Source organism: Cydia pomonella, chromosome 16 (genome assembly GCF_033807575.1).
Source record: "Cydia pomonella isolate Wapato2018A chromosome 16, ilCydPomo1, whole genome shotgun sequence".
In the NCBI taxonomy this organism is placed as follows: domain Eukaryota; kingdom Metazoa; phylum Arthropoda; class Insecta; order Lepidoptera; family Tortricidae; genus Cydia; species Cydia pomonella.
Window position 1 is genome coordinate 20,385,184 of NC_084718.1, and position 72,089 is coordinate 20,457,272.

At 39.3% G+C, this 72,089-nt stretch overlaps 1 protein-coding gene across 1 annotated transcript; it reads left to right on the forward strand.

Annotated features, from left to right (window-relative positions):
• Positions 1 to 30,665: 30,665 nt before the first annotated feature.
• LOC133526328 (uncharacterized) lies at positions 30,666 to 32,882 on the forward strand. Its single transcript, XM_061862884.1, has 2 exons — positions 30,666 to 30,926; positions 31,550 to 32,882. The coding sequence occupies exons 1-2, from the start codon at positions 30,885 to 30,887 to the stop codon at positions 32,858 to 32,860; spliced, it is 1,353 nt and encodes a 450-aa protein (XP_061718868.1). The 5' UTR covers positions 30,666 to 30,884; the 3' UTR covers positions 32,861 to 32,882.
• Positions 32,883 to 72,089: the final 39,207 nt, after the last annotated feature.

Consider the following 72,089-nt stretch of genomic DNA (forward strand, 5'->3'; position numbering starts at 1 on the left):
CGTTTAGTGCGAACAAATGGAATGTGTACCACGAACGGGTGCATTCGCTCCCCACGCCTGGACGTCCGATGATGGAAAGGGGAAGGTGGGATCAGATCGTGCAGTTCCTGTGCACACTCCCCGAAATGTATCCGATAGAACACCGATAGGCTAGCGACTCGACGGCGATGCTCAAGGCTCTGTAATTTTGACTTGATAGATGGGTCATCGCCAAAAAGTCTATGAGCCCGGCGCTCTATCGAGTCCAGGGCCGCCAGCTGATATTTGGCGGAACCGTCCCATAGGTGGCAGCAGTATTCCATGCTCGAGCGGACCTGTGCTTGGTATAGGGAGAGAAGCTGTTTCGGCGTGAAATACCGCCTCACCTTAAATAGGACACCAAGTTTTTTGGCAGCAGTTTTAGCCCTGGACTCAATAGTCAACTCGAAGTTTAAGTTCGATTTTAAACTTAGACCAAGAAGCTCTAAAGTGTTAGTCACGGGAAGGGACACATTTCGGAAAGTGGGAGCCAAGGTGAACTGGCTCCGTTTTGCGGTGAAAAGACACGCCTGTGTTTTGGTGGCGTTGAATCCGACCAAGTTGGCCTCGCCCCATTCGGCCACGGCGTTCAAGGACAGATTCAAACGTTCCACCATGGTCTCCCTGAGGATCTTGGTGTCACCTTCACTGGCCCTCGCGTCAGAGAGGTATCTCTCCGTAACTGTGCTGTCATCTGCGTACCCAAAGATGCCGGGCTTGAGCAGATCGTTGATGTGCAGCAGAAAAAGGGTTGCGGAGAGGACTGAGCCCTGAGGTACCCCGGCATTAATAGCCAAAAGATCAGACGAGCATCCGTCTAGGACAACTCGAATAGATCGGTCCCTCAGGAAGTCAGTGATCCAGGAGCGCAGGCCAGACGAGATCCCATACGTGGAGAGCTTACTTATTAGGCTGTCGTGCCAGACTCTGTCAAAGGCCTTGGAAATATCAAGGGACACGGCGATAGCCTCACCCTGTCTCTCGATGGCCTCGCCCCATAGGTGGGTGGCATAAATCAGAAGGTCCCCAGTTGACCGGTTCCGGCGAAAACCGTATTGCCGATCACTGAGGAGATCGTTACCTTCGAGATATGCCAGGAGCTTGGTGTTCAGTACACGCTCCATAATCTTGCAGAGTATGGAGGTGATCGCGATAGGCCGATAATTAGACGGGTCAGCACGACTACCTTTCTTAGGTACAGGCTGTACGTTTGCAAGCTTCCAAGACTCGGGGACTTGGCCCGATCTCAGGGAAAGACGATACAGGCGTGTTAGTACTGGAGACAACTCAGGCGCACAAGTCTTCAACACAATCGCTGGAACTCCGTCCGGCCCACTAGCTTTGTTCACGTCCAGACAGTGTAGTGCTTTCAATACCTCCTTTTGATGTATTTTTACTTCGGCCATTGAAGCACCTAAGGAAGGTATGGAGGGAGGCTTAGCGGCGCCAGCATCCAGACGCGAATTTTCAGCAAATAGAGAGGCAAACAAGTTTGCCTTTTCTTTAGCTGTATGTGCCAGTGATCCATCCGGCCTCAGCAATGGAGGTAAAGAGGGGCGACAGAAATTCGACTCCACCGACTTTGCCAGCGACCAAAAAGCCTTACTCCCTGACGGGTAAGAGGCTAGCTTGGCGCCAACACGACGTACGTGAAGAAATCGAGCTTTCCGTATAACCTTCTTGCAAGACTTAGCTGCTCTGTTGAACGACTGTTTCTTTGCATGTACATCCGGATCTTTACGACTACGAGCATCAGCCCACGATAAATAGGCCGCGTGCTTTAGGGCTTCTGCCCGGTCACACTCGGCGTTGAACCATGGACGAGCTGTGCCACCGGTTGCTACGTCTGAGTAAGGAATATAGTATTCCATGCCCAGACGCAACACATCGGTGACAGCATTTGCACAGATCGACGGATCATCACTGATGAAACAGGTTTGCTGCCAAGGATATGATGCAAAGAAGTGCCGCATCTCATCCCAGTCTGCTGACTTGTATCGCCACACTCGGCGTGAGCCCCTTGAATTACGATCCTGCGGGGAAAGGAACGACACAGATTTCACCAGACAGTGGTCAGAGGTTCCCAAGGGGGATGACACAGATACATTGTACCCGTCTGGATCTGTTGTCAGCAGAAGGTCCAAGCAATTGGGTGTATGGCCAGCAACGTCCGGAATACGAGTTGGCTGGTCGACTAGTTGGGTGAGATCGAGCGATAGTGCAAACTTGCGGGCCTCTCTCCCAGCATGGTCAGTAAACTGGTATGGGCATAACCACTCCTCATGGTGGGCATTGAAGTCCCCCAGAAAAACCAACTGTGCACGCGGGTATCGTTGCTGTGCAACTTCCGCCGCCTCAGTGAGGTGTTGAAAAAGCTTGGTTGTCTCCAAGTCACCACTGTGCGATCGATAAATTAAAGCGTATACAATTTGCTGCACGCCCATATCCACCAGCAGCCACAAGGTAGAGAAGTTGGACGTCTCAAGGTTGCGAAGGCGACGACAGCAGATGTTGTCGCGGGCGTATATACATACCCCAGCGCGGGGTACAAAAGTGTGCTCCAGGGTATACCCTGGGTAATGTAGATACGCCGCATCGGTAGGGCACCTGATTTGGGTCTCGGTTAGGCAGAGCAGGTGGGGCTTATCAGTCTCAAGATGGTGATGGACCGCAGCGAGATTGGAGTGCAGACCTCGAATGTTTGAGAGGTGCACTTTTAGTGAGAGGAGGTGCAATCCGCTGTATTTACTTGCTCTTTTTCTGACTTTTTTCATGTTTGGTATTTTGAATGTGAATAGGCTGGGGAAGATGGCAGTTGAACAGGTGCAATGCTACTCACCAAGCAGTGCACTAGAGTCGACTACACAAAACAGAAAATGTACCTGGTCTGGAGACTGCGGGGACGCCCGAACCCCCCCAAAGACGTCTGTCGGGTCCTCTCTCCGGTCGCCAACCGGCACAACAGCGCATCTTTGGGATTTTTCGCGAGTTGGCGGGGCAGCCTTTCAAGATTGGCGAAACCTCTACTTGGGCCCCCAACTACCTGCGGTCGGCCAACGGAAAACCGTGCTTCGGATCCCGCTACCCTCCGCGACCAGGCACCAGGTGCAGCCAACCAAAGGCACTGAAACCGGTACGCAAGCAGAGCGGTCCTATTCGGACCCATCCTCCTCCTGATGGCTACTCCTGACTTCACACCGGAACACGGCATAGCCATTTAGCGGCGAGGTTTAGTACAGGAGGGTGGTGACAAGCCGCGGTGAAAACCTACCACCAGAAAGGGCTGTTCATTTGGCGCTACCCAGGGGACACGTGTGGGTATCTAGAGCTAAAGCCCACGGACGCGAACAGCTTTATCCCCCAAATTACATAGAAATATTGCGCTTCGAAACACTGAGCTACGCAAAGCTTATTCCTTAATTATGATATGTAGCTTCTGACAGATGCCTCGAGAGTGGATGTGCGACCGAAATACAATAGGCTGAGATCCCGACTAATGTTAAAGTACCTCATCTGTTATCGGAATGGGCGGCATTTGTTATAGGAACGGATAAATGAGACAATCGCGAACAGATTGGCTGATCATGTCTTATACGACGATCGGTTATATCTATCTTCATTATGATGCGTCAATATGAAAAGTATAATATAAGATAAGCCTAGGTATATTAGATGTATTATGTTTATTTATTTATAAATAATGAATGCATAAATCTTTCGATCAAAATATGAAGTATATCGTTGATGGTAATAATTGGTTTAAGTACAACCAACTTCTACAGATCATTCGAAAGGGATATGGCATCTTTGACAGTTCGACTCTGTTCGGTAACTGTATTTTTCTGTTTATTGTATACTTTTTAGGGTTCCGTACCCAAAGGGTCAAACGGGACTCTATTACTAAGACTCCGCTGTCCGTCCGTCTGTCCGACCGTCTGTCTGTCACCAGGCTGTATCTCATGAACTGTGATAGTTAGCCTGTTAAAATTTCTACAGATTATGTATTTCTGTTGCTGCTATAACAACAAATACTAAAAACAGAATAAAATAAATATTTCTTTCCGAACTCGAGGTTCTCATCCAATCACCGAAGTTAAGCAACGTCGGGCGGGGTCAGTACTTGGATGGGTGACCGTTTTTTATGGATAATGGTACCGAACCCTTCCTGTGCGAGTCCGACTCGCACTTGGACGATTTTTTTTTGTGTTACTACAAAACATGTATTAGAAAAGGTAAGGTTCCTCCTATTTTGTCGCGTAGTAATTTAGGTCGAAAGAAAGGAACAATACACTTGGAACTATCATAGATGTAGATTAATCAGAATTCCTACGTTAAGATGCTGTGTACTGTACCTATTAGCTTAAAATAACGATTTTAAAAACTTATCAAAACAAAACAATTACATTATATTTACGTGGACGTATTTTAAACAACTCATTAAGTGCAATTTTATATTTATTTGAGTAAATCAAATGTCTTTTCAAGAAAACGAACGAGGTGTTACTGCAGTTTGTCGGATTCTGTACTCGGAGCACTGAATGAAAAAGTGCTAACGTCATTTACCTGGCGCGGCTCCATCTCACAGGCGTTTAAAACATCGTTTTACACATTTATGCCGTTCTCATTAACTTGGAAAGCCATTTTTACGGAGTCGCCCGTATTTTTGATGATGATGAAACGAATAAATGTGGCGTTTATGAGAGCATCACTTAAATATCATCATCAGTAGAGAGTTTCTGTGTCTGCATCATTTGAAGCAATATGTTTTTCACTGCACCAACTGGTAAAATTGTTCAAAAACTGATGAAAAAGTTTTTTTAAGCGCAACTCAAAAGGACTCGAGTCTCCGAATAAAGACTCAGTCAAGAATTTTATAGGTTTTACTTAAATAACAGTAAAGGAAATAGGCGTTATTGTATGATTTATGTTATGTACATCCATAAATCTTACAAAAAGACAACGCATTTCGAAGTTATTTGTAATAAAATTACAAGTTCTCCGAAAAGGACTCAAGTCTCTACAAAAGACTCTAATAAGTTGAAATGAACTCGAGTTTCGTCTTAATTATTAGAGTCTGAAAAACTGAGTCGAGTCTTAAAGCAGAGGACTCAAAGGACTCGAGTCTTAACCAACACTACAAATAATCACGTGTGGTTATTGCCCTACGGCGACTAGCAAGTAATCCTCCTGTCACGTCTGTTCGATTATTCCACTCATGCGCATGTAATCTCATACTGTCTCCACTGTCCAATCCTGAACCTTATAACAATGGCATAAAGTCCACGGACATTCAGTTACGGCTGTTGTTGTTTTATGCTGCTCTAATCTTGATTTAAGACCGACGTGGAAGTATGAAGTGGATTGTCTGTGATGTTTTAACGGCGTGAAAGATTGAATGCTTTGCCGCTTTTTTATCCGATGGATAAATGTATTCTTAACGTGTGTATATGTGTACGTTTCTGCATTTCAAATAACTTGGTTTGTCTTAGAGGCATGTGGTACAATACCTAGTAATTCTATTCTAGTCAGTCATGGTATTGTTTTATCATTTGGATCTTTGTATAGGTCAAAAATTTCTAAGAAGTGATGAGTGGAAACATGTCGAAAAATAACAGTGATAAATGACATTTGAGAGAGGGAAAGAAAGAGACGTTTTAGACTAACGAGTGCATTTAGCATTGATATTTACCAGTCGCTTTTCGGTGAAGGAAAACATCGTGAAGAAACTGGACTAATCCCAATAAGGCCTAGTTTACCCTGTGCGTTGGAAGGTCAGATGGCAGTCGCTTTCGTAAAAACTAGTGCCTACAACAATTCTGGAGAATAGTTGTCAAGCGGACTCCAGGTTCCCATGAGCTGTAGCAATATGTCGGGACAACGCTAGGAAGAAGAGAGAAGTGCATTTAGCATTAATAATAGCAATGATGTAGCACCTAAGTGTGATATATCTCGACAGTTAGAGTTGAATACTTAAAATTGTGATATAATATTTTTTTTTACTCCAACAACAGATAACATTCACTACATAAAATAATCGTTTAAGGACTGGTTTTGGTTGGGAATGCCATCCAGCTATTAGAGACTGGTGGATACTTATGATACTTACGTCGTTTGATACGCTAACTCTTAATGCTGACTGTACAACCATTCATTGACTGCTTTAAGACAAAACTTTTTAACAAAAAATAAAACCGACTTCAAATAAAAATTATCAAAAGCGCCATACATGTACCTATAACATTTGAAGAGTTCCCTCGATTTCTCCAAGATCCCATCATCAGACCCCGACTTGGTGCCAACGGGACCATCTCGGGGTTATACCCGTTCGATAAAAAAAAATATTTGAAAATCGGTTCACGATTCTCAGAGATATCGAGTAACTTACATACAAAGAAAAAAACAGTCGAATTGAGAACCTCCTCTTTTTTTGAAGTCGGTTAAAAAGTAGAGGAATCGCGCCATATTTCATACAAACGTAGTCCTCATTTTTTTCTACTCTGGATATTAACATTATTAAAAATATTTTGCCACAATTTGTTGTACAATAACCACAGCTATGCTTATTTCCGAATTTTTAATTATTATAAGAGTTAGGAACATTTAAAAACTTTCTATGAAAATAGTTTTTCGCTCTTAATTTTTAAAATAATCAAAAAATCGAAAAAAGTCAAACGTAGAGGCATAGCTATTGTTAATATACATCAAATTATGTAAAAATATTTTCCATTATGTCAATATTCAGAGGGGAAGATGGGGACTACGCGGCCGTCCCCTTTCCTCTTAAGAACCGTCAACCGTCTCAAAGTGTTTTTCCACAAAATCACTTTTTTTGAAAAACTTCATTGAGGAAAATGTCGTTGCCAATTTTTTACCAACGTACGCTGGTTTTCAGAAAACTCTAAAATAACCATTCACACATTGGCACGACAATCTTTATTCATTTCAGTTATAATTGCCTCTGACTCGAACATATTACACAATGGAAATGCTATTCAATTCCTACTGACAGATTGACTCGAACATTTGTCCGCGGTCTGAACTTTAAACGAATACAGCCTTAACAATATGACATTCATATTCGCTTAAGTCTTTTATTATTTAAATACGTGACATGTGACGTTTATGCTCGACACTTTACACTAAAATTAACTTAATTCCATTGATACTAAGGTCGTTTTTCCTATGGATGAGTAGGATGCACGCGCGCCGACTTGGCTACGAGTGCGGGGTATTACTGGCGGTGGCATCATCGGGTAAGTACAGAGTAATTAGGACTTTATTTAATTACGGTGAAGGTAGGATATCGATTGCAGGCTTGGTAAAGGATGGTGCAGATTCATGTTAAGGAAAGTTAAGAATTAAAAAATAAAATTAAATAAGTTTTTGGTACAAGCTTATATCGCTGACTGTACTTTTCTTTCCACAGGCAACTCATACTCATCGAGCAAATTCTAAAAACCCCACACACAATTAGGTTGCGTTGTTTTATCACAGAGTTCCTATGTCCACCTCTTGTCTCCATCATCAGATCAGCTCGATGGTACCATAATATTGCATTGTCACCCGACTTACATATGTATGCAAATTTTCAGCTCAATCGGAAACCGGGAAGTGGATCAAATTTAACTTGCAAGATTTGATTACATAAACAGACAAGGGTCAGGTGAAAGTAAATAAAAGCTTGTAAAAACATTCATTTCAAAGATGTTCTCGACCTATTCTTTATATTGCTTGTTATGTTTAATGAGATCCAGCTCTTTCTTGTACAACAATGGGACTGCTAATGCTAAATATCATAATAAGGGGGTAGGGGAGGGGGTTCTGCAATCTTCTTCCTCTGCGACTTTCATTGCCCTGGCTCGCTTTTCCTTTCCTCGCCTCGCCTTTCGACATCTGGCTTTTCTCGCATTTCTTAGTCTCGTCTTTCTTGCCTCTGCTGGCCTCGCTTCTCTTGCCTTATCTGCCTCGTCTCGCCTTTTCTCGCCTTTTTTCGTCTTGCGTTGCGTTCATCTCTCATGACAGACGATTTTCAAATTTGAAATACTTACAGATTTTTCACAAGACTTGTTTTCATGTTGGTACCAAAGTCATACTTGGACTAAAACAAAAGTTGTCTCTCCTATGGACAAAAACGAACATTTTTGTGGGCATATAATACAAGGAGAACGTAACAGTGTAGACTTAGGTTTAGGCAGTTTGTGTGATCGAACATAGTAGAATGTCGTGCGCAGACAAGGCGGCGCGGCTCGGCTGCCAGCGCGTGCGCACGCTATGTCACTTCTCGTTATTAGACCAATTACTATCAAATACAATGTAAGAGTCTAATGAAAATCCTATACCTTAGACTGCGTGTCCACCAGAGATGTGTAAGCGATTGATGTGTTAGACTGCCGTTAAAAATTAAAAAGTGCAAAACTCTAATCTAATGAAATTATCTGATGATAAAGGTGAAATTCGGATGTCAACTACAACTGCATTATTGTTGCAATATTACTTTTGCGGCATTGATGTGGCTATGTATATCTGTTAATTCAACGAACGGTCTGGCCTAGTGGGTGGTGCTTATGAAGCCGTTGGTCCCGGGTTCGAATCCCGGTAAGGTAATTTTATTTGTGTGATGAACACTGATATTTGTTCCTGAGTCATGGGTGTTTTCTCTATCCACGTATATATATCGTCGCCTAGTACCCATAGTACAAGCTTTGCTTAGATTGGGGCTAGGTCGATTTGTGTATGATTATCCCCAAATATATAAAAAAAAACTTTGTACCGCATTATAGTCGCAATTGTGTTGTTTAACCCGTCTTTCATTAGATCAAGGCATCTGACATTTTACTGTGTGAACTGTATCACGTTACTGACACACAGATGAGGCGTATAACTTAGTATTAACCATTAAGATCGTAAAATTTTCAAGAGGACCTCCCAACCGCTGTCAACACATCAAACGGGGGCAGGACAGAGCCCAAGCAATTAACCCTAACTCACTACCCCCAGCCAAGGGCAAACGTAATCCACCCTTATTTAGGGCCTCCTATATCTCCCCGATTTGCATAATAATGTCCACAGGGCAATAACAGTGAGAACTAAATTTAGACCTTCATTATGGTACTTTACACCCAAAAAGATACTGAAGTGGTAAAAGGAAATGTAGTTATAACGTTTTGGAAAGGACAGGTTTGGGCCAATTTCGAGTTGGTGAAGGTTTATTAGGGGGTATTTTATATGGCGCCATTAATATATCACGTAAGACAAACTTAAAATTTATTACACTTTTGATTTTTTTTTTTAAAGTGACTTACAAATTTTAGGTATGTTCATTTGTAAAACAATGGTACTATGTAGTCATTTTTTTTTGGTAATAATCAACTGCTGTTTTAGTTTTGAAGTTTTTTTTTTTACCAGCACTTGCGCCAGCGCTTTTTTAAAGTATAATCTTAACTTTGCACATTTTAGTGATTTTACACAAGAACTGTTAAGACTCCTTCCTACTCCATTGTAAGAAATAAGTTTTTGGCAAAAAAATTATTTTTAGTACAAGTTTTTATAGCTAACTGTACTTTTCTTTCTACGCGAAACTAATACTCATCGAGCCAATTTTAAAAACCCCAAATACAATTAGGTTGCGTTGTTTTATCACAGAGTTCTTACGGTCACCTCCTGTCTCCATCATCAGATCAGCCTGATTGTACCATAATATTGCATTGTCACCCGACTTACATATGTATGAAAATTTTCAGCTTCATCGGACCGGGAAATTTTGTCTTACAAAATTTGACAAACAAACATTCATAGTTACATTGCAAGTAATAAAAAGCCTGTAAAAAGAAGACATGGTCAAACCACTCCCCTCCCTAAATCGTCTTACCTAATAAATGAATGGTGCCTAAAATAGATTTATAAGGGGGTATTTGATATTGGACGCGTTTTTACGGCCGACGAATTGTTTCGACGTGATTGAATCGCGTTCTTTTGATTAAATTGAAAAACGACCGTCATATTTCATAACAGGCTGTAGATACTGAATTTCTTTAGCTTAATAAATTAAATATTTTGAAGGCGAAAAAGCTCAACGGCAAATGGGAATTTATGTTGGAAATTAAAGCATTTGTCAAAATTAGCTTTACAGTTTTTCAGAAAGTGAGAAGAGGGTGATTTTTAGGGTTCCGTAGCCAAATGGCAAAAAACGGAACCCTTATAGATTTGTCATGTCCGTCTGTCTGTCCGTTTATGTCACAGCCACTTTTTCCGGAACTATAAGAGCTATACTGTTCAAACTTGGTAAGTAGATGTATTCTATGAACCGCATTAAGATTTTTACACAAAAGTAGAAAAAAAAACAATAAAGTTTGGGGTTCCCCATACTTAGAACTGAAACTCAAAATATCTTTTTTCATCAAACCCATACGTGTGGGGTATCTATGGATTGGTCTTCAAAAATGATATTGAGGTTTCTAATATCATTTTTTCTAAACTGAATAGTTTGCGCGAGAAACACTTCCAAAGTGGAAAAATGTGTGTGTGTGTGTGTGTGTGTGTGTGTGTCCCTGTAACTTCTAAAATAACAGAATGAAAAATCAAAAAAAAAAAAATTATATGCATTACCATGCAAACTTCCATCGAAAATTGGTTTGAACGAGATCTAGTAAGTAGTTTTTTTTTAATACGTCATAAATGGTACGGAACCAAAGTGGTGGTGGTGAAGTGGTGGTGGCGAGTCCGACTCGCACTTAGCCGCGTTTTTTTCACGTTATAGCCAAATATTTTTTATTTTCATCCGTCCAAACGTTTCTTTACAAAAACTTTGAATTTTGCAATTAACATTAAGTCTAACCTAAAATAAAAGGCAGTTTTAACTAACTAACCTTAGCATACGACATGTTTTGGGAAATAGATTGACATAAAACCTTGTTTTGAGCGTAGCCTGGGTAAAGGAGATCTAAAACGTATGATTTACGAAGCCGAATCGGGCCAAGATAAAGTTAGCAGCGATTTTAACAGCCCAAGCAGTGCAAGTGTTATTTTAAACGTCAAACTTTTATGAAATTATGACGTTTACTTATCACTTGCACAGGCTGGGATATCAAATTCGTTGCGAACTTAGCTTGGTCTGACTCTAGATTTTTTAATTTTGAGTTTTACTTTAGGACAGATACCTTACAAACTTTGTACCTTGAACATTAGAAGGATTTTACCAAGAATTAAATTTCATATCTCCAAGTCCCAACCGACGCCAACTATAATCATCGTCAAAACTGGCATGGCAACAGCAGCTGTCACTCAGCCTAATTACTCCTCCTACTAACATGACCTAATATATATCTTAACTCTTTGCAATAAGGTCTAGGTAAGATCAGGTAATTGTGACCAGCGCCTTGGCCGCCTGCCTTCTGCGTCAACGCCGAGCTGTCTGCGAGACACGACTTTTGGACAAAGTTCAACCCTAGATGTAGAAGGTGAACAGCAATCAAAACACGACCTTGTGACGAAGTGTTAAGGTTGGGTTTAGATTGGCAGGTGTTGAGTTAAAATAACCTCTGACGCAAGTTAAGGATGACACAGAAATTCAATACGGTAACATTGCTATGCAATTTGTGTGAAAGTACAGTGCAGGGGATCAAAACCTTTTTAATTCGAGGCCCTTTAAATAAAATAATCTAAGTAGATTAAAGAAGCATAGTTAGCTGTTAGAAAATAGTGGGAATAATCTTTAACAAAATAAACGACTTTAGATAAGCATATTCACGTCACCGTAGGGTTTTATCCGAGATAAATTTAATGCAGGAGGTACAATCCATCTCCGTTCTGCCACCGTGGGACTAGACGCGGACTTGCGTTTCACCCTTACGTCGTTACTTTACCACTGATTCGCACTAAACGCTACGCATCCAGCTTTATCATGCGAACGGCTAAGGAGTGCAATTCACTTCCTGCAAATCTATTCCCAGTCCACTATAATTTGGATCTTTTTAAATCGAGATTGAATAGACATCTTTTAGGTAAGCATGTTTCTAGACTGCATCGGCACTTACCATCAGGTGAGATTGTGATCAAATGCTTACCTTTTCCTATTAAAAAAAGATACCCATATGTGCTTGTTGTATACATTTTCCTTAATTTCTCCAGAATCCTATTCAATCCTTCATGGCACCAATTTCCAAATCCGTCCAGCCATCTTCGAGAAATCGGGGTACATAAAAAACCAAAGATCCCGATGAATCTCCTCTTTGAAGTCGGTTAAAATCTACTCGCAATCAAAGACGAGGCCGTGTCGGGATTCGAACCCTGCGTGAGTCAATAGGTCTCGAGGGGTTGCTCGTTGACAAGCAAGCGGGGGAAGTGACACAACCCCGGTGACAGCACTTTAGGTAATGAGGTTGATGTAGCTATTGTTTTAACCATTAGATGGATGATGTTTTTTCTGCGGATGAACACGAGATAGCTATTCAATTTGACACACCATGGTGTCGGTAGAATGGTAGGTACTTTAACCTTTTAACCGCTTAGAATTTTTGATCGAGCGTGCTCGTGTCGCCGCCGGTACGAAGGTACACGAAGTGTTGTCTTATACATCAGACTACGGCGGTTAAAAGGTTAAAAAAAACTGAAAATAAAACATAAAAAATAAGAAGGAAAAAAGGAAAGATAAAAATAAAATACCTATTTACAGTCAGCTGCAGAGATAATTGACCATAGTTGCAAACAAATTTCTACGCAGCTATCTCTGCAGCCGAGTATGCATAGAACCTTCTACCCAATTTTCATGTTTTATTATACCAAGCCTTTCTTCTTCCATCGCAGTAAGCTACCGTTCCAAAACTCGACGTTGATGACGGGATTTTTGACATTCGCACATTGCTGATCATAAGGTAGGGTAGGGTAATCATAAGGTAGGTACCATTATTCGTTCTGGGTCGAAAAAATGGACAAAAAATTGTCAGCCTGAGCTGACAATTGTCAAGATAGAGCGTTGCAAAATAAACTCCAGGTAGCATCGAAAGGGTTAACAGTGATTGGTAGCCAAACTTGGCCAGAACTATTCGTATACAGGGTGAGCCTGTAATGAAGCCGATAAATTATCAGAATAGACGCTATCCGTCTTACTTAGTCAAGTTGCCAACGGATTTAGTCTTAAGATTGAGTTTGCATATGGGTACAATATTATGTACCTATATAATTCTACGTATGTCGTGTAAGTCACCTGATGGTAAGCGATTGTGGCCGCTCATGGACACCTATAACAACAGAGGGGTTGTAAATACGATGCTGGACTTTAAGGGGATGTCAATACCTAAAGCGCGCACACTGTCTATTTGTATCGGAGTAAATGAGATAGCACTGTCGCATGTTACTGGGCCTGGGCAAGGGAATAATAAAAAAATATTTAAATAAAAAAAAGTGGATTATTAGTGTAATATTTTACTCAACAGCGGTTTAGATATAAATGTTTTGTAATTGTGATTTTAATTGCAGACCCATAAGTCAAAACAATAAAGACGTAGAACCTCCTCTGGAGTTGCAGGCGTACATAGGCTACGGAGGCTGCTTACCATCAGGCGGGCCGTATGCTTGTTTGCCACCGACGTAGTATTAAAAAAAACCGTTTAATTGTGATTTTAAGACCAATCTTTGCAATTATTTTCTATCGAGCCGATTTCGTTCAATCATGTATCGAGTACAACCACGGTCTTTGAAATATAATTAATATGAACATATATTTTTCTTACTTGACTAAAACAAATATTCTTTCTTAAGAAACTGTTTAAGTAACATCAATTTCAAGGACATTGGGTGTTGACAGCCTCTTAAGATGGGAGATAAGAGGGAGTACACACAAAATCGAATGAATTCGAATAGATGACCACCGCTTGCCTAAAGCTGTTCTCTACTCTGAGTTGGCGGTGGGTAAGCGGAAGCACGGTGGTCAGTACCTGCGCTACAAGGACGTGCTCAAACGGCATTTGAGCGTTGCGAGGAGCTTGCTGGACGGAGGTCTTGGCGTTCTACCATCCATACACACACACACGCACACACAAACCTTTGTATTTCATATCTAGATTAGATTAAATATTAAAATACATATTAACATAGTGTATATATCTAAAAATAAATGTTTGGTGCCAAAATTGTTATATTTAAGTATTTTTAAACTGGTAACCACGATACAGGCTTTGCCTAGTGTGGAGACCATCGTTAATCATACGCTTTAACATTAAGATTTTAGACCTTAACTATAAAAGGAATATCCTGTGGCTGCAATGTAAAATGGAAATATATATATTTTTTAATTTTAATAACGGTGTCAAAACATTTGAAGATTACCGCCTCAAATAGCCTAGACATAAAACGCCAGTTACGGACAGAGAGACCTAAGCCCTCCTACGTGTACACGTTCAACGCAGCTGGCCAACTTTATTGTCACGCGTGCAATAGAGTATTTAAGAGCAAGTTCGGCCTGGCCAGCCACATTAGGGCTCATGCTAGACATCGTCCATATATTGTTTATTTAGGGTCGCTGTCATCGAAAACGATGATAAAGATAAGATAAAAATCAAGATAAAGATATTTATTATTCAAGTAGGCATATTACAATGCGCTTTTGAACATCAAATAAAGCTACACCGGCTCTAACCCTACACCTGACCCGAGAAGATTTAAATCCCCCCTCAATTGGGGAGGGTATCCCAATATGGATGGATATGGATGGATGGATATGAGGAGGACTGTATAGGTATACACACGCTTTATCTTATCACAAATTTAAAAAAAAAAAAATATTATAGGACATTATTACACAAATTGACTAAGTTCCACAGTAAGCTCAATAAGGCTTGTGTTGAGGGTACTTAGACAACGATATATATAATATATAAATATTTATAAATACTTTAATACATAGAAAACACCCATGACTCAGGAACAAATATCCATGCTCATCTCACGAATAAATGCCCTTACCAGGATTTGAACCCGGGACCATCAGCTTCGTAGGCAGGATCACTACCCACTAGGCCAAACCGGTCGCCAATAAAATGACATTTGGATTGCCCAATTTGTACTAAAATTACAATTGGATTTCGCAAATCGGCTAGTAAATTAGCCAATCAAGATACTTACCATTTTTGTATTATCTGGGATATGAAAATGGAGTCCATGGGGTCCAGCCAAGATGGCAATCTAAATATATCAAAAACGCCAGTCGAAATTTAGATGACATGTACCCTATATACAGGGTGAAATTGACCATACGCTGAGGGCATCCGAACGGTACCTTATATTAAGTACTGCGCCATCTGTTTTGCGGTCACTGAATTATAAAACGTCAACTTTTGACAAACAGGCTTACCGCAAAATGTATGTGGCTGTACAGTGCCATCTCATTTAATCACGAAATTGTCTTAGATTTTATACATCTTAATCAATGTATCTTTGCTTATATCTAACGTCTTTACCATAATCGTGTAGATATTTGCAAGCTTTTTTCCGATATATCGTATAGCGATACGGTTAATTTATCCAACATTCGCAAAAGTTCGGCATCGGCTATTATTTCCAATCATTAACAGAAGATTTCCCCCCGATGCGGCGATCGTATCTAGTAGGGTTGCCAGTTGCACAGAATTTTTCAAAACAGCCCCCTTTAGTTTTGAGATTATCACCCGAATTTTCAGATAAGTAATGAATTTTGATACGAGAAATAAGAATTTGGATCTAGGACTGTAGTCAAGATAACAATCGTTTATTGAAAAACGCCAATTTACAAGTTAAAATTTTTTTTAATGAAAAGTCACATGATTACTTCTATACCTATATTTTTACATTATTGCTCGAACGAGCGCCAAGCGTCTCCGTAAAAAGTACTTTTTTTTATACTACGTCGGTGGCAAACAAGCATACGGCCCGCCTGATGGTAGGCAGTCTCCGTAGCCCATGTACGTCTGCAACTCTAGAGGAGTTACATGCGCGTTGCCGACCCTAAACCCGACGACCGGTTTGGCCTAGTGGGTAGTGACCCTGCCTACGAAGCTGATGGTCCCGGGTTCAAATCCTGGTAAGGGCATGTATTTGTGTGATGAGCATGGATATTTGTTCCTGAGTCATGGGTGTTTTATATGTATTTAAGTATTTATAGATATTTATATATTATATATATCGTTGTCTAAGTTCCCTCAACACAAGCCTTATTGAGCTTACTGTGGGACTTAGTCAATTTGTGTAATAATGTCCTATAATATTTATTTATTTATTTTATTTATTTAAACCCGCCCCCCCTAGTTGAGCTCTAGCAACCTTACTCACCGGCAGGAACACAACACTATGAGTAGGGTCTAGTGTTATTTAGCTGCTGTTTTCTGTAAGGTGGAGGTACTTCCCCAGTTGGGATCTGCTCTAGATCTGGAATGACATCCACTGGCTGTGCCCTACCACACAAAGCGAGATGACATTCACAATGCCCATACCTCTCTTTTCGACGTAGTTTAAGGACGTACCCGGGTCCAACTTCGTATCAGCATGCTTTAGTGTTTGGCTTTGTTTATTTACATGTCTCTTAGCGAGCCCCTGCTAACCCTATAGTTGAGTTACGCCGTCCATCGGTGTGATCCATCATGGCGCACGCCGGACCTATCCTTCTGATTACGATCGCGAGCCCGGTCGAGTCAATTGGACGGGCTTGGGATAGGCGGTCAATTTTAATTCGAATTTAAAAAACTAATTGATATAATGATATCGATATACCGTACACGTTGTCGTGTTGAAAACCCCTACTGTACATTTTATCGACAGCCTGACGTGACGTACGCGTTTGCGTAAAGTCTCATTTTGTATGAGATTTAGAAACAGCGCGCCAAGCGGGACTTTTTGGAAACTCAGAATCCCATACAAAATGAGACTTAACGCAAACGCGTACGTCACGTTCGCTATCGAGGAAATTTACACTAGGGGTACAGTATGGATGAAACGAAAACCATAAGAGCTACTAATTTTACCTAGCGTGTGTTTAGCATAAATTAATGGTTCGGTAATATCTGTTTGCCCAAGGGGATTGATTATTTATCGCGAAAAAAAATTTGCTTTTTCATACGTTTTGGCTGTCTGACCTTGATTTCGTGATTGGTCCCATAGTATGATAGTAATCGTTGCTCAATATAACCTATACTTATATATTCAGCCCGTAACATATTGCAGGCGACTAAATAAATACCTTGATGTTTATGTAACTGACTGATTTCTTTAAATATAATTTTACTTTTACATTACTTTTTTTAATATTCTTTAGTACACTACAAATAATGCAAATTAAAAAACAGATTTACAATGTAAAGGTAGCAACAGGCGGTCTTATCGCTGTAAGCGATCTCTTCCATGGTCCTGTCTGTCTATAAGCTTCTTGCTGCTGTTTTCAAATTCCAAGAGTATTAAAGTATCTTGGTTTTTCCCGAAACAGTACATAAGTAGTTGTATTATCCTCTTTATTTATTTTCTCCTTATGTTAAGTTTTAATATAAAAGTAAAATACAATAACACGTACAAAGACAATATAGTTACGAATAGGTACATACGGTCACGTCTGACAATATCAATACGAAAAAAGTGCTAAAATATGTATACACGACTTTATTGCCCATACATTAAGGTAGTGTATACATATTTTTAGCTCTTTTTTCGTATCGATATTTTCAGACGCGACTGTGCAACACACTAGACTGGTCACTTGTGTCCGTTTGGAACGCTCCGGAAGGACGCACCATAAAAGTTGTCATGTCGATATTGAGAGAGATGGCCGTGGGCTTAATGCTCCCATATATTTTGTTTCGGAATTAATGTGTGAAGTAACAGGGGTAGTACCAGCCATATTTCATGTCTGAGATAGGTTTGGATCGTGATTTTATTGCTAGATATTTAACAATGGGAAGTAAGGGGTTAAAAGTGTTTCTTGCGCCGATATCAAGTTTCTAAATATTCTTTATTCAAGGTCTTAGAATATACTTATAATAATAAATAAAATAAATAAAAGGCTTTTATTTCAGGCAGTCAGTACCCATAGTGCATACAAAGTTATTATTACTAAATTAAAACTAAACTAAACTAAATTGACACTGTAAAGGGGTGCCACTCATGTTAAAATTAAATTAGAATTAAGTATAAAATTAAAATTGCACATGGTATGTGCAGTCATTTTTTGTTCTGATCCATGTGAACAGAAATCCAGCGCTTAAACACCGGACTCCTTATATCGTCAGAAACAGCCACAAGTATTTTGTTGTCGGAACGACGCAGTCTCCTCCAGAACGAGGCAACGCGGGATCTCGTTACCGCGAAAAAGTCGGGGACCCCCGCGTCCCGCGTCCGAGAACATGCCCGACGCGCTGCAGCACCGCGGCAGCTGCATAAGAGCCCGGAACACGTCATTGTACTGAACTCTTATTCTGCTCATTGCCTTCTGCGTGAACGTTATCCACAACTGGGAGGTGTACATGCCAAACTTAGAATACTTAGAATACTTAGATACCCCTCTGGTGTTGCAGGTGTCCATGGGCGGCGGTAATCGCTTACCATCAGGCTTACCTCCTCTACCATTCAGAAAAAAAAAGTATTTGACATAAGTATATAAAGAGCATCGTATATTTAAGATAGGGAGCTAGCAAAGAGGTAAGTAGGCAGGATTAAAGTATCCGTGATAACTATCAGTATGAAAAAATATATTTTCTTCATATGGAGGCACATAACTATTTACATACATACATACATATAATCACGCCTATTTCCCGAAGGGGTAGGTAGAGACCACGGATTTCCACTTGCTACGATCCTGACATACCTCTTTCGCTTCCTTCACTTTCATGACATTCCTCATACACGCTCGTCGGTTTAGGGTGCTCTTGACCAACTATTTAACCAACAAAAATTCTAATATTGGCAAAATACAAACAACAGAAAAGTACATTTGAAATGTTTAACATTCATTGTAAGGGCGTCATCATTAAGGACGTCATTAAAGATAACAACATCAACGGATAACTGCCTGCTAAGAGCCTTAATCTCCGTACAAACCTTTTTATCCGGAACATTAAAAAGCCCGCAATTTGATCCTGTAAGGTTTAATGTTTGCGTTAATACGGCCTCGTCCCGCAAGCGCTTGTACAGTCTGACAAGTCATAAGAATGAGTCATTTATAGGCATAAAGCTGGAGGTTCTGGGAGAACTTTGGTAAGGGCAATTAATAATATATATAGATATATATAAATATTATAGGGACATTCATACACAAGTCCCACGGTAATTTAACATTATGAAGAAAAAACTTGATTAAAAATACAACTAAAAATCAATTTTTAACATGCAGATACGCCTGTGAGAAAAAAAAAGAAAATTCCTGCCTGAGTCCTGCCAGAAGCGTAAATTTCTCCTTTTTTTCCTTGGATATAAAAATTAGTAGAATTAAAAAAACTTGTTTGTTACACGTACAAGATAACTGGCGTTTCCATGATTGTGCTTTTCTACTTGTTGGACTGTACGATACGAACATCATAACGACGTCTTTATCCAAGGCGTTATTTGCAATTGTTACGTATATTTAACCGCCTAATAGCCTTAAAACATCCCCCCCCCCCCCCCCCTCAACGGAATGGGAGGAATTCAAATCACAGCGGCTATGGAAAAAAGCGAAATTAAAATGGTGACATTTTGTTGTGGAGGGTTCCGCCGACAAAGTTGTTATGAATTTACTGGATTGCGTTTGATTGTGGTAATTATAAATATGCCAGTGTTAGTGCCAGTGCCACATCTGAAGCTAAAGAGTAATGTTTTTGACTGTACAAATGAGTAAACGTTTAACGGTGGTAAATACATCTCGATTGTAGATTCATATTGTCAAGGTTTTCATACCATTTTCAAAGAAAACATCCACTGTTGCCTCACTGAATGATCTATACCAGACACAAATGACCTTAAACTTTCGTCTTAAGACACTGTATTTTGGACAAGAAGAGAAGAGAAGAATGAATCAGAATCCCCGCTCGTTTTCATTGAAGAAAAACATCGTGAGGAGATCAGACTGATCCCAATAGATTCCCCTCTGAAGGTCAGATAGCTGACGTTTTCTTAAAACTAGACCCAGGACCAATTCTTGAGAGGTTACTCGTTGCAGCCAAAATGATGATGAAAAACTTAAATAAAAATATAAATTTTCCAGAAGAAAGCTTGTTCAATCTTCACTTTATTTATTTACTTAAGGATCTCCAAAAAAATGTTAGTAATGGCGGGCATTAGGCGTAATTGTAGAGTAAGCGCCGAGAATGTTCCTCGCGCGCCATTTCCCTCGAAGGGCTCGACACGAAAATGAGGCTCGGCTCCTTGCTTTACGAAGCTTCCGGGTTCCGACTCATTTGAAAAGGCAAAGAAATATACGTTCATTCAGAAGCAAAATATACATAGACAAGAGTACTGACCTGACATAAACACGTCTTCTTCAATTATCCAGCTTTGCACTAGATTTTTAGTGCTCCGTACACAACTTTGTTCACTTATGACCAGAGATCGGCGGGGGTGAGCTTTTTTTGCGTCATTAACGTCATGTAGCTGTGTCTGGTAGATGTTAATATGGATATGGAGTATCCATATATAAATATTAAAAGAAAAAACACGACTGAAATGATTAAACTAAAATTAAAATTCATTAGAAAACGAGTGCTAAGCTTTTTTAAGTATTGTAAATTTAATTTTATGTACTATTGTAATAAATAACCATTCGTTTTTCTCTATTTTCAATTTTTAATTTGTTTCGCCTTGAAATTTATTTGAGCTTTTTTTGTATATAGAAAAATATATTTCTACATCCACTGATGTGAGTCGAGTGAAATGGATAAACAATATATTTATATTATCTAAGGAAGCTTGCTTTAATACTAGATGAAATTTTTTCTCACTTAAGCAGAAAGCTGTGCAAAATAGATTAATCACATTCCGTAGATTGCGACGTGACGAGAAGGCAGCCGAAATAAACTAATTTAATTTATAATTATTAATTAAAATTAATTGTTTATAATTATTATTTCTATTTCGAGTTTTAGTGTCAAAGCTGATCAGTAGACCAACCAAGATTCGTGTCTACACGACTGTAATTAGGCCAATTTTGATGTATGGGTGTGAAGCTTCGACTCTGACTCAGAAAGAAGAGAGCAAGCTCTTAGTGGCGGAGAGGAAAATCTGGCGGAAAATTCTGGGACCTATCAGAGATGAAGATGGAACTTGGAGGCGTAGAAAGAATAGGGAGCTAGAGGAGCTGGTTGCGATGCCCAATATAATTGGCGAAATCAAAGCCACACGACTCCGCTGGCTCGGTCACCTAGAGAGGATGGGAGAGGATCGTGCCGTGAGAAGAGCGTATGTGGGGCACCCGGGTGGAAAACGTCCGTCTGGGCGTCCCAGATATCGCTGGAGCGACGAAGTCCTAAAAGACCTATTCGCCCTCGGAATACCCAACTGGCGTGAAGTGGCGCAGGATAGGGCAGATCGGCGCTCTCTTGTGTCAGAGGCCAAGATCCTGTTTGGGTCACTGAGCCAGTGAAGAAGAAGAAGAAGATAATTATTATTTACACATTATCATTAAATGGCAAGGTATGTCCACGTTATGCAAAAACTGAAAAGAGCTCACCCCGCCGATCTCTGCTTATAGCATCACTTCGGTATCGCAAATCGGGTAAATACGTTTTTATCAGATACCTTTTAATGTAGACTACTAAAATTTGAAACAGTTATAGAAACTACTACAACTACTACTGTAATTATAAAATCAAAACTGCTTATTTCTTCATTTATGTCTATAGTTCGATTTATTTAGCATTAAAGAAGGCAAACAAATAATGTTGTCGTGTCTGTTTATACATCAGTGTGTCCCTAGCCATTGGACAAAGCCTAAATGTACATATGCATTAGGGTATTTAGAACCAGTGTACAAAGTATCATAACAGCCGGTGTAGCGGTTTCGAAGAAATTAACAAATTACCAATTTTTACTTTGACACAGCCTGTATGTGTTAGTAGCTCCTAAGTCCTAAGGTAATATCCTCAAAGAATAGTATGGAACCTTCTTCGACATTTTTGATTACCTATCTTTTTTATTTATGACACTAATAAGCTTCTGATTTTTGAAAAATGTCATCATTATCAAATATTTCGAACAAATTTTCAATAACACTTCCAAAGATTAACACAGTTTGTTTCTTTTTGTTGTCAATTATTGCAAATAACTTTTGTTCGAAAAATTTATTTTTTTATCTTTTGTTCTAATTAAAAAAATATTAACGTCAGAGCATTCCTGAGAAGTAACCCTACATGGGATTTCAGAGTTTGTCCAATGGCTAAGGTCACCCTGTATGTAAATTATTGACAAACGCTTTCAAATTAGTTTAATATGCTCTTGGTATAATGCACCAAGAGCCAAAAAAAAATTTCAAAAATTTATTCTTCAAGTAGGCCTCAAGGGCTCTTTTACAAGTCAATACAACATTTATAGTAACATCATATCATATTTTAGATTTAAGCTAGTTATAGTAATCTATTGTATATATCCATTATGTATATTGTTATTGTAAATAAAATGTTTTATAATGTTTAATATTACTTCTGAAAGCAAAATAATATTTAGTCGTATATAATTTATAATTGTTACATAATTGCTGTGCATATTTTTCAAAAGTCTCAAGTTTTTTATGCTAAAAAAATCAAACTAAATATATGCGCTAATTGGCTCGACAAAGAAAATCCAATTTTCTATGCACCTAATTAATTCTGGTTGAAGAAACCACTGTTGACAGCTGACCTGATCATTTCCATAAACGCTTCGGGCCAGACCCGAACTTGCGACCTTTTGAAACACCGGTCTATCGCTCTTTACCAAGTGATCTACCGAAACTTACCAAAAGCGCTTAAAAAAACGAAGGAATGGAGTAAAAAATTGTTTCATAACAATATTATAAAGTACGAATCGTCCAACAAGGAATACCAACTTTTGCAGAACTCGTCTCGTCTCGTCAGAAACTCTTTCATCAATCAATCAAAAAAATTTCTGATTTGTGGACATGAATTAACTTTTCAATCTTCCAATCAATTAAATTAATAATTTGATAAAAAAGGGAAACAAAGCCGAAGTACGTAAAAAATTAAAACCACACCCAACAAATAAAACTGATAAATTTAATTCTGAACTACAATTTTACTAGAATTGCATACAACGGAATCGGTGTAGCTCAGTCCCTGGGGAACTAAATTGAAAACAACTCGCAACAAAGAAAATTAATCAGCGACGAGTTGTATTCCTCTGGAGTCTACACATTCCAACTTGTTAAGCTAACGAGGGCTAGTCAAATACTGAAACCCTCCACTTCCAACCTAACTGCATCTCTTGGGCCGTGGTGGATATAATGGATGTATCTATATACTTTACTGTACATATAAATTACACGAGAAACACAGTTACAGAGTAAATTAAATACAACAAAGGCGGACTTATCCCTGTATGGGATCTCTTCCAGTTAACCTTTGAGGAAATGAGTGGAAAAGAAGTAAAGATGAATGAAGGACAAATAAAGACAAACGTAAATATTTTGAATACACATTGCTACAAATATACATAAATAGATTTTGTTTTTATTGAAAAGAAGATAAATTAATTGAATAAAATAAAATTATAACTACTTATAAAATAAAACTACTTAAACTAAACCTACCTAGAAAAAATAAAAATACCCAAAACAAACCCTGGCCTCTTGGCAGGGTGCCCATCACGCAGGCAGCATTCCCGCGCTGTATTGTTCAAACATAACGTAATCGTGGTCAAACAATTGTCAAATGATTGTCTGAGCGCTCCTCTACACGATGGCCCAGCGTAAGCCAGTCTAAGGTACGCAGCGTACGGTGGAATGAGATAGCAATATCACTAACTCCCTCTAACGCATAAATGAGTCCCTTGGACTGGCCTACGCTGGATCATCGTGTAGAGGAACCATGAAAAGAGGTTGTGGGGTCAACCCTAGCTCTGAACCAATGAAATTCTTGGAACTAATGTTCAAAGTATACCTATTAGCTAGCTCTTCAAAGGAGCATATTGAAGGGCAACCTCACTAATTTCGATAAAACAAACCTAAGGCCTAATTTCTCAGTTCAGTTAGATGGACATATGGTAGTCGTTGTAGTAAGAAATAGTGCTTATGCCAATTCTTGTTGATTAACAGAACGTTTATTTACTGGGAACTGTTCAGATATTTATAACTATTATCAATTTAACTATCTTAAGCTACGGCGCCCAAACTTGGTCATTAAAGAAGCTTAAAAGTCCCGACTCAAGATTTGCCAGCGAGCAATGGAGCGGAGCATACTCGGAGTCCGTAGAATCGATCGGATAAGGAACACAGAGCTGCGCTCCAAAACAGGTATCGCAGATGTGGGTGTGAAGGCCGCCAAGCTCAAATGGAATTGGGCGGGACACATCTGTAGGATGCACCCGGACAGATGGGCGAAAATAGCGACCGAATGGGCACCACAGATCACCCGAGGCAGAGAAAGGCCAAAAACGACCTGGACTCATTTCGTGGCGACTGGCGGGAGCATGCGCAAAGCCGTGACGAGTGGCGGAAAACAGGGGAGGCCTTTGCCCATCAGTGGGACACAATGTATAGGCTATAAAAAAAAAAACAATTTAAATTTTATTTGACCACTGCTCTGGCCCCGCCTATGAAACCGATGGTCCTGGGTTCGAATCCCGGTAAGGGCATTTGTTTGGGTTATGAGCACAGATATTTGTTCCTGAGTCATGGATGTTTTCTATGTAGGTATTTAAGTATTATATCATATATATCATTGTCTGAACCCACAACACAAACCTTCTTGGCTTACCGTGGGACTTAGTATTTGTGTAAGAATGCCCCTATAATATTTATTTAAATTAAGACGATATTTTCAATTTATCTTTCATATTACCTATTTTTTATGGAACCGTTTTTCCCGTATTTAAATCTTTTTGACCTATTTTGTAATGCGCTACGCTACGCAAGCCAATTATTAAAATACTCGATACAAAAACACTAGGAGCACTGCTAATAAAACAAAGAGAGTAACGCAGGGTTCTGTAAGATAAAATCTTAACTTGAAATCCATTCCAAATGGACCCCACGTTTAAGTGCATAATTGGCATAGAAAGTAGAAGATTTTTTTGACGGGAAACAATTTTTTTTCTCAGGGGAAGGTCATCCAAGAATAAAATTTCGCGTCAAACAATTTTTTCTTCTACTTTTGCCTATTTAGAACACGATACCGGAAACGCCCTTAAACGGACTTCACAATTTTTGTTACATCTTGTATTAAGTACCTACTTGCTTTTCGCTAAATAAATATTTCATTAAACAAGATTGATACAAGATATAACATAGACCGAAACGGAAACGGCGAGTAGCATATCACCAATGCTCTCCTTCGACGACATAAACTACCCCATCCACCTTCCAATATTGGCTTTAGGCTGCATAGCCGGCTGATTATACGTATCCCTCTCCCATCCCAGAGCGTGTCACTCTCCACAAAATTACGTCCCCTGGTATGCCGGTCCGGAGCAGGCATGTCCCTGACTGGGAGTGGCATCTCTTGTCTTGTCATTTAATTTACCGATGGTTCAAGTAACATTCCACGGCTAATGGAAATCACCGAACAAGAGAAGATTCACTGCTGCAATAATAGGGTTGTTTCCAATTTTTGAAACGCTTGTATTACGTTCTTTATTAACTAAAAGTTGCCCTAAAATTCAACTTTTATACTAAAAACGGCTTTAAATATGTTAAATTAACAAAATATATTTTGACAGATGCTTTCGCGCCCAAAACGCTCTTTGAAAAGTGTGTGACGTCACAGTTTACGGTTTGACACATAACTACATACACACGTAGAAGATACGAACTGTCAACTGACATTTGTCATTTGTTGTTTATCGCCTAACTGTCAACAGTGCCAATCCGAGAGTTGTGACGTCATCAGAATCTTCAATGACGTTTCGAGTTTGGTCACGTGACGTGTGCGAAAAGATATTTTAAATTAAATATTTAGAAAAATATGGTCATCACAGGTCCTAAAAGTAGTTTAACATGTTCGTATAATCCAAAAGAATTTATTGGGATACAATTCTGCCCTAAGATTTGTAGATGGAAACAACCCTATTACGATGTAGTTTGCCTTTCTTGGAAATGAGTTGATTTTAGTGTGTATACTTTTCAATTACTTAAGATTACGTACTGATATTTACGTGCCTATCTGTCTTATAATAAACTATCAAGAATTTGTCACAGCAACAGATGCAAGCACTAATATATTCGGAGCCCTCCTGAACAAGGCAAATATTGATGGACCGATCGTTAAAATCCCAGTTCTAAACGAGAAATTACCAAACAAGAGAGAAAATACACTGTTAGGCCATCAAAACTTATCGAATTAACATTGTCGATACAAGGGTCTGAGCCCCACAATAACTTCGGCTTTGCTTCCCTTTCTTGGGAAAGAGTTTATTAATTGAGCCGGTAGGTCAATTTGGGAGCCGCAGCACGTAATACAAAGGACAGACAGTAGTTCAACTAAAATATAGAGCGTACTTAATAGCGATAGTTCTCCTTTTAAGACGATAGTTAACAACTACTTCTCCTAACAAGCAGTCTCCATTTTACATCCCTGGACATTATGGAAAATATTTATATAAATAAAAAAAAATCGGGTCCCAGCGCGCACAAGTTATATCTAGAATTCTCAAAGCGTCTGGTTGACGTAACTGGTGACCGAAGAGCTGGCGGCTTCCTCGCACAACGTATCAGCATTGCGAGGACCGCCAGCATCCTTGGTACAATGCCTCAAGGGCCTATTTTAGATTTAAGCTAGTTATAGTAATACCTCTGTATATATATATATTTTATACTACGTCGGTGGGAAACAAGCATACGGCCCGCCTGATGGTAAGCAGTCTCCGTAGCCTATGTACGCCCGCAACTCCAGAGGAGTTACATGCGCGTTGCCGACCCTAAACCCGTCCCCCCTCGTTGAGCTCTGGCAACCTTACTCACCGGCAGGAACACAACACTATGAGTAAGGTCAAGTGTTATTTGGCTGATGTTTTCTGTAAGGTAATATATCCATTATGTATGATGTTATTGTAAATAAAATGTTGATATTATGTATTGTATATTAACGATAAATGAAGCGCTGGTGGCCTAGCGGTAAAAGCGTGCGACTTGCAATCCGGAGGTCGCGGGTTCAAACCCGGCTCGTACCAATGAGTTTTTCGGAACTTATGTACGAAATATTATTTGATATTTACCTACCAGTCGCTTTTCGGTGAAGGAAAACATCGTGAGGAAACCGGACTAATCCCAACAAGGCTTAGTTTACCCTCTGGGTTGGGAGGTCAGATGGCAGTCGCTTTCGTAAAAACTAGTGCCTACGCCAAATCTTGGGATTAGTTGTCAAGCGGACCCCAGGCTCCCTTGAGCCGTGGCAAAATGCCGGGACAACGCGAGAAAGAAGAAGTATATTAACGATAAATATCCTTAGTTTGACTTAATTAGTGAAACAAAAATTCGTTTTTAAAAGCTCCTCTCATAATACCTAATTAAATATAATAAAAGTTTATGGAAAAGCGTTCACGTGATTTCGTCTCTTTTCCTTTTCAAAGTCGAAAACTGCCCCGGCAGCTCGGCATATTACTTTGCCTCGCCCGAGGCAAACTGACTGATTTTCCCTTTTTAATGAAATTGTTCTAAGAATAAACTCACCTGTAAAGGAAGTTATCGGGAAAACTGATTGGAATATTGCTTTGTTTAGATGAATAACATGAAAATTGATGTTGTTAACGAGGGTAACTCTTTAACGAATGAATACAAAATATATTTTTTATTTAAACCTTTTATCGACCGGTTTGGCCTAGTAGGTAGCTACCTATAAAGCCGGTGGTCCCAAGTTCGAGTCCCGTTAAGGACATTTATTAGTGTGGAATTGTATGGAATTATCCGGATCTTCTCATACATTCAGATCCTTCGTGCAAACCCTATTCCTGAGGGGTAAGTAATAGAACGTATACAAACCTATAATATATCACTCTGAATGTATAAATTCAATTTGTATAATTTTGATCGGAATAACATTCAATTGCAATAACATGCAATATGTATAACAACGAATTCTATAATTGTAAATTGTATAATAAACACTACATATATCATTGTTTACGATAACATTAGAAAGGTATAACATTGAAATAATATAACATACAAAACAAATATCATTAAAAACAATAAAATAACGACACATTTTTTTGGTCAACTGCATGTATTTTTGCAAAATATAATGTACTTTTCATTGCATAATCGATTGTTTTTTTTTTCCTCACTACGGAAATTACATTATTTAAATATATTTTTGTGTGTTAGTTAATGAACAGATACAGTTTTTAAATAATAATGAAATGAGCAATGTATTTGAAACATCTATACTATGCGAATTAATATTTCAACGTAGTTTGCTCCGTATTTATCTATTACAGATTGCAGCTTTTTTCTGTGGTAATTCTGGTGCTAATTTCTTTATCTAGAGGGTCACAGTTCTAACCTAACCTAACCCACTTTTCTGTTAACAGTTTCTTTTTCCGAAGCCTCAGAGTTCTAACCTAACCTGCTACCTATTCTGGAAACAATTTATTTATCTAGGGGGTCACAGTTCTAACCTAACCTAACCCACTTTTAGCAGTTTTTTTCCTAGTAGTGTGTTCTATGTGGTTTGAAATTCTAGGTCATCCTACTAATTTTACTACTTAATTATATAAGATGATATTTATATTTTAATATGTATATATTATGACAGTTATATGAAATGAGCTTAACTTATATGTATATTATACCAAACAGCCATATGTATGTCGTATGTTATATTATTTTTATGTTATACTAATTGAAAGTATACGTTTACTTTATTATACATAAGATTAGTATACATTTTTAACGTTTGTAAACTGAAATTATTTCAAAAGTGCGTATATATTATAGGACGCACCCATTCCTGAGACATGGGTATGCATGTAACTCCTCTGGAGTTGCAGGCGTACATAGGCTACGAAGACTGCTTACCATCAGGCGGGCCGTATGCTTGTTTACCACTGACGTAGTATAAAAAAGAGAAGGCGGCTTTCCGAAGGCTTTCCGATATTCGACTTTTGATAGGTATTAGGCAAGACATGCTGGGTATGCAGTCTAACGAAGTGGTATCTACAAAAAACAAATTCTTTGGCTGTTACATTATTAAATTTTTTTTGAAGTCAAGACTTCTTTAGCGAAGCTGTGCACTTTTTGTGATGGGGAAGAAATGTTAAACTCGCGTTAGGTCACGTGACCGTCAGAGTGAAAATTCGTAAGACGGACACGTGACGGTGACGTGCAAATTGAATGTCATCGAAGCCTGGTTACTTTTGGAAAATCGAATCTCATTCAAGTGTGACATTTTATTTTCTTCATAATCAAAGTGCTGTCATAACGGTTCAAGAGGTTTCATCTTTGTTAATTGTGTTGTATAGGGAGCGTGCGTGAACTATAGGAGGCAGCACAGGAGCCGTCAGATTTTTGGCGCAAGGCGTAAATGTGATGTTTCTTGTTCCGATTCAGACCACAAGATGGCAGACCCTCCAACGCGCACGGTCCCTATTGTATCTTTGTGTTGTTGGGTGTCCATGATTGTAGATAAGAACTCAATTTTTTTCTTACCAAAAAGTTAAATAACAGAAAAGAAGCGTGATTGTTTTACTTAATATGATGGTGAACGATTCATTAACATTTACTGATTGTGTAGGCTGTAGTCCTGCTCACGTCTCATGAATTACTCTGTATATGTTATATATTAACACTAAAATTCGCATTTCAAAATTTCTTCCACACTCAAATTTATTTACTCTAGGTATAATAGAGAATTATCTCTTTTTGTAAAACTGCTACTCAATTTTTCGAAAATATCAAAAATGCACAACGTTAATATTCAATTTTTCACTTCTGCCGGCACTCCCGGAGTGGAACCCGTTGTTTTTTTTTAAAGGAATGTAATTTTTAACGCTTTAGCAATGCACATGTGGCATCCTTAAAATTGCAAACGTCCATAAGCTACGGTACGGTAACCGCTTGAGTGTAGTGCCATGGAGTAATCTGCTAGATCTAGTAGTCTATAATATAGGGTCTAGTAATCTAGTAGATTTAGTCCATGGTAGTGCGAAGTGGACAATATTATGTAAACATAAAATTTCCAGGAAAAATTTAGGTCAAAGGCGAGTAATTTATCGCAAAAAACTTTTTACGGGTGCCTAATGAGGGTCAGAATTACCGCCATCCACAGAACCCAATTACCGATCGCCCGATCCACGCTTTGCATCTACCAAGTTATAATATTATTGATTTTTGGTAATTCTGTTAATCGCAACCTTATCTTAAACGTATAAGACTCAAGTTTCCTTAGCTGGAGTTTGAGACCCGCAAAATACTAACGACGCGTTTAAGCGATCGATTTTTAAACAACACTTACGAAGCAAGATAAATTAAAATGGGCTTTAATGCGGTGCGCTAAGGTTATTTTTGGAATGTACGTCGGCCGACGGTAGCGTTGGGTGTGTACGGATATTTTTGTTTCAAGGAAACGGGCTGTAGCTTTCTGTGTGAGTGTACTTACACAACTAACAAAAGTGAACATTGTGTATGTGTGCGTGCGTACGCTCGGGGCTCGGGCGATCAGTGTCGGCTGAACTGCTGGTGAGGTTACAAGTGTTTAGTATTGGATTCTTCGCGTCAGCGTATAGGTACCGTCAGCATGGCAAGTGAGAAAAAAAGGAGAAAACTTATTCGAGCTGAGGTGAGGCATTTTATTGCTTTATATGTTTGTTTGGTTTATTGTGTGAATCCAATACGGGCGATTAATTATACCAGATTGTGCACAAATCACGCGAGGTTTTTTCGGTTACTTTTTTTCTATTCTCGTTATTTATACGCGCTCCAAAATTTCGTAAAATACACTCGCTATTTTGAACCGCGAAGTGAAGTTTAACGCAACCGAGTAAAAGTATGTACTCATGTGGTAGATATTTTTTCTTACTTTCGTTCACTGTAGAAATATACGTGAGGTCTCCTTATAGTAGTTGAGTTGTGTAGTATGTTGCTATACCATATTATTTTTTATGGACAATATTTTCATTGTATTCCTAAGCAAAATTTATTTCAATATACTTTTTGGGTCCTATACTAATCACCGTTTAAATATTCGCCCATATTGAATTTACAGACTATAAGTAATGGCGATATTGTTTTTGTATGTGTTTTTGTATTTTACTTTTAGACTCATAGTATAAATAATCTAACCTAAGAAAGTAAGCAAATAAAAAGAAATACACCAGCATGTGGAATAAATATTAGAGTGTGTACTATGTATATATAGTTATATTATAGTGTTTATATTGTGTACTTTGTTGTTTATTACAGAGCCGTGCTCTCATCGCTAAAGTTTTCCACTTTCTTAGAGATGAATATAAGTTCACGGAACTTTATAAAGAACCACATTGTGATTTGTCTCATTTGCGCAACATAACCAGGCGCACTGCAGAAGCGACGGGCACAAGTATGAGAACAGTACAGAAAATATTACAAGAAGAAAGACAACTCCCCAGTGGATCTACACAATTTCCAGCACCGCACAAAAACAGACAAAAAAGACCTTGTAAAGTAGACATCAACGAACGTCTCGTTTATACTATACGAAGCTCAATACGTAATTCTTATTTCAAACTTAAACAAATCCCAACATTAAAAAACCTGAGACAATGCTTAAATGAACAAATCGGTTTCGATGCCTGCCTAGCAACGATTCGTAAGTTATTACTGAAACTGGGCTATACATGGACTAAGTCAGACTCTGGTAAAAAAGTTTTGATTGAACGACATGACGTCCAAATGTGCAGACTGCAATATTTAAAAAAAATAACTGAATACCGCTCTCAAGGTCGGCCTATTGTCTATACTGACGAAAGTTACGTTATGACGAAAAATGTTAAATGTGACTCACGAGCTTCACATGTAGCTAGGTATATTTTAGCACACGCTGGAACTTCTGATGGGTTCATTGAGAACGCTTGTTTAATTTACAAAGCTAATACAGTTAGCGGAGATGAGTATGCGAAGAAAAACTTTGAATTTTACCAAAAATGGCTAGATGAGAAATTGCTGCCAAATCTGCCGGACCGTTCTGTGATTGTGTTAGACAACACATCGTTCGATAATATTTTTGTGGAGACGCTGCCTACAATGCATGCAGATAAGTCTCAAATGGAAGCATGGCTGTCGTCTAATAACATACCTTTCAAAGCTAACTTACGCCAAATTGAGTTATACGACTTAATAAGACAGTATAAAAACGCTTTTACTACATACAAAATCGATAACTACATCAGGAGTAAAGGATTCGAAGTACTGCGCTTGCCTCCATATCACCCAGAACTGAACGCCATATTGAACATATGGGACACCATTAAGAATGAAATCGTTACTGTCGACTATGATGTAGCTTACACGGAGAAAATCATTCGCCAAGGTGTTGCAAAAATAACTGGTGAAACATGGCGCAATACCTGCAATATAGTAATTAAGAAAGAAAATGAATATTTGGAGTACTTTGACACCGGATTTATATACATAGCCAATTTACAAGACGAAAGTAAAGAAGAAACGGAATCTGAATCTGACTCTGAGGGTGATGATAGTGACGACTTTGACGAATCCACTTTTGTAGATGAGTAATTAAATAAAGACTTAAATTAAACTTATACTTTTTTTAACCATATCCCTTCTTTAATTTTTTTTTCATTTGCATCCTAAAGGATAGAACTCGGGAACAAGACCGACTGCCGTTAGGATTCCTCTAGTTTAATGATGTAACATCACGATAAATGAACCCATAATATAGTCTAATAAAAGATGTCAGTTGAATTTAAAATCAAAAGTGAAGGAAATGTCATTTCATCAGTATTTTCGATTTTAAAACAAAAGAAATGCAACTCTGTAATATTGTAGTAGTTTGTTCTCATTGAAAATGCTTTAAATGTAGTAATTAGTATTATTGGTATGAGGATAGAGGCAATCTTACTCAAATCAAAGTAACTTACTTACGATATTTTCTTTTATCGAAATATTGGAAGTAAATTATCAATTACATAATAAATCGTACGTAAATTTTATTTACCGCATTCATTCACGACAAATAATAAATTAAAATTACTTACATATTTTATTTGTGTGCGTTGAGTTTGCTAACGCTACCTACCCACGCACCCCAGCACGTGTTGTTTATAGCTCACTACTACACACACAAGTCGCACGGTGTTCTGAGATAATACATTCACACGGACGTTAACAGAATTTGAGCTCTATTGCTCACGTCGTTCGGTTCAAATTAGTTTGTTGGTAGTTTCGCGTCGGTGTAGTCAGACCGCCAAATGAAATAGTCGGTCGGTACGTATTAAGTTGTAGAGGATTGTAGTGACTCTTTACAAAATAGTTAGAACTTGTTTTTGAATAAATACCTTATTGTACGAATGCGAAATTAACTGTCTGTTGCTTTCTTTTCATACAATTGTAGTCCCCATTTTCCTCTCTGGATATTAACATTATTGCAAATATTTTGACACAATGTGATGCAAATAATAGGTATCAACATCAACCACATTTAAGCCCAGTCGGTTGATTATTTAGATTTTTTAATTATTATAAGAGTAAAGTTGAGGTTTTAATCATTTGTATGGATTTTTTTTTATACTACGTCGGTGGCAAACAAGCATACGGCCCGCCTGATTAGTGTTGTGTTCCTGCCGGTGAGTAAGGTTGCCAGAGCTCAACGAGGGGGGGCGGGTTTAGGGTTGGCAACGCGCATGTAACTCATCTGGACTTGCAGGCGTACGTAGGCTACGGAGACTGCTTACCATCAGGCGGGCCGTATGCTTGTTTGGCACCGACGTAATATAAAAAAAAATCTATATGCCTACAAAAAACAAATACAATTTTGAAAACCCAATCGCAAAAGACTGTCATTAGTCAAATTGTAAGACTTACGCCGGGAGCCTAAGTAACGAAAATAGCGCATTTTACGCCCGTATCATAAAAATCCCTTTACAATACATATGATGCTACTTTACCGCACTAGTGCGAAAATTAGCATATTACGTTACTGTGTCGAACATTTAAAGGGCCATATGTACTGTAAAACGTTGTACGATACATGTGCGAATAGGTAATTCGCAACTCGTGTCGATTTAAAACACTCCCTTCGGTCGTGTTTTAATTTATCGTCACTTGTTTCGAATTTCCTATTTTTCGCACTTGTATCGTAATGTACTATTTTAAAACAATGGTAGGTACATTGTTCAACGAGGGGGCTAAGCTAGAAGTATATGATATATATGAATAAATAAAACACACACGTCCGGTCACTTACATACTTATTGCGAGACTAATTGGCCTGCAGAGGGCGCACGCGAATGCAACGCGATGTGACGAATACTATTAGGTAAGTACCTAAGTACATACATTACAGTTTACAATAATGACATGTTGTGTAAAGCTTTGTATTAAACTTAAGCGTAGAAAAAAAACAAATGAAACCTTCCCTTGCTATGAACATAACAACAACGATCCTTGAGGGTCACATGCACCTACCCGCCACCATACAATTGGAGTTACGGTCTCATTTTAAAACGACATACTTAAATGGCATGAATATTTAAGTTAAAATATTAGTACATTACGATACAAGTGCGAAAAATAGGAAATTCGAAACGAGTGGCGATAAATTAAAACACGACCGAAGGGAGTGTTTTAAATCGACATGATTTGCGAATTACCTATTCGCACATGTATCGTACAACGTTTTACAGTACATATGGCCCTTTAAATGTTCGACACAGTAACGTAATATGCTAATTTTCGCACTAGTGTGGTATAATAAAAACATGGACTGTAAAGATAGTTTATTATTCCAGTAGGCATATTACAATGCGCTTATGAACGTCAAATAAAGCTACGCCGCCGGCTCTAACCCTGCACCTCTGACCCGAGAAGATTTAAATCCCCCCTCAATTGGAGGAGGGTATCCCAATATGGACTGGCAAGTAAATTATCTACGTCTGGCACTAGTATTAAATAAATAAATAAATATTACAGGACATTATTACACAAATTGACTAAGTCCCGCAGTAAGCTCAATAAGGCTTGTGTTGAGGGTACTTAGACAACGATATATATAATATATAAATATTTATAAATACTTAAATACATAGAAAACACCCATGACTCAGGAACTAATATCCATTGCTCATCACACGAATAAATGCCCTTACCAGGATTTGAACCCGTAGTATTGTCATTCTAGCTACCAATCGTAATAATTATAAACAAATTACAGAGAGTAGATGTTTACTCGGACTATATTCTTTGTATTATTCTCATTCTCATACTTATACTCATATTCATAGTTTATTAATAATGTAAATTTCAGGTCGGCTTACATGACTTATATAAATTACAGGTACAAGATTCATTTTGAGAAATAAATTCAATTAACAAGTCAATTAAGTATAACAATTTTTACAGTACATATGGTGCTACTTTACCGCACAAGTGCGAAAATTAGCACATTACGTTACTGTGTCGAACATTTAAAGGGCCATATGTACTGTAAAACGTTGTAGGATACATGTGCGAATAGGTAATTCCCAACTCGTGTCGATTTAAAACACTCCCTTCGGTCGTGTTTTAATTTATCACCACTCGTTTCGAATTTCCTATTTTTCGCACTTGTATCGTAATGTACTAATACAGTACATATGGCGCTACTGTTAGCGACGCGACTGAAAAACCTTAGATGACGCTAAGATTAGTTAAGTTGAAATACGATTAAGGCTGTATTCGAAATAAAGATTTTATCCGTTAGGTAGGGCAAATATATAATTAGATTGTTATTAGACATAAGAATTATGTAATCGTTAGTTATATCAGGTATTATTCGATATTTAGGTCACGCAAACCCTAAATCCCAATTCCTTATTCGAAGAGCGAGATGAACGAAGGAATAAGAAAATAAAGAAAACTTATTCATTGGTTCATAATTATAGCCAATCACATGCAAATAAAGACAAGGAAAGGTAAGAAACAGCGAGACAGAAAATCTCGATCGTGATTGGTCAGTCAATTTCCCGTACAGAATTCGATTACGCTCAATTGTACTATGAGACGCACATATTTAGGTTATTATCGCAGTAATTACTTCAATTAGACTACTGAATGTTACGTATAATCGTAGAGCGTGAATTGCTTAACACCCTAATATAGGTCATGTTATCGTAATCCTAGCTATTAGATAATAGCATGCCGTAAACCGTCGAGAAACGGGCTATTGTTCCGAGCGCGGACGAACAATAGGCTTTGTATTCGTGAAGTAAGCAAGTCGGACAGGTGTTATTGTTTTGTTTCACTGACCTAGTAACCGAGTTAGCGTGTTATGCAATATTTAAGTCAATAAATAGATATTTGTGAGAATTATAGTGATGTAAGCGATAACGAGATAACACGATTTGACCCGAACAAAGCCGAATCAAGTAACCGACCAATCAGAGGGCTTGATTCAGAACGAATCGAAACGCGTCTTATCTCCTTATCGTAAGGGTGTTCCTTTTCTACGAAATTCGTATATAAGCGAGGAAGGAACGGAGAGAAATCGTAGTCAGTCGTCGAGTGATCCAGCAACCAGAAGCCTCAAGAAGAAACCAACCGGAAGAGAACCAGAAGCGGTTCAATCGCGTAGTAGGGATTGTAGGAGTATTTTTATACCTTTGTATCGCGTTTAATAAAAGTGAGTTTGTGCGTAACAGTAGTTTATTTAGCTATCTCCTCGCGCATCGTATTCGTTCCTCTTCACGCGGCGACGTAGAGGGCCGTGGTCACGGTTTTGGCAGTAGGAGTGGTGGCGACAGCCCGGTGCCTTCTCCATTGAGCTATCGTCGGCAGATATAGCGCCGCGGGCTGCTATATTTTCCTGGTCCTTCGAGCCGGATTAACTGTCAGCCCATCAAGACCGTCGAGATCAGCTTCTACTCTGCGTGAAGAACCCCATCGTGCGACATCGTCAAGATGCCGATAATTCGGACCAAGAAGGCTACGTCGGTACAGAGCGACGAAGACAGGCAGCGTTTCCTAGAAGAAGGCGCGGCGGCGGCCCAACATCGTGAGGTTGCCCGCGAACACGCTGAGAGGACTGAGGACGCCGACGCGGAGCGCCCTCCCCTCCCCCCTGGCGAGTCGGCCGACGCGGCAGCGGTCACCCATCGAGCTGCTAGCGCGGAACCGTTAGGCGCAGCGGCTACATTATCGATCGACGACGTCTACCAGAGGCCACCGAGGTCTCCCTCGCAAGATACGATGTTGCTATGGCGTAGGGACCTGAACAAACGCCTGCGACGTCTTGCGAGACCTACACCGATCCCGTTACGTCATTCGAAGACAGTGGTTAAAGACGTTACCACATCGCAACGACCGAAGGATACTCCAAAGGAGGCGAGCACTCCGGGTAGGCACACCCGTGCGCAGTCCGTGTGCTCACAAGCGAGTACCGTCATCGAGGCCAGACTCTCGCAAGCCGAGCTGGAGGCGAGCGAGCGGCTAGCGGAGATACAGAAGAAGGAGCTGCAGTTAGAAGCCGAGTTAGTGAAGAAGAGGCTGGAAGCCCAGAAGCTGCAAATTCGTGCAGAAGCCAGTGAATCCGACGCGGCATCCGATAGGAGCGAAATCGGACCGCAACACCAGCGCATCCTGACATGGATGGACGAATCGCAGGACAAGACGCTAACCGAGCCCGTCAAGTCCAAGAAGAGGTTAGCCAACGAGCCCCCACCGGATTACGAGACTCCAAGGCGCTCCACGCGGGAAGAGAGGCATATTCGACGTCGCTCACCGAGCCGCGAGGACCGTCGGCGATCGTTATCGCCACCGATCGAGCCCCGTACGCCGCACACGGAGCGTACACAGCTCACTCAAGAAGGAACCGTAGCGGAGTCTATGTTGCAGTTATTCGAGAAGATGCAAATGGCGGCTCGACCGGCACCGAAGGATATCTTCGAACTACCTCACTTCTACGGAGATGTGAGTGAGTGGCGAAGTTTCTACAACACGTACACCGAGACGTCGAGAAGATATAAGTTTACCGACTACGAGAACGTCGCTAGACTGCGTATGGCGCTACGCGGGGACGCGAAGACATGTGTGTCACACGTCCTATCGACCGCAACTCGTCCAGATATGATTATTCGAATACTGAAAAAGCAGTTTGGTCGGAGTGAAGTATTGCTAGACAGAGCAATCGAAGATTTGCGCAAGCTGCCAGCGTTGGGACCTACAGCGAACGATCTCAACAGCTTCGCAATCAAAATTATGAACATAGTGTCCACTATTATGGATATAGATCGGAGACACTACGCCGACAACCCGTTGCTGATTCGCGAAGTAACGGACCGGTTATCGCCCCATATTCGAAGCAGGTGGTGCGACTACGCACGCAATCATCGTGATACCGACGAACCCGAGATCCTGCAACTTGCTGACTTTCTGATGGAGGAAAGTGAACAAGAAATGGCGTTTTGTCATGCCCGCGCAGCCCCGAGGCGTGCGCAGGTACCGTCAGCAGCACCGAACGCGCGCGCGACCGGCACTCGTACGAATACATCCGCGCCGCGTTATCCGATTCCCGCTACCACACCCGGAGGTCGATACGCCACAGCACAGAAGGTGACGTATGCGACGCGTCAAGCCAGTACATCGAAGTCGACGTGCCTGTATTGCGGCGGCAATCATTCAACGCCGGAATGTCGCAAGCTAGCCGCACAAAGCATAGGCGCAAGATGGAAGTGGGCAAAACTCAACCGTATATGCTATAGGTGCATGGACGCGAAGCACCTCAAAATACAGTGCAAGGCGAAAGGGTGCGGTGTGGCAGGCTGTCCGCACGTGCATCATCGTCTGCTCCACGCGGAGACGACGCAGGAGCTCCGTGATAATACCGCGATGGCGATGACTCATGCTACGCAACGAGCGGCCGTAGCGCGAGTTACTACATCATCGATCGAGCCGACGGCGGCACAAGAGCCGCAATCTACGCAAGTTACGCAACGAGAAGACAACGAACCACGAGTCTACGTGTCATCGACCCCGAACTACAACGTGTTGTTGAAAGTGTTGCCTGTAACGGTAACAGGCCCGCAAGGAACAGCGCATATTTTCGCTTTTATCGACGACGGATCGACATTGTCGATGATCGATCAAGACGTTGCTGATGAGATAGGTGCAGTGGGTCAAGACGAGCCGTTATGTATTCGAGGAATAAGGAATCTCAAGCACACGTCGATAACACAGACTGTTAAGGCCACCGTGAGACCGGCGAAAGGAGGTACCGAACACGAGATTACCGTCAAGACCGTAGATGGCCTAGGAATCAGGTCACAGTCGCTCAATAAGGAGCAACTACTCAAATATAAACATCTGGCGGACTTAGGCGACGAATGCTACGTCGGAACAGGCGTACCACAGATGTTAATCGGAGGTGATTATAGTCACTTGATTACACCGACGGAAATCAGGCAGGGCGGCGAGAACGAGCCGTGCGCTATGAAAACACCACTAGGTTGGGCGTTTTTCGGTAGAATGCCACGCATTATTCGTACGAACGAGCAAACCGTGCTACACTGCCGTATGGGGGATGAAGATCTCAACGAGCAAGTGAAGAAACATTGGTCGATCGAGGCGTTAGGCGTAACGCAAAAGGAGAACGTGAGTCCGAGCGATCAACGAGCCATCGATATATTTAATAAAACCGTGAGAAAAGTTGGAAATCGCTACGAGGTTGGCCAGCTATGGGCGTCAGACGACGTGAAGCTACCACCGAGCTACGCTATGGCGCGTTCAAGATTACATAGCTTGGAAGCGAGAATGCGTCGCGACAAGGACTTCGCGGAGGACTACGAAGCCCAGATTCAGAAGTTGCTGAGAAAAGGATATGCCGAGCGTATTATGGAACCACCGCAAACCGACAAGACTTGGTTTTTGCCGCACTTTAGTGTTTTCAATTTGAATAAAGGCAAAGGAAGAGCCGTATTCGATTGTGCCGCGAAAAGTCAAGGAAATAGTCTGAACGACTATATTTTAGCGGGACCAGACCTGCTAAAAAGCCTGCTGGGTATACTACTGAGGTTTCGCGAATGGAGCTTCGCAGTAGTAGCAGATATACAGGAGATGTTTCTGCAAATCCAGATTCGAGCCGAAGACCAGCAGAGCCAGCTATTCTTGTGGCGAGGTACGAGAAGAGACATGGAGCCGCAAGTCTACAAACTAAACAGAGTTTGTTTCGGAAACGTATCGTCACCGTTTCTCGCGCATTCAGTGCGCAATCGTAACGCAACCGACAACGAGGACAAGTATCCAGAGGCGGTCTACGATATACACAATAATCATTATATGGATGATTATGTGGCGTCCTACAAGACTGAAGACGAGCTACTGAGAGTGTCATCGCAGGTACGAGACTCTCACGCCGAGGGAAACTTTCACCTACGAGGCTACGCGAGCAACAGCGAGCGACTGTTAGCGAGCATCGAGCCAGAGCTTCACGCACAAGAACCGACGCATCTAGGCGAGAAGCAACAGACCGTTCTAGGAATGACTTGGGATCCTAGCACCGATACTCTAGGATACAATACGAAGATGCTGCGCGTACCGGACGCAGTAAAGAATCACGAGCGACCACCGACGAAACGAGAGTTACTCAGCGCGATAATGTCAATCTACGACCCGATGGGACTTATCGCTCAATTCGTGATAAGCGCGAAGATAATATTTCAGCGAGTTTGGTCAAAGGGAACGGATTGGGACGCACCGCTACCGCACCAAGAAGCTGAAGACTTTTTTCAGTGGCTGAATGCACTGAAACATGTAGCTACGCTACGCATACCGCGACAGTACGAGACACCGAGAGCTGCTACGAAATATACTCTGCATATTTTCACCGACGCGTCAACGGAAGCATATTGCGCTGCAGCATATTGGCGCATAGAAAACTCAGAGCAAGAGGTTCGAGTAAGTTTAGCAGCGGGCAAAAGCAGAGTTTGTCCACTGAAGGTGCTATCCGTACCGAAATTGGAGCTAACAGCGGCAGTCATCGGAGTACGGTTAGCAGAAACGATCTGTAACGAGCAACGATACGACATCGACGAAGTGATTTATTGGACGGATTCAAGAGTCCTACTAGGATGGATCAAAGACGACGCACGAAACTACAAGCCATTCGTATCACATCGATTAGCCGAGATCACCGAGAAATCGAATCGTCAAGCATGGAGATATGTACCGACCGATCTTAATCCGGCAGACCGTGCCACACGAGGCAAGCCTACAAGGAGGATCGATATACAGGATGATTGGTACAGAGGACCGCAGTTTCTCTACCTAGACGAGGTGGAGTGGCCGAGCCGAGATATTACAGTAAGCCGCACCGAAGATCTTCCTGAAAGGAAGCTGAAAGTCAAGTCAGGAATCGTTTTATCGACTACGACATCGAAAATGGAGCCATCAAGCGTATTACCCGATATACGTCGCTTCAGTAACTACGATCGATTGATTAATTCTACAGCCTACGTGCTACTTTTCATCGATAAGCTGAAATCCAAGAATAGGAGACTACAGCTACAAGTGCAACACATTAAGCGAGCAGAGCATATGTGGATACAGAATAGTCAACGGAGAAGCTTTCCAGACGAAATACGAACTCTGCACATCGGACGCGAAATCGACAGGAAATCGAAGCTATATACGCTAGCACCAGAGTTATGCGACGACGGCGTGCTACGTATGAAAACGAGATTGGGCAACGCTCCAGTACTCTACACGTCACTACATCCGATAATACTGGACGGCAGAGACTCATTTACTCGATTGCTGATTCAGAGAGCCCACAGACGATCAGCGCACATACATAATGAAGCCGTGATAAATCAGTTACGTCAAGATTATTGGATTTTGCATCTACGACCGATAGTGAAAGCCGTAGCGAGAGACTGCGCACTTTGCAAGCTACGTCGAGCTTCACCGCGAGCGCAGCCCTTCGGAGACCTACCCCCCGAGCGACTACAGGCTTATCAACGACCGTTTACCTACACCGCGCAAGACTATCTAGGCCCCATGTACGTGACAATAGGCCGGCGAAGAGAAAAACGCTGGGTCTGTTTATACACATGCCTAGTCACCAGAGCCATCCATCTGGAGAGCGTGCATAGTTTGTCGACGGACAGCGCGCTACTCGCCCTACGACGATTCGCTGCGCGACGAGGATGGCCACACACGATGTACAGCGACAACGCGACATGCTTCAAGGCGGCATCAACGGAGCTACGAGAAGCATATAAGCAGTGGCTACCACAGCTACGTGCTTACGGTCTACATCATCGGATGGAATGGAAGTTCATCCCGCCTGGTAATCCCTCTGCAGGCGGAGCTTGGGAACGCATGGTGCGTACCGTGAAGACGGCAATGGCGTACACATTCCATACAAGAGCACCGCGAACAGAAGTCTTCGAAACACTATTAGCAGAGATCGAGAATATCGTTAATAGAAGACCTCTCACACACGTTAACGTCGACCCGCAATCCGAGGAAAGTCTTACACCGGCACACTTTCTACTACTGCACAACGCAAACCTACCTATGATCGGAGTCTACGAAGGAAACGACAAGAAGCAGTGGAAGGCTGCACAGGCGCTCGCAGACCACTTCTGGCGGCGCTGGACGAAAGAGTACTTCCCACTGTTAGCACCACGTAAATCGTCCGACGAGGGAGGACGACAGATCCAGCCGGGAGACGTGGTCATCATCGCTGAACCCAATGGACCTCGCAGCGTATGGCCCAAAGGAGTCGTCGAGGTCGTCTATCCAGGCCCCGATGGACGGGTCCGCTCCGCAGACGTCAGGACGAGGCACGGGACGCTACGCAGGCCGAGCTGCAGACTGGCGGTCATCGCGTCGCAACCCATGCAACAGGAGTCTTCGACTGCGGGGACAAAATGTTAGCGACGCGACTGAAAAACCTTAGATGACGCTAAGATTAGTTAAGTTGAAATACGATTAAGGCTGTATTCGAAATAAAGATTTTATCCGTTAGGTAGGGCAAATATATAATTAGATTGTTATTAGACATAAGAATTATGTAATCGTTAGTTATATCAGGTATTATTCGATATTTAGGTCACGCAAACCCTAAATCCCAATTCCTTATTCGAAGAGCGAGATGAACGAAGGAATAAGAAAATAAAGAAAACTTATTCATTGGTTCATAATTATAGCCAATCACATGCAAATAAAGACAAGGAAAGGTAAGAAACAGCGAGACAGAAAATCTCGATCGTGATTGGTCAGTCAATTTCCCGTACAGAATTCGATTACGCTCAATTGTACTATGAGACGCACATATTTAGGTTATTATCGCAGTAATTACTTCAATTAGACTACTGAATGTTACGTATAATCGTAGAGCGTGAATTGCTTAACACCCTAATATAGGTCATGTTATCGTAATCCTAGCTATTAGATAATAGCATGCCGTAAACCGTCGAGAAACGGGCTATTGTTCCGAGCGCGGACGAACAATAGGCTTTGTATTCGTGAAGTAAGCAAGTCGGACAGGTGTTATTGTTTTGTTTCACTGACCTAGTAACCGAGTTAGCGTGTTATGCAATATTTAAGTCAATAAATAGATATTTGTGAGAATTATAGTGATGTAAGCGATAACGAGATAACACGATTTGACCCGAACAAAGCCGAATCAAGTAACCGACCAATCAGAGGGCTTGATTCAGAACGAATCGAAACGCGTCTTATCTCCTTATCGTAAGGGTGTTCCTTTTCTACGAAATTCGTATATAAGCGAGGAAGGAACGGAGAGAAATCGTAGTCAGTCGTCGAGTGATCCAGCAACCAGAAGCCTCAAGAAGAAACCAACCGGAAGAGAACCAGAAGCGGTTCAATCGCGTAGTAGGGATTGTAGGAGTATTTTTATACCTTTGTATCGCGTTTAATAAAAGTGAGTTTGTGCGTAACAGTAGTTTATTTAGCTATCTCCTCGCGCATCGTATTCGTTCCTCTTCACGCGGCGACGTAGAGGGCCGTGGTCACGGTTTTGGCAGTAGGAGTGGTGGCGACAGCCCGGTGCCTTCTCCATTGAGCTATCGTCGGCAGATATAGCGCCGCGGGCTGCTATAGCTACTTTACTGCACTAGTGCGATAATTAGCTATTACGTAATTATTACGAAAATTTAAGGGGCCATATGTACTGTAAAACGTTGTACGATACATGTGTCGATCTATATTTCTATAACAGTCCCTTCAGTCGTGTTTTAATTTATCGCCACTCGCTGCTATTTTCCTATTTTTCGCACTTGTATCGTAATGTGCTATTGTGGTTGGTTGGAGTGATTCTTAATCCGTCTATTCACATCCGTCCTCGAGGCTGCCGGCCGATAACAGGCACTTTCCTTTTACTGTTTCCTTTTAGTGTTTCACTGTTTCCTTTTAGTGTTTCACTGTTTCCTTTTAGTGTTTCACTGTTTCCTTTTAGACCAATTTCGGGATTTCTCTACACACATTACCTGCTGTTTTGTTGTTTGCAGCTACCTACCTATTATTTCGCCAGGTACACAAATTAAGGAGACGTTATCGGTCCTGCGGCAGGTGTGTGAGTAGCCTGTACTCATATTATTATTAGAGATGCCACGAATACTGGTTTTGGCCGAATACCAAACATTCGGCCACACTTTAGGCCGAATTTTCGGTAAAAATGTGTACTGTTTGTGAATAGAATAGAAAAGAAATTTATGTTTGTAATGTTAACAATTTTTCACGAGTTCAGTACATTTCGCCGAGTATATTAAGTAATTATCTTTTCTATTGAACTACATTACACATATATACATTAATTACAACTATTTACATAACATCATATGGATCATCATGTGAGTCAAATTTATTATGAGTTGAACGAATACTAAGGGATAAGTTTGCTAAGATTGGAGTTTAGTTAGTTGATCTTTAGTAGTGTATGAATCTAACCTATGATATAGAAAAATAAATTGCAAGTAACAATTTCTTGATATAAAATAAAATCTTCACTTGTAACAAATATACATTTCAAATATTTAAATAAGTACACTTAAATAGGCATGATTTTTTTCTTCATAAGTTGGTGCAATAGATATTCGGTATTCGGCCGAATAGTACGCAATATTCGCCTGAGTACCAAATATTCGGCAGACTGACCGAATAGTTGGCATCTCTAGTTATTAAAATTACCGTTTAAAAAAGTTGTAAATCTAAATCTACGGTCGTTAACTATTTACTTAGTTACAAATGTACGATTTTTTCAGTATTAAGTATAGCCTTTCGGGCCGATTCGAAGAATGATTAAGACACGTTTAAGATCTTGGAAAGATCGATAACTAAACATGTCAAAATTGACGTTTATTTCGATTCCGCTGTGATCCCAGTAAGATCTATCTACGATATTTCTAACGTCAAAGTGACATTGGTTGCCCGAATCGAGCTGCTTCTGTCAATTATACGACATACAAACGATATCTAAATGAAAACTTATCTAAACCAGAACTTATCATTATTTTTTATTTTATTTTATTTATTTAAGGTTCACCAACAATTGTTGACATCGATACATTCAAAACGTACAAGCTAATACATGTAAGGAGTGGTGTCACAATTACTTACAGGTAAACACGGCATGCGAAACAAATATAAGTAAACAACTATAGAAGTACCAAAATTTTAACTTAAATTCTAATTACTTATGTTTAAAAAAATATTTTCGGACAGATTTTATAAATTTATTTAGTGGGTCATAGTGCATATCCGCCTTGTCACAGCAACCATTAGCAATTTTACATAACCTGCATATTGGAGAGTTAGTGCCTGAAACTGATCTTCTAGGCGGGGCGTAAAGAGGGGTGATAGCATTACGGGGGAAACAGGATGGAGCACGAAAGTTCAACAATGTCAGCAGTTGTGGACAATCTATTTTGTGGTTCACTAACTTGTACAAAAAAGTTGCATCTAGGAGCGTCCGTCGATCTTCTAGGGAATCCATCTTGAAATATTGCAGTTTCCTTTGATAGGATATTGATCTTTTAGCCATAACACGTGCCTGAAATGCTAAGTGACGAGTGAACCTTTTTTGAATACGCTCTAACCGTAATGAGTGGGTAGCATAATGCGGCCTCCAGACAACGCTGCAATATTCCAAAATACTCCTCGTCAGACTATTGTATAGCAATATTTTGGTTGCGCTGCGCCTAAATGATTTAGTGCTTCTCATGACAAAGCCCAAAGTCTTAGATGCCCTCTTGACAATATTTTCTATGTGGGGAATAAACGTTAATTTGTTGTCGAAAAGAACTCCAAGATCGCGAGTGTTCTCAACTTCGATTAGGTTGCAACCGTCTATATGGTAGTCTGACTGTGTTACATTTTGTTTTCGAGTGAATTTCATATGGATGCATTTTTTGATGTTAATGTGCATTAGGTTATGCTTACACCAACTACTCAGTCTTATAATATCGCTTTGAAGTAAGGTGATATCGTCAGTATTATCGTATATATATATATATATATATATAGTATATGATGACGAAACGTGTTGTCGATGTTTTTTGCTTGTTTACTTGTTATGTATATATATTGAAGAAGCCTGCGTCGTGGATCTTGCCTGTCTTGATATGATGTTAAATTGTGTTTTTACTTAATAAATGGCCTGGAATTGGTATCCCCAACTTGATGACAAAAAAAGTATTAAATTATCCTATTACTTAAAATGTTATTACTTCAATAATTTAAAATGGTTCCATTTAAATCTTCCGAGATTAAATGCGAATCGAAATTAATTGATCAAAGAAAAGTTTAGATGAAATCTCATTAATTTCATTGATTGAATTGCCTGAAAAGTTGCAAAAGGAAGAGTAATCCTTTTATTTGATAATTGAATTGTTGCTAAACTCAAACCACGGAGAAATTCAATTTGAGAGATATCTGTTAAGTATTTATCTTCGCAATTAACAAATAAGACTTTATCACTATACTTAATAAAACACAGTCCATGTGGTTTTCACTTATCAATAGAGTGATTCTTGAGGAAGGTTTAGTTATAATTTGACGACCGATTTGGCCTAGTGGGTAGTGACCCTACCTACGAAGCTGATGGTCCCGGGTTCAAATCCTGGTAAGGGCATTTATTCGTGTTATGAGCATGGATATTTGTTCCTGAGTCATGGGTGTTTCCTATATATTTAAGTATTTATAAATATTTATATATTATATATATCGTTGTCTAAGTACCCAAGTACCCTAAAACGCAAGCCGTTTAAGATCTTGGAAAGATCTTTAAAAGATCGATAACTAAACGACATGTCAAAATTGACGTTTATTTCGATTCCGCTGTGATCCCATAAGATCTATTTACGATATTTCTAACGTCAAAGTGACATTAGACCCGAATCGAGCTGCTTCTGTCAATTATACGACATACAAGCGATATTTAAATGATAACTGAACTGAGAACTTATCTAAACCAGCGTTATCGTAACTCATTCTTCGAATCGGGGCGACAGTTTCGATATTGTTATATAATATGACCTCGGCACGACTTATAGTGCAATTTTTGCTGTCATTTTTTTCGTTAGATTTCAATAAAGTTTGTTTGGTTTGAAAACCTCCTCATTCTGGACAAAATAAGTACGAAAACACAACTTGGCCAAAAATATAGGTATGTAATTTTTCCTTTGAGTTACGAAATATACGTTTTCGTAACTAGAGGAAGATTTTCTTAAACATACGGTGAAATTGCTCTTATATTGTTAAAAATAGATAGGGAACTCTGTCTCTTCACTATATGTTATCGAAAAGTAGCGAAAAAAAAACATCAAAATAAATATTGACACAAATGATATCCTCTAATTTACGCCATTTTCTAAACTCTGTTTTATAACCAGAGCCCCTAGTGTAAATTTATTCGATAGCGAAACGTGACGTACGCGTTTGCGTTAAGTCTCATTTTGTATCGGATTTAGAAACAGCGCGCCAAGCGGGACGTTTTAGAAACTCAAAATCCCATACAAAATGAGACTTAACGCAAACGCGTACGTTACGTTTCGCTATCGAATAAATTTACACTAGGGGTTCAGATCTGTTGGCCAATCTCACAGATCCCAATCTACTCATTTTAGCACAAAAGATACACAAATGGACAGATTGAAAAATGAAACCGTCATTTTAGCATTTGGGGTGATAAAAACAGAGCGTACAAAAACAAGACGGGAAAACATCGAAAAAACGTCTGTTTAAAAAAAAAAAAAGTGGCTGTGACATAATCGGACAGACAGACGGACATGACGAATCTATAAGGGTTCCGTTTTTTGCCATTTGGCTACGGAACCCTAAAAATTTCCCACTCCTTTTGCATAGGTAACAACAGAAATATGGAAATAATGTAAAAAGAAATCGTGTTTTGATATCTCGAATGGCGGCTCCATGTTTCCGCAGAACAAAAAAAGGAAAACAAAATTTCATAATTTTCCATCACGGTCAAACGTTCATGGCGACATACGATTCCAAAAATCTGATTTTGGTTAGATATTTGAATAGACTTCAAAAAGGAGGTTTTTAATTCATTAAATAAATAAATAAATAAATATTATAGGACATTATAACACAAATTGACTAAGTCCCACAGTAAGCTCAATAAGGCTTGTGTTGTAGGTACCTAGACAACGATATATATAATATATTATAATTATGAATACTTAAATACATAGAAACACCCATGACTCAGAAACAAATATCCATGTTCATCACACAAATATATGCTCTTATCAGGATTTGAACCCGGGACCATCAGCTTCATAGGCAGGGTCACTACCCACTAGGCCAGACCGGTCGTCATTCATTGAGATCTTTAATTTATTTTAGTTTTTTTTATGTTTCCTTTTCGAGACAGCTGGGATAAGTTCGCCTTTGTACATTTGGTAAGATAAAGTGTTTATTACTTAGATACTTACTTACATTTGATGAAGTATAACTATGACATATTAATTTTTAATACAGTTGCTCAAAAAGTGCTACATTACATAGGGGGCGTCCATTAATCGCGTCATACGTTTTTGGCTTGTTTTAGACCCCCCCCCCTCCCCCATGGTGATCTTTGGTGATATTTTCAGGACCCCCCCCCCCCCCCATCCAATATGACGTGTATTTTTTTCGATAACTAAAGAACAGTTTTCTAACAAATGAACCTAAGTACACGTGTTTTGACAGTTTGGTTAATTGAAGGGCGGAAAACTATTATTTTTATTTTATTGACTATAATACAGTATAGCACAGATGAAAAAAAAAATACACGTGATACGTGTCCATACCCCCCCGTCCCCTGTGGTGATCATTGGTGATTTTTTGCTGACCCCCTCCCCCCCCCCCCCCCCCTATACAATATGACGCGATTAATGGACGCCCCCATAGCTGTTTAGCGTGCGGAAAGTTGGATTTCGCGAACTAGTGCTTTTTCCTTTTCCACTTGTTCCAATGACTACTTATTGATAGAGTGTTAATGTTAGTTTCCTTAAAAAGTCGTAATCAACATAAAAATAATAAATATGAGCATATTTTATATTTAATTACTTACCTCTTCATCATTATAACACGTTTATTTTTTAATATTGAATATTGAAAAACCGTTCTTTATAAGTTGTCTGAATGGACCGGAATAGCTGCCGAAACGCCTGTCAAAGCAGAGGCGTTTTTCTTACTGCAAGAATGCTTTAGGTTTCCAAAGGCAACATTCGATATTTTTTCCTATTAAAATATACGATACACAAATAATCGTAAATAACGATACTTAGGTAATAATAGTATAATATTTTATATAACTTATAGAACATGCATAAAAAAAGTACTTGTTGTTTTTCTAATTTTTTCGCAACTGTATTAAAAAACGTCGTTCGATACACGTGCGGAAATGTCATCGGTACTCGTGAAGTAATGACATATTTTCCGCACTAGCATCGAAATGTACTATTATGAAATCGGTTCTTTATTTTTAATGTTATGTTACAGTACAAACAATATGCACAAGGAGTCATGTCAAAACAAGATTTTTGAAGGTCCGAATGCCTCTCCACTCCCTAACCCCATAATTTACTCCGAACTGCGCACGCACAGATCCAAAGCATCACATAAAGTGGCGAAGTAACTACCGAAATGAAAACGCAACGTGATCGTAACTTGCTGAGATTATTTCCTATCATACGCAGGAAAATTGAGCTTTTTTAGGAAATAGGGTGACCTCAAGTCTTACGACTAGAATAAACAAGTTCTAGAATAGTTACATCTGTTTTAATTTTCATTTTGCTTTCTTGTATCTTAATGCTTGTAGCTTTTTTTGTTTTGTTTTGGCTAAGGTTAAGAATTTTAACATAAGTACAAAATGTAAGCGCGTAGTATTAGCAAGTTGTGTTTACCTATAATTGGGCGAATACTCCGGTATGATTTTTGTGGTTATTATTTAAGTCCAATTGTATCTGTATTACACCTGTTGGCAAACCTTAATAAATAAATAAAAAACAAGAAACATTATTCGTTGTACATTCGTCGTTTGCATTCATTATTATAAACATTATTTTTATTTTTGTATGTTTCGTACAATAGAGAGTTTATATTATACATACATACAAATGAAAGATAAATAGATCTTTGTAGCAATATAAAATGATTTTAGTCAAGCGGTTACTTACATTTTGTGAAAGAATGTTGACTAAAACGATTCACACACCTTTAATTCAGTGCCTGATGGTGATGACAGGGACTCCGCTATAAGTTAGACACGGTAGAAAAAATAATATAATGAATAATGAATCTCACTGCGTCCCTGTTGTCAGTTCTCAAGTTTAGTAAGGTGTATGAAGCGCTTAAAACTTCAGCTCAACAGGTCACCTGATAATTGTATCTATCATAGAGCAAGCCAGTTCATAATGACCTTATATTTTAAAAATAACTTTAGATAAAAAGCGCTGGTGGCCTAGCGGTAAGAGCGTGCGACTTGCAATCCGGAGGTCGCGGGTTCAAACCCCGGCTCGTACCAATGAGTCTTTCGGAACTTATGTACAAATTATCATTTGATATTTTACCAGTCGCTTTTCGATGAAGGAAAACATCGTGAGGAAACCGGATTAATCCCAACAAGACCTAGTTTATCCTCTGGGTTGGAAGGTCAGATGGCAGTCGCTTTTGTAAAAACTAGTGCCTACGCCAAATCTTGGAATTAGTTGTCAAGCGGACCCCAAGCTCCCATGAGCCGTGGCAATATGCCGGGACAACGCGAGGGAGAATTTAAACAAAAATCAGAGGAAAGATTTGTACCTTACATTTGACTTACATGGACACCCTATTTAAAGGCATTTGGTTTTATGAGATGGCAGCCAATATAACGCACTGTTTAGGGTTCCGAACTTTCTCTATCTAACATAATTCGACCCAGCAATGCTAAACAACCATTTCTACTCAAAAGTTCATTGTTTTCTGGTTCTTTCTCAAAGTTTCGAGAATACGCTCCAGAACAATCAAAACTGGTTATTATGAGAAAAAGTTTCTGTAGATTTATTTTATTATAAATCACATTTACTTATTAAGTTATTATCGACCATACTTAACACCCTCAAAGAATTGGACGCATCAAATAACATCATGTGAGCTCAATCTCGAGTGGGCTCTTAATAGCAATCAAAATTCAAAATTCAAAATTCAAAAATTTATTCTGCAAGTAGGCCTCAAGGGCTCTTTTACAAGTCAATACAACATTTATAGTAACATCATATAGTGACATGAAAAATACATAGGTAACAACATTTATAAATACAACAGCCAATACCTGGGTAAACATTACATTATAATAATCTTAAAATAAATAATTAATATAAATAAATAATAATCGAATAGTTCTAAAATCCATCTTCTGGCTCCATCATCGCATCAGCAGATCAGCTCGATGGCTATATTGTCATTTGCAATTCAATATTTAGTTAAATCGACTTTCAAGATTTTATGACAATAGTTAGTTATTTATAAGTGAGATCAATATACATTGTGTTAAAAACCCTTGAAAGTGAACCGTTTTTAATGCTTTCAAGTTTACCCCGTAAATTGGCTTTTCGCGTGCGCGTACGTTACGATCCCGCCGTAACTCGCTAACATTACGCCCCCGAATGCACTTAGCCATCATTTTGGACTGATTGATTCTCGTTAAGTATACTTTTGTGTAGTTAATGTGACTTAAATTTCGGTAATGAATATCAAGTGGGGTCGACAAATGATCTCACTGTGTAGGTAAACTGGTGGTAGATATTCTATTACCTTACTTTCCTTCCTTGCCTATTATTATAGTGTTGTTTAATACCTACTTTATACTTTTATTTTCTTTGTACTGTTTTTTAAGCTACTGAATATATATATATATATTTTTTTTTTGTACTGTTAGCGGTTTTTACGGTTTCCCGTCCCTATCGCGAGAAGACAACACAAGGGACGCATACGCACCGCTTGTGTGTCAAATTGATTCGAAAATGGTGGCGATGAACGCTTTGATTCTTTAGATGTTTTTCGTTAAAAGTACTTACTACAATTTTTAGCGACGGAAACTAGTGCCAGACGTAGATAAACATTTATATCTTGCTTGAATATTCATGTAAAATTTAATGTCATTCCAAAATGAGAGTGTAACTTCTATTATATGGCGGCAGCGGCAGCGATTAAGTTCGTTTGACTCTAAAGTAGGTAGTTTATGGTTAGATATACGGTTGTAAAATTAATGTTATATCTTGATAACGAAACCGCTAAACGCCAATAATACACCCAAATCGCTACGTGACTTAGCTGTACATATCATATATTACTTGCTATTAACAAAGATGCATTGATTGAGTAAGATGCGTAAAGTCTAAGACAATTTTGTGCTTCGAATTTGACAGGTAAACGAAATGGCGCTGTACAGTACCATACACTTCACACTTCACTTCTTTAAAAAAAAATGGCTTCAGTCCATTGGGACTGTATCAAGGTAATAGGAGCTTTGTACGGTTTATACAAGTGTCCGGTGATTTTATTATCTTCTTATTTCCCCCTTTTATTATAATTCGCCAGTATCCAGGTATGAGCTTCAGATACGACTAAAGTTGTACGGTTAGTACAAGACAGTGTACGGTGATTTCATCCGCGCTTGTAAAGCGATAGCTGGACTACAAGTAGCACGTGGACTACCGGCCGTTGACTCCAAAATGGTGGTTAAACGTGTTTCAAGATTAATTCTTCATTCACTGCACTCAACCACACTTGTTTACTGTATAATAAGCTATCGATATTACACTTTAAACAATATTAACAAGCAAAAAACAAAGTAATTAATCACGAAGCGTGATTATCAAGATGGAGCTCAAACCGGAAGTCAGTTCCATACATTTTGCGGCAACTCTGATTGTCAAAAGTTGACGTTTGACAATTCAGTGGCCGAAAAACATGGCGCAGTACAGCGCCATCTGTTTTACTTGTCAAACTAAGGGGCTAGTTTTTTTAGACCTCTCTATTACAATCAATTCTCTTTGCTGTTAGTAACCGCAGAGCAAACATCGTAAACTATTACTACGCCAACTCTTCCCCTAAGCTTCATTACTTCAGCTTCGTAAACTACAAATTTATGCCATTTTCATTGTTTAGTTACACATTTTGTGTTTAGAAAGCAATTAAAAGTTCACCGCCATCATTGTCAGTAAACTCACAAAGTTAAATGGCCCATGGTAACCTCATTCATCAATCATCATTACTAAACTTAGGTATTATAAATATGAAAATTTGTTGCCGTAATCGAAATAACTTGCAATAGACAAATAGGTACGAGTATATGATACAAAGAGGTGGCCTATCACAAACTTTTTAAAACTATATTTCCATAGAGATGTTTTCTGGGAAAACTTTTACTATCATTTTAAATTTATTTATAAAAAAAATAGATTCGAGATTTGTATGAAATTAAAGTGTTGTATAAAATATCCGTAAAACGTCTTTAGCCCACGCCGACTTTTTTTATAAGTAAATTTTAAAAGAAAAATAAATGTTTTCCCGCCAAACATTGTCCATGGAAATATATTTTTTAAAAGTATATGCGATCTTTGTTTCATATATAATTCACATTTGTCTATTGCAAAACTTATCTAGTGACCTATGTATAGTTCAGTGCAAAACCTAAAGTCCACAAGTTCAGCACGTAATTAATTATCAATTCCGATCTTCTTTTTGTCGTTGCCTGAGTTTTTTCTTCCATTTAAAGGTATGCCTCATAACTGCGAAATTCTATTTTATTAAGGTTAGAGCTTAAGTACAGAACAATAGTAGAAGAGTCTGAATACGAAGGCCGAAGGCCAAGCTCCGCGTAGGGCCGAAAGCCCGAAGCGTCCAGGTTAGTGCTCAAACACAGAACAATAGCACAAGTGTCTAAATACGAAGGCCGAAGGTCGACCTCCGTGTAGGGCCGAACGCCCGAAGCGTCCTGGTTAGTGCTCAAACACAGACCAATAGCACAAGTGTTTAAATACGAAGGCCGAAGGTCGACCTCCGTGTAGGGCCGAAAGCCCGAAGCGTCCTGGTTAGTGTTCAAACACAGACCAATAGCACAAGTGTCTAAATACGAAGGCCGAAGGTCGACCTCCGTGTAGGGCCGAAAGCCCGAAGCGTCCTGGTTAGTGTTCAAACACAGAACAATTGCACAAGTGTCTAAATACGAACGTACGACCGACGTTCTTTTCGTCGGGTAGGAAAGTAAAGTTACACAATTTGTTTTGACATTTTGCTGGGAAATTAGTTAGCCGCGACCACGAGCAGTGAAACCTGTGTCGAAACGTCGAAAACCGGATCTATAGACCGGGTTATAAAAGTTATTTAATGTGTGTTAAAAACGCGAAAGTTTTAAATGTTTTGTCTCATATTTTTTTGGATGATAGTTGAAAAATTTTGAACTAAGGTCGGGTGGTTTTACAAGTACCGAAAAGCAATTAAAAAATAGGAATAGTCATAAACTGAGTAAATGGTAACCACAGTTGAAATATCGTAAACTATTATCTGCACAGCCCGGGCCCCTCGTAGCTCAGACCCCTATTACTTCTGCTTCATAACCACGCTTTGGGGAGCTGATGTTCATGCCAGTAGAGTGCTGTACGCAATAAACGTGCCGCTGGGTGCACATCTATCTGGAACTTGAAATTAAGGAAACGGCAGCATATTTTCTAGTCATAAAAACTCACCGCCAAAAAGCGGCTCCCATACAATCAAAGTTAATGCTCTCATTTTAAAACTTGACATGAACATTTACGTATCATATTCCTACATTATTATTATTTATTATTTCAAACTAAACATATCTATGTCTGCAACTTCTTCCTCGCGTTGTCCTGGTATTTTGCTATAGCTCATGGGAGCCTCGGGTCCGCTTGACAGCTAATCCCCAGAATCTATGTCTGCTACAATGAGTTCACATGTTCAATGAGTACGCATGTATTTTTGGTTTTATTTAGGAAATTGAATAAAAACTGTGTTCCCTTAGAACTCCAAATTTCAAATACAAGTCAAATCTGAATTATTCCTCTACTAAAAGTAACTCTAATATTAAGATATTTAGAGTAAGATATATTAAATATATTAGAGTTACTTTTGTTTTGGACTACATAAATAAGTTGGCTGATTTTACACACTAAACCAAACAATGTTCTCTAATTGTTAAAGTGCCAAATATAAAATATTGCTATAAATACTAGCGAATCAGAAAGAAGCAAGTTTATTTAAGCAACAAGGAAGTAATATCATAAAATTACATAAAATTTGTTGACTGACAATACTGACATAGATTTTTTGCTTTCATCTTTATATTATTGTCGTCTGTACTCGGAATTATTTGCGAGGCCAATGCACGTGTATTTATTCAAAGAGAATCTCGCAAAAGGGAAACGAATACAAATTGAAACTAAACATTCATGAAATAAACAAAATTGAGGCAAAAAGTTCATAAAGTTCCCCGGCCGATTCGCTGCCGTCCAGCTTAAGATTGACTTTCCTTTTTTTTTTTTTATATAATACGTCGGTGGGAAACAAGCATACGGCCCGCCTGATGGTAAGCAGTCTCCGCAGCCTATGTACGCCTGCAACTCCAGAGAAGTTACATGCGCGTTGCCGACCCTAACCCCGCCCCCCCTCGTTGAGCTCTAGCAAATTTACTCACCGGCAGGAACACAACATTATGAGTAGGGTCTAGTGTTATTTGGCTGCTGTTTTCTGAAAAGTAGAGGTACTTCCCCAGTTGGGCTCTGCTCTAGATCTGTAATGACATCCACTGGCTGTGCCCTACCACACAAAGCGAGATGACATTCACAATGCCCATACCTCTCTTTTGGACGTAGTTTAAGGACGTATTTTCATTCCTTTACTAATTTTATTTTCTTTTCCTTTTGTAAGAATTCTACATATATGTATTTGGATGATTTGATGTACATATATATTTTATTATCAAATGTCTTTAAAGAAAATAGCTACTGTAACTGTATGTAATTGCATGATTTTATAGTAATCTAAATTGTATTTTTTCTTATTTAATGCATTGTGTTAATTATAAGATGTAATGTTTTGAAAATATGTGTCCCGCCGAGTTTCTAGCCGGTCCCATATTGGGATACCCTCCTCCAATTGAATGGGGGTTTAAAATTTTAACTTTAAATCGAGAAGATTCGGGTCAGAGGTGTAAAGTTAGAGCCGGTGTATCTTTATTTGACGGTCATAAGCGCATTGTAATACGCCTACTTGAATAACTATCTTTATCTTTTTTTTTATTAATTTTGAGGAAGTATATGGATTATTTTCAACGCTATTGCATTTGAAAATGGGCAACAAATATTTTCTCATATATTATATAGCCCTAGTCACCCCATTTTCTTAAATCGGGTATTTGGTTCTTGACGCGCACAAAGTATATCGTCATTTGTGAATAATAGGAAGTTTATACGATACAATAAAGATCGGCCGAATGCAATGCAAACAAAACGAAATGAAATGAATATCATACATCTGTTTGTTCCTGGTTGCTCATTCTTATTCATTTTGTAGTGAATAATATTGTTACCAGAGTAACAATACTCTGGCACTACCTATGTAAGAAATTGTAATGCAATGAAATTCGTGCGAGTGCACATTTTACATACAATACTTACTGCTATTTTCTTTATACTTAAACCTTTAAAAAAATTTAGGAACGAAAACTAGTCCCAACGGGCCTACCGCCAACCACGTTCGACGCGTGTTGCCTCCCTGTCACACTTACGTAGGAATTTATAAGTGCGACAGTGAGGCAACACTTCGAACATAGTTCGCGGTAGGCCCTCTGAGACCAGGCAGATATATTACGTAAATGTTCAGACCGTGATGTTATTTCAGCTTGTCGATTTAAAATGAGATTACCTTCGATTGTATGGGTGCGGGGTTTTTGGCGGCGGGCCCATGGGACACTCGGCCAAATTTCACCTTCCCATACAAAGGGCTGCCATCTCGAATTTCGCCAAACCCGGACAAAGATTCAAAAAACCCGGACTTTGTCGTAAATCGCATTTTTTCCCCGGACGAGTCTGAAAATAATATTTTAAAAAAACAGAACCTGTAAGACCCGTCCGGGTTTTACCCGGACACTTCTTGACACACCCCCGGACGGCCCCCGGACGGCCTCCAAACTAGGACAAATCCGGGAAAACCCGGACCGATGGCAGCCCTACTGATACAAACAGAGTTTCGTTCTCATTTTAAAACTACGTGTTGGATTATAATGAAACTTTGCACATACAATGACATGAGGTATTTCTATGCCTCTAGTTAGTTTATATAGCTCCAGCTTATAAAACAAACGAAATAGAGCAAAAACATTTTTCTAACTACGGTATCTGAAGATACAAAAACTAATTACAGGCATCCTATTGTAATTTCAGAGAAATCTAGCTATGTAGCTGTTTTAAATTAGAGCGTAACTACGTTTGTAAGGAGAACCGAGCTTGCTGCGGACACTAAATTGACGTGTTTGTTCGTGATCAAACCATGATTAATTCTTTACTAAAGTTAATATGAATATTAGGGGAAGCTTGTAAAATAGAGGGTCATTTCAACAGAGACATCACGGTCACGGCCCAATACAATTTGTTCCACAATTGGAACAGGAACCCCAGATATTTGTTCCACAATGCACAGGAACAGGCCCACACGCCGAACAATAGAGTCGTGAGTCAAGCGCGTGCTATACTTTTAAAGGAGAAATTTAGTTCAATCCCTTTGTGTGTACCTACAAGCTAAAACCAACCTTGACTTGCAGTGCATACAGTTCAAATTAAAATGACTTTAAGGTAGCATGCTAGTTTACTACCTTGCCAATTGATTTTAAAGCCTATTCACATGAGTTTAAGGTTAGAAGAAGTCTAAACTCAAATGGTCTATAACTGCGTGATAGTGAGTTTGCCAATGGATTTGAAAGGCTATAACTATATGTATAGGGCTTATTATAGCTTGGAGGGGATGGAGAAAGTAGTCGTGCCCTTTGTCTGGACTCGAACCTACGACCCGGCGATCTTGATGGATGGGTGACGTGGTTAAGTACACTCAGCACGAGATTTAAATAAACAGAGAGAAAGGATCAGCAGGTATTTCTTACCTACTTCATTAGTTACAAACTTAGTTTAAATGAAATTTCGCTTCATTGAATAATATATACAGTAAAAACTGTTTACTATTAGTTAAATTAAGAGTTTCATTCTTCCACTATCTAAATGTCTGGAAAAGATCGCTATGTAGCGATAAGGCCGCCTGGTGTTTACCTCTAACTTCATTTATTATATGCGTTTCCATGTACATGCATTCTGAGGTTGTGCAATAAAGAAGATTTGTATTGTATTGTACTATCCCTGTAATGTCAAATTATGACATCTGTCAGAATTCCACGGAACTAAAGATCAGAGTTCAGGTTGCTTTTTACCCCTTTATCTTCTTATTGAATGGTAATAAATGTTACAGATGATTACGTTGTCAGACAGTAATGTTTCCTTGTCATTATCGACGCGATAAGCTACCTAACCTACCGTTTAGCATATCACCATTACCATAACGATTGGTGCCTCATCAGCCATGGGGATATCGGGATTGCTGTTAACTTTTATGTGCGTTTACAACATTCGACTAGACTGTTCAATCGGGCCATACATGAGCTAAATAAGGCGTAAATTTTGCGAAGCAACATTTTATGAATAAGGTTAAACCCGTAGCTTAACGCAGATGGCATTGCAATCGTTTAAGAGGTACACGAATGTCGGTCCCATACAATCGAAAATTACGCTCGCGTTTTAGAACTAGGTATGCTTTAATTTTGCTTAATTTTCTTCGTGAAACGGTATTTACCAACGAAAAACTAGTACCAAGCCAGAGGTATATGTATGTTACGTTACTGTCCAGCCATGTTTTTTAATGAGAATGTAACTTCGATCAGGGCTCGGAAACCGGTTCAATTTCCAAACCGTTATCATGTATTGACGCAAAACCTTTTAATTTCGGTTTCGCTCGTAAAACCGTTATTTTTAAGCCTGTTTTATGAGAACAGGTTCTTGTCAAATTAACCGGTTTGGAACAATAAAAACCGGTTTCTTCCCATGTCGGCCGGTCGTTTCGTCGCTCGTCGAACAAACAGTTTTTTTAGGTTACAATAAAGTTCTTATTACGTTGTTATTCGACGACCGGTCTGGCTTAGTGGGTAGTGACCCTGCCTATGAAGCCGATGATCCCGGGTTCAAATCCTGGTAAGGGCATTTATTCGTGTGATGAGCATGGATATTAGTTCCTGAGTCATGGGTGTTTTCTATGTATTTAAGTATTTATAAATATTAATATATTATATATATCGTTGTCTAAGTACCCTCAAAACAAGCCTTATTGAGCTTACTGTGGAACTTAGTCAATTTGTGTAATAATGTCCTATAATATTTATTTATTTAGTTTCTCTTATAAAAATTCGGAGGAAAACCAAAATAAACCGGTATTTATTTCGATTGTATAGGAGCGGGATTTTGTCGACGGATCTGTGTGACCACTGTATTTATCCTCTATAGAAGCCTCAAGGTGCAGGGTACCCGTTTTGTGTTGTATTAATGGACTTCATGTGGGTCACATCGGCGCTCCCAGACAGGATGCACGTAACGGTACGAGGCGCCATCTGCGGCCGCCGTCTTTTTGCAATATCCCCTACAATACATCTCTGACGAGTTATTGCCTTAGAAAACCCGGTGAATCTGACCTCTATTCTCTGTATCAAAGTCAAGAGTTCTCTACTGAAGTAGGTAGTCAGACCAAGATAAGTTGGCAGTGATTTTGATAGCCCAGACGGTGCAAGTGATAAGTAAACGTCATATTTCATAGAAGTTTGACGTTTAAAATAACACGTGCACCGTCTGGACTATCAATATCGCTACAAACTTATCTTGCTTTGTCTCTATGTATATACCTAGTAAATTGGTTCGTCGGCGAGTGCTCGGTAAGCAACGGGAACGTGGATCGTCGCAGGCGCCGCTTTTTTCTCAAGGAAACCGTTTTTGCGTCTCTTAAACGGTTCCCGCGAACTTCACACGGGTGACACAAAAGAGATCTACACTTCCGGTCGCGTTAATGACGAACCATAACGTGTGGACACAATTTCAGAAATTTGTAAATACTTCTTCCTCACGCTACGAAATCGTCGAAATAACATCATAATGTTATTTTTAAAAAATACAATTCTAAATTCAAATTCAAATGTAGATTATTCTGTATTTACCTATCACTCAAACGTCATATCTAAGTATATGTATAAAACCTAAAAGTAGTAAAAAAACCGGCCAAGAGCATGTCCGGCCACGCTCAGTGTAGGGTTCCGTAGTTACTCTTCCGTCACAATAAGCTAAACTGGAGCTTAAAGTATAGTAAATTGTTAACCAAGGGATGAAACGGTACCTTTCACCCGAGTTAAACAAATAGGCAAATTTGCATAATCAGTACCTAATTAAAGTAAATCTTTTTACTATGAAGGAAAAACTTTTTGCAATAACTCAAGCTCAGCTAAACTGATCATGTCCGCTATAGTTTTCATTTAATGTCTTTCTTAAGCTCTACTTCCACGATTTTTTTTCATATTTTTTGGACCTATGGTTCAAAAGTTAGAGGGGGGGGACACATTTTTTTTCTTTCGGAGCGATTATCTCCGAATATATTCACTTTATCAAAATATGTTTCTTGAAAACCCCTATTAGTTTTGAAAAACCTTTCCAACGATACCCCACACTCTAGGGTTGAAGCGAAAAAAAAATTCACCCCCACTTTGCGTGTAGGGGAGGTACCCTAAAAAAAATTAAATTTTTAGATTTTATTGTACGACTTTGTAGGCTTTATTGATTTATATATCCATGCCAAATTTCAGCTTTCTAGCACTAACGACCACGGAGCAAAGCCTCGGACAGACAGACAGACAGACAGACGGACATGGCGAAACTATAAGGGTTCCTAGTTGACTACGGAACCCTAAAAATGAGTATAAATATATATGTCTAGTGGGTAGTGACCCTGCCTATGAAACCGATGGTCCTGGGTTCGAATCCAGGTAAGGGCATATTTTTTTAATATTACGTAAGCAGTCTCCGTAGCCTATCTACGCCTGCAACTCCAGAGGACTTACATGCGCGATGCCGACCCTAACACTCCGCACCCCGTTGAGCTCTGGCAACCTTACTCATCGTGCATCGGCAGGAACATAACGGAGTAGGGTCTAGTGTTATTTGGCTGCGATTTTCTGTAAGGTGGAGGTACTTCCCCAGTTGGGCTCTGCTCTAGGTCTGGAATGACATCCGATGTGCTGTGCCCTACCACACAAAGCGAGATGACATTCACAATGCCCATACCTCGTCTCTTTTGGACGTAATAGTTTAAGGACGTACCCGCGCGGGTCCATTATTTGTGTGATGATTGTATATTCTATTATCTGAGTTCCCACAAAACAAGCCTTCTTGATCTTAATGTAGGGCTAAGTCGATTTGTGTAAAATGTCCATTATTTATTTTATTTATACAAGCCAGTATTAGGAAACGACTCGCAATTTCCATCAGACTACTTTGCCAGTCTAGTGGATAAAATGTAATGTAACGCACTTATAACCTTTAGTGGTGTTGCTGGTGTCCATGGGCGACGGTAATCGCTTACCATCAAGCGATACATCTGCTTTTTTTAATTTTGATAATATTGAAATCGAACTTGCCTTCAATATCTTTAAAAAAAACTTTCTCATCGGGGAGCAAAGCCAACCTGCCAATCGTTTACGCTCCGTGGCGAACGGAACGCAACTGTCACAGTCGCACTAATAAGAAAGAGTGATAGAGAGAGACGACTACGCTACGCTACGGAGCGTTATAACGTTATAACGATTGGTATTTTAGCTAAGCACCCAGTTTAAAAACAAAGGGAGTCGGCGAGCTGATCTGGTAAAAACACATTTTCTTTGATCTTCCTTGCTTGCATTATATCTCATTAACTGCGTTACCTGTATGCCTCCAGGCTAACCAACAAGTTGCTTCCCTCTAAGAAGCAACCTCGTTGATTACCTTACCACATGTAATTGCCTTGTTGTATCAAACGAGTTTAAATTCGGCAATTACCCGCAACCCCTTTGATGGACCCCTCAGTCAACCCGGTTAATTAAGCTCGTTTACTCTTCTGACGTTTCTTATGCATAGGATAATTATTATGTATGTCAGGTAATTTTGCAACGTCTTGGTTCCGCGCTGACGCTATTTCTTATGGGGAATCTTCATTTTAAACACGACACTATATGCTACACATAATAATAATAATAATAATTGAGCCTATATACGTCCCACTGCTGGGCACAGGCCTCCTCTCATGCGCGAGAGGGCTCGGGCTATAGTCCCCACGCTAGCCCAATGCGGATTGGGGACTTCACATACACCTTTGAATTTTCTCGCAGATGTATGCAGGTTTCCTCACGATGTTTCCCTTCACCGAAAAGCTAGTGGTAAATATCAAATGATATTTCGTACATAAGTTCCGAAAAAACTCATTGGTATACAGGATTTGATGTTACACATATAACAGAAAATTTAGGAATAAAAATAGTTTCTTTTACATGGGGGCAAAGTTGTTGTTTAACCGCTGGTACTGCGTAAGCGAAAGATTCCAAAATTGAACCACGAGCGTATCGAGTGGGTCGAGAAGTGGAATCTTGGGCGTTGCGGGGGTTTCAAGGCACGAGGGTTAAACAACTTTGCCTCCGAGTGAAACACATAATTTTTACGAGAGGAAAATACTTATTATGAAATACCAAAGAATTGTAATAAAAAAAAATATCATTCAAAATCTTCATTTAAAAGGCAATTCTACCAGCTAACATAAACAATTAAAATTTACATCTGATTACTTTGCCCCACATGTGGATAAAATGCAATTTTCTCATTAGTTTTTAGACAATCTAGACGGCCTTTACCAGTTGGTGTGGTGAAAAATCATAGGTACCAATTATACGTTCTGTAAGTAAGCCTGAAGGGCTTTCCCACAAGTCTAAACAGCATTTACTATGACATGAAAAATACTTATAGAGAAAAGACAAACTATATACCTATAGCGAATATTATTAATACAACCGCAAATTCGCCTGCCGCCTGCGGTATTTCCGGACCGATACGACCTTCAAAATTTCAAGAAAAGAGCGCACTCTCATCTCAAAGGGCGGCAACGCACTTACAACCCCTCTGGTGTTGCAGGTGTCCATGGGCGACGGTAATCGCTTACCATCAGGCGATAAAAACAAAGTAGTAATGAGGTAGTAATACATTGCGTGCTGAATTACTTTAGTAGGGAAATGCAAGCCGTATTTTTTTGATAAAACATATGTTTTGACGATCTGTCTGGTGTAGTGGGTAGTGACCCTGCCTGTGAAGCCGATGGTGCCGGGTTCAAATCCTTTTAAGGGCATTTAATTGTGTGATGAGCTGATGAGCACAAATGTTTGTTCCTGAATCATGTGTGTTTTCTATGTATAAGTATTTATAAATATTTATATATTATATAAATCTTTGTCAAAAGCCTTAATGAGCTTAATGTGCGACTTAGTAAAAAAAAATGTGTAGGTTAATTCGTTCAAGGGCTATGTATACTTACTGCCAGTAGAAAATAATCATGGTCATATCAATATGCGAAATATCAATTACTTAACGTCACAAAAGCCACAAAAATAATCATAGAATAACAGACAGCTCATTATTCAACTCAAATGATTTCCCCAATGACCATATTCTGTTAAATCTCGCAAAAACCGAAGTTGGATCGTATACATTTGTTCGTCCAATGACATCTGAATTTCCCGCCCGCAGGGCGAGGGACCAATATCATAATATTAATGTTAATATTCATTTTGTTTACCTTTTCCGTATAAAGGACAAGGATTTTGTGTTGACCTATTTTTTGCTCAGGAAGGTGGACAACCGCTACTCCGTACACAAACGTAGTCTACATTCTCTTCATCTTTTTCGCTCTGAACTCTTATGCAATTTAATTAATATATGTACAGACAACAAAACTACTGTAGCTCAGCACACTGCAGACAAATATGTACCCTATTTGCTTTTCTGACTGTATGTATATCTACATCAAATTGTGTTCGAATATTTTTCTTGATAAGGACTACGTTTGTATGGAGAAGTAGTCGTCTACTTTCCTCTTAAGGATATTTCGATGAAAAATATAGGAAAATTCCTTCTTACACAGAAATTTGGAGGTTATACGTTGTTTTGATGGAAATATTGAACCCAATTCCATAATTTAATCAATCCATCAATTGTTTTTGGCAGAAATTTATTTGAAAAAGATACAGGATAGATCAGAGGAGAAATAGGTATGTTTACCTACTTATAAGGCACCCAATGCCCACTGTTGGGCCTATGGACATCGCGTTTTTTTAACGCGTCGTTGACGTGTATTTACTGCGTTTTAAGAACGCGGATTGATTAAGATAAGGTAAAGATAAAATATTTTATTATTCTAGTAGGCATTTCGGACGACACGATCCATATTTTGTTAGTTACAAATATACTTAAATTACTATGTTAGTACCTAAACTAAGATGTTGGGAGGTCCAGTGCCTAATTAATGCACTGTCCCATCTCCCTGCCACGACGGCCAGGAGACTGTCACGTTCCTTAGACGTAAAGTAAACGACAAGTTACAGTAAAATTTTTGATACACACTTTTATTGCCGACTGTACTTTCTATATTTAATGTCATTAACGGGTCTACCGCAATTAAATTTCATTATTTTACCTTTAGTTCGACGTTTCAACTAGGTTTTACTTTTTCTCCTTTGCATCATCTATCAAGCACCTCTCAAGATCTTTAAAATGAGCCCAAACTCAATGTGTCTACGTTTTTCCATCGAAGAGTTTCTTTGGCTACCTTTCAACTACATCACCAGATCAGCTCCATGTTAGCTTATTATTGAATTGTCATCGGATATACGGAAGTATGCCAAACAGCTCAATCAGACACCGGGAAGTAATTCAAATTTAAGTTACAAGGTTCGAAGCACACATAAAATGAAATATACGCGGTAAAGCTAAATAAAAGTGTGTAAAAACGGCAACTGTCCTTCATTCTCAAACTTGTCCATAAACTTGTCCATAACAATGTAGTCTTCTCGCTAAATAAACAAAACGACTACCTACAAGTATAACCATCGACGCACCATAACGCTCCATGCAACCGTGTTACATCAAAACGAGTGCCATGAACGTACGCCGCGCCGTTTCATGATGATAAGCCATTTTTCTTAAGTGGGAAGAGTCGCTGTTCATCTAGCTTAGCAAGCTCATGGCTGAGAAGAACCAATGTATGCAGGGGATATAGGGAGGAAAATCGACACCAGAGGGGTTACAAGATCCTTGACGGTCTTTAAGATGACGAATGTACCACTTTAAGATTTGACTGTCTTATCGGGCCGAAAATACCGCAAGCAAGCGAAAGTTCATTCCACAGTTTAGCTGTGAAAACCATGTATGTGCTGCAGCTGCAAATCATGGCACACCTATTGGTATTCCCCGCGTGCCCGAACTCCTGCTCGGAATCTGACCTGAGGGATGCGACGGCCAGGGCTATCAGCGCCGCTGCTTTCTGGGATCTCGACATGAAGAAGAAGAGAAGAATATTTAGCTGTACGTGGCAGAAAGTTTCCGGATAAATACACAGATAAGGGCTGCCAACCATCTACATAAGTACATACTCGAGATTGGCAAGTTTGGATACGTGAAAAAACCTCTATACCTCAATGTTATTACTAGAAGAAAATAATAGGACTATACTTTAAGCTTTTGTATAATTACTTCTCTACCTATAGTGAGATTTTTTCATTCATTCCACCTCTGTAACCAGAAACCTCTTCCTCTTCGTTCTCCAATTCTTCCTCAATTGCTCAAAGGTTGACTGGAAGAGATCCCTGAAAGGAATAAGTTCGCCTTTGTACAAATGATGTGTGTTCTTTCCTGTTTTATGTTTCTTTTTGTACAATAAACTGTTTTACTACTACTACCTCTTTAAGAAGAAGAACCTATAAGAATTCTCTAAGTTTAATACCATCTACATATGAGACGGAAACTGTTTATCACGAACATTTTGGCGTTTCCCTTGATATTCCTGTTAGAGTTAGAACACGCTAAGTTTTCATGTCAAATGCTACGTCAAGTATGGAGCTTATAGGGATATATATGCATTCTTACTGCCAAGTGTGTGCTTAGAGTTTGCCGAGGCAACTGCTCTTAAACAATACGAACAACACCCTGCTTAGCTAAGCAAGAAGAAGCTTCTTATCTCCGGGTTAATGCACCACAATCTGTGCCTGCACACTGCATTCGATAACAGAACAAATACTCACGATCCATCCCCACTTGATCCCTAACACAACCTTTAACCCACCCTAGAAGAGCTCAACACACACTGGCACGTTTATAAGTCGACTAGTCTATCTAGGACTGTGCTTGTATTCGGATCACAACGGGTGTAAATGTCATGTAGAATTGGCCAATGTGTTAAACGATTTAAGCCCGCTTGACGGTTCAGTTATGGGCATTTTGCTTAACCAATTTTTATAATCCATGGCTTTTGTTCAGCTAAAGAAAAATAAGACTTATCCGTATGAGAAAAAGTTTGATTTTAGTTAGTTTAAGGAAGAGCGGTTTCGGAAATTGTGATGCGTGTTATAAATTACGCCTTCTGGTTCGGTTAGCCGATTACGCCGAAATTTACGGTAGCGCAAAGCGTAATGTTATATAAAAAGAAAACAGGGTTCGGTTTTGTTATGGGAAATAAATTGAGTGCGTTTTTAACCACAATTTTGGCAGGTTTAAGTATTCTGACAGTTTATTGCGGAACGTAAAGGTAGCAGAAATAAAGGGGAATTACATATAAAAAGTTAATGGTTTCAGAAAGTTGTCTTAATATTATTATGCTATTGCTGGCTATCCGGTATTAAATTACTGAGGAATGTATGTCATTAAGTACCTAGGCAAGTCTTCACCTGGCAGGTACAAGACCAGAACCTATAGTCTGTATCTTTAGGTATTTAAAAAAAGGTAAACAAAATCTACCTAATCTACTAATTTCTTACACAAATTGACTTAGTCCCACTGTAAGCCAATAAGGCTTGTGTTGTATTCAGACAACGATATATATAATATACAAAATACTGGGCACAGCCAGTGGATGTCATTCCAGATCTAGAGCAGAGCCCAACTGGGGAAGTACCTCCACCTTACAGAAAACCGCAGCCAAATAACACTAGACCCTACACATAGTATTGTGTTCCTGCCGGTGAGTAAGGTTGCTAGAGCTCAACGAGGGGAGATGCGTAGTATAAAAAAAGTATGCTATGAAGCCTTATTTTCAGAACGAAAAATTTTTAGCAATAAGTTTCATTACTTATATTTAAACTTTTGTTTGAAATTCTGCGTATGATCAACCTTTGACCTATACTTTTTTTTCACTAGCTTCAATGAGTATACATAATTATATAGGTATATAAAGGTATATAAGTATTATGTATGTACAAGCTACGTAAAAGCATAGGTATTAGGGAACTTCATACGAAACAAGGCATGGCAATTTTTTTTTTTTGGAGATCCAACAGCTGTGACATTAACATAGAAAAATATAGTAGATACAGGAAGCCAATTATAGGAACTCACAGGTAGTGACATAATACTAAACTAAGATTACGCACTATTGCAACCACATATGTGAACAAAGCGAATACAAATTTTATACCTTTAAACGAGCAATTCTTGTATATATATATATATATATATATATATATATATATATATATATATTTCTGTGATCTCGGAAACGGCTCTAACGATTTCGCTGAAACTTGGTATATGGGTGGTTTTTCTTTCGACGCAGAATATGGTCGCTAATTTCGTGTTGCCGGCCACTGTCCGTCTGGTCCAGCGGGTTAAGACGCGGACGGTTAGAAACGACTGTTACGGGTTCGAATCTCGCCCGTTGATTAACTTTTTTTTTTTTATATGTTCAAGTACTTATATATTTTTTTTCTTAATTTTTATTGTTTTAGACAAGTTTAATTTAGTAAAAAAATTTACTTAAGATTATCACCTATAGACCACCATATTACAATAAATAGTTATAACCGAGCAAAGCTCGGTCGCCCAGGTACTGATACTTAAGAAGGATAATGTGGGAGTTCAAAATACTATTATTATTTTGCTAAAAGTAAAAACTGCGTACAACAACGTTGCCTTTCCGTGCGAGAACACAATTCATGGAAAAATCTGAACCCAATTTAGCTACGAATTATCAACCTTCGGATTCTATAAATGAACCCGAATGAAATATTAACATTACAGTGCTTCGAAGCAATTTACTTCAACCCCTGACAATGAAAAACCGACCTTCTCAACAAGATATAAGATTGAATTTGCAGAAGTTCTGACAGGAGTAATGTAAGTTCGTCAAAGCTTTGATGAAAATTGAATCTTACTGTTATTTCATTAACGTTAAAAATGCTTTGTATTTCTGTATAGGGAGGTTTAAGTAACTGCTATGACGACAAAGAGTTTTTGGGTGAATTTTTAGTAAAAACGGTTCAAAGGAATATTGAAGCGCCCGAGGGGGGAAGAAGGGGATAATTGCGACGTTCTTGTCTCAGAAATATTAGGTTGTCACAAAAATCAAGGGATGTTATGTTATGATGGAAAATGTGTTCATTTCCTCTTTAATATACGAGTAAGTTCAGGTGAATAATGTCTGCCAAACAAAGGACTATGCGTCAAAATGTCAGGTCAAGACAGTTGTGAATTAGGTCATTAGATAGCTATTTCTATGTATTTCATTTCGTTCTATGAGCACCAAGAGGAATTCCATTGCAGAACTGAGATATTTGTACTTTAGTCAAAATGTCATCGCCCTTATCACCTAACGCAGCAGCTTACGTGAGCGATGACTCGCGAATGCGACGCGGCGCGGCGCGTCACGGAGCGGCGGCCCAACGGCATTCGGAGTTTCGGAGATTTCATTTCATTTATTTCATGCAAAAAACCATGGTTATGAAAGGTGTTACATAAAAATTTTGGTACATGGTCACCCTGCAAGGGCGTAGCACTGTCTTAAAAGCTAGTTTAAAGCTAAAGTACATTTATACAACAAAAAAAATATGTTTAAATCGATAGTTGCAGTGGAAATCACCCACGTAGGACACTTCCATAGGTATCAAACGATTGAATTCACCCGCGCCGCGCCTCTTCGCGTTTGCGAGTTATTCGCTCACGTAAGACACTGCCTAAGCAATATAATCCACCGATGGCCGAGCGCGGCGAATGATTTGCTACGCTACCCTGCAGCAATTCATACAGACCCATGTAAGTAAATGAATACCATAGTCTATTGCTTAAGCGCCAATAGCGTTAAGACCATTGTGAGTTCACGAAGGACGACTATGACGACTCAACGAACTAAGTATTTTCACTTTTACATTTTCTAAGCTAGGCGAGGTCTACATCTCACAGAGCCACTTGTAACATTAGTAGGGAGGAATATAATACGCTCATAAGCAATAACTACGAGTTATTTTGCACAGAAATATCCATATAAACGACCAGTTTCCATTGCCCTCCAGTGTCTTTAAAAACAGATGCATAATTAAAAAGACGGTTCATGTTAATCAAATTTTCCTCCTTCTTTGTTCCCTTTATAACAGTTACAAGTTACAAAATCCCACATTTCTCTAAAGAATAATGATACACTCCTATTACCCGCGGCGGCCATCTTTGTGGCCCGCAATTTCACTAATTACCTCCAGTAATGCATCCCTTTGTGCACTTTGCGTGCATTCATTACTGCATTGTTACATTTGATGCATGCATTTTTGGTCATGATATAGGTGCAAAGGGAAACTGTTTTTTTAGCAAATTGGCTAGCTTTTTTATGTCTCGGTTGCACTCATGTTTTAAGTCATTATAACAGTCATGTTCGTGACAGGGAATTCATGGAATTTCGATGTTTAACGCACTGTCCAAGTGTTTCCCTCACACACACATTATATATATCGTTTTCTAAGTACCCTCAACACAAGCCTTATTGAGCTTACCGTAGGACTTAGTCAATTTGTGTAATAATGTCGTATAATATTTATTTATTTGTTTATTCCCACCACGCATTAGGAAAAAGCTAAAATATTAGGTAATATTTTAGCTTTTTCCTAGCAATTTACTTCAACCCCTGATAAAATATTTCCTAGAGGTTATAGGTATATAACCTCTAAACTTATGACCATTTTAGAATCCAAGATGGCGGACATTTAAGGTAGTGGCATCATGCAGGAACTTACATATATCCGACACTAGGTAATTCTGTTATCTAAGAGAATACGAGTGGGAAGCCCATTTCTTGATATGTCAACAATGAACAGCGTTCCCACCCTTACTTTCTTGGATAAAGTGGAAGTGTCAGACAGAGGTTCTTGTCGGTCACTATGCCTTTACGTTACCTACTTTTACCTAATCGTCATTATGGCTATCGTTATTCAGGTTCTATGGAGTGAGGTTCTCGAATCTTATGGCCATTTTCTAATCCAAGATGGCTGCTTTTTCTTGGTTGTAGGCCTGTAGGGGTGCAGATTTCGGAAATGATGACATTAATTGACTGGCAGCACAAAATTTGTCGCGACCACCACTCTTTTCTGCATTAAAGACCAAGCAGTCTTATGACTGGAAAGCGATCTCTTTCAGTCAATCCAGGCAGTGGTTGATTTAACATAGATGACTTGTAACCCACACGTCCTTTGCTTGCCTTTCAAATATTTGATACCATGAATCCATTAAACTATCTACATATTACAAGTGCATTTAGGGTGCTAGGGTGCTACGAGCTATAATAATAATAATAATAAAACATTTATTTCAGACCAAATTGATCCATATATGGTTAGTTACAGCGTATCTTAATAACTATGTTAGTAGCACAGAACAAAAACAAAAGCAAAAAATCAAAATAAAAAATAAAATAAAAAATAAAAAAGATACTTGTATGAATATTACAAGTATTGCCAGGGACAAGCAGGGCAGAGAACCTGCTCTACTTGGCCCTGCCAATCGCCACCTCCACCCAGTAGCGAGTGAGAGTATATAATACTGAACCTTACGCCTTGTTGATAAGGTTGGTTTTCCCTTTTACATTGTGATGTAAGTAA

Coding starts and splice junctions, on each gene's coding strand:
- LOC133526328 (XM_061862884.1), top strand. CDS start 30,885: ATGGCAAGTGAGAAAAAAAGGAGAAAACTTATTCGAGCTGAG. Junction 30,927..31,549: donor GAAAACTTATTCGAGCTGAG/GTGAGGCATTTT, acceptor TGTTTATTACAG/AGCCGTGCTCTCATCGCTAA.